The sequence below is a fragment of the Hemiscyllium ocellatum genome, chromosome 31, assembly GCF_020745735.1.
Source record: "Hemiscyllium ocellatum isolate sHemOce1 chromosome 31, sHemOce1.pat.X.cur, whole genome shotgun sequence".
In the NCBI taxonomy this organism is placed as follows: Eukaryota; Metazoa; Chordata; class Chondrichthyes; order Orectolobiformes; family Hemiscylliidae; genus Hemiscyllium; species Hemiscyllium ocellatum.
In genome coordinates, this window is record NC_083431.1 from 19,065,961 (window position 1) to 19,138,049 (window position 72,089).

General features: G+C 40.0%; 1 protein-coding gene across 1 annotated transcript; it reads left to right on the forward strand.

Moving 5' to 3' along the window:
* Nucleotides 1–14,289: 14,289 nt before the first annotated feature.
* Nucleotides 14,290–47,280, forward strand: nufip2 (nuclear FMR1 interacting protein 2). Its single transcript, XM_060847948.1, has 4 exons — nucleotides 14,290–14,440; nucleotides 25,382–27,094; nucleotides 38,781–38,813; nucleotides 39,752–47,280. The coding sequence occupies exons 1-4, from the start codon at nucleotides 14,290–14,292 to the stop codon at nucleotides 39,802–39,804; spliced, it is 1,950 nt and encodes a 649-aa protein (XP_060703931.1). The 3' UTR covers nucleotides 39,805–47,280.
* Nucleotides 47,281–72,089: the final 24,809 nt, after the last annotated feature.

Genomic DNA, 72,089 nt, shown 5'->3' on the forward strand with positions numbered 1-72,089 from the left:
TAACGTGAAATAAAAATGTATTGTAAGTGCTGCAGGAGGTAATCACTTGCTGCCAAAAGCTTGACAGTTTATTGACTATTTAAACTACAGTGGCCTTCCTTTAAGAATTAATTCAAAGCAGGCCAGTCCTGCAAAGTTATCATGTGCTTGTTTAATGCGGATAAGTTGCATAATGGTATGGAGCCATGTCCAGAGTTGTAATAATCAATGAGTGATTTCGGGTGAATAAAATTTTCTTGCAGTCCAGGTTCTTATTATCTATCAGCCCACCATAAAATATACGAGTAAAAAGTGAGGTCTGCAGATGCTGGAGATCAGAGCTGAAAATGTGTTGCTGGTTAAAGCACAGCAGGTCAGGCAGCATCCAAGGAACAGGAAATTCGACGTTTCGGGCCAGAGCCCTTCATCAGGAATGAGGAGAGGGCGCCAGGCAGGCTAAGATAAAAGGTAGGGAGGAGGGACTTGGGGGAGGGGCGATGGAGATGTGATAGGTGGAAGGAGGTCAAGATGAGGGTGATAGGCCGGAGTGGGGTGGGGGCGGAGAGGTCAGGAAGAGGATTGCAGGTAAGGAGGGCGGTGCTGAGTTCAAGGGAATCGACTGAGACAAGGTGGGGGGAGGGGAAATGAGGAAACTGGAGAAATCCGAGTTCATCCCTTGTGGCTGGAGGGTTCCCAGGCGGAAGATGAGGCGCTCTTCCTCCAACCGTCGTGTTGTTATGTTCTGGCGATGGAGGAGTCCAAGGACCTGCATGTCTTCGGTGGAGTGGGAGGGAGAGTTAAAGTGTTGAGCCACGGGGTGGTTGGGTTGGTTGGTTCGGGCGTCCCAGGGGTGTTCCCAGAAGCGTTCTGCAAGTAGGCGGCCTGTCTCCCCAATATAGAGGAGGCCACATTGGGTGCAGCGGATGCAATAGATGATGTGTGTGGAGGTGCAGGTGAATTTGTGGCGGATATGGAAGGATCCCTTGGGGCCTTGGAGAGAAGTAAGGGAGGAGGTGTGGGCGCAAGTTTTGCATTTCCTGCGGTTGCAGGGAAAGGTGCCGGGAGTGGAGGTTGGGTTGGTGGGGGGTGTGGACCTGACGAGGGAGTCACAAAGGGAGTGGTCTTTGCGGAACGCTGATAGGGGAGGGGAGGGAAATATATCCCTGGTGGTGGGGTCCGTTTGGAGTTGGCGGAAATGACGGCGGATGATACGCTGTATACGGAGGTTGGTGGGGTGGTAGGTGAGAACCAGTGGGGTTCTGTCTTGGGATACCCTGAGGATGTCCTTATGGTGTCCCTACCGCTGAGCCAAGAGGCCTGAGTTCAAGTCCCACCTGCTCCAGAGGAGTGGAAATATATCTCCAAGCGGATTAATTAGGAAATATCTAAATCATATCCTGTACTATTCATCTTACCACAAGGCAGGCACGCAATATTTGGGCTTTCAAACTATGCCCACCACCAGTAAAATTCTGTGCCCTAGTAAAGCCTAACAAGATGATATATTTAGTGCACTTTGAAGGTCTATTTCCCAACCCAAGGAAAAACTGAGTAGCCTACATTTCATAACTTATAGAAATGATACTCTGCTGAAAATATTTTCTCTTTCCACACTGGAAACATAGCAATCTTATTACATTAAAGCTTACCATTTAAACTTGCAGTGATTCCTCGGGTAATTTTGCAATAGTTTTTAACTGAGTATCTTCCTCCAGCTGATTAGTTAATACAGAGAAAAGTTATTTTGCCCAACATTGAAACCAATTGAAGCTCAAAAGATTAGGTAAATTTTAAAAATTGGGAAAAGTCACTCATTAGCGAATGTGTCATATTATGCAATGGCCAAATTTCCAGATTCTATTGAATCAAAATAAACATAAAGGACACACCCACAAAGACAGATTAAGATTCTAAAGCTCAATGCATACTGTAGAAGAAAGACACTTCAGAAATAAGATCATATTTAAAGAATTATGTAGCATCAGGTGCACAGCTTTTTATGATATTTAAGTGTCCTAAGGCTAGTGTGGTGCAGTGCTAATGTTCCTACATCTGGAACCAGAAGATCTTGGTTCAATTCCCACCTATTCCAGAGGTGTGTAATAACATCTCTGAACAGATTTATTAGGAAATATCTTAAATGGTCTTGCTAGTCATTTTATCACTGATAATTCAATTGCTTTATTCCCTTGTACTGCTCTCCACTCATAGTCTTATTGCCTCTTATTAACATCAAAACATTGCTAGACATTTCATAGGAATATTATCAAACAAACTTTGACACTCAGAAGATATTATAATCTTGAGTTTTATGGAGGGAAATTGAGAGATCAATGCAATGAAGTTGTTTTGGTAAATGGATGCAGGAGTGTAATGCAGAGTAAGACCAACATTGAGCATCAATCTCTGTACCAACTGAGATGGTTCTTGGAGTCTGCCCCATATGCTGGTCCTAGAATTATATCATAAAATATACTTGATTAAAAACCTCTGTATAATGACAATGCTACACGAAGAGAATTCCAAAGCTTACAATGAAAGCAATGTCAATAGTACACACATAGGAACACAGACTAAGATTTGCTGGGTTTCTCCAGCATTTCTATTTTTATTATATGAAAAAAAATGGGAGAAAGTGAGGACTGCAGATGCTGGAAAGTCAGAAAACACTGTTTGATAAAACAATGGCTCTGAAACAATTAGTATTGAACTTGCATTAGCTTCACTCAATCTTATAGGCCACTGTGTTTGTGTGGCGACAGGGAAATTTACACTATCCTTCATAGGGGGAGATGTATTCTGTCCAGATCCCAAGTGTGCTTGATAATTATCCCTGATTATTAAAGCAATTTTTACTTGTTGCTATCATGTTAGCTGGGACAATAGAATATCATGTTCAGTTCTGGTCTCGCTGCTATGGGAAGGATGTTGTAAAACTTGAAAGAGTTCAGAAAAGATTTACAAGGATGTTGACAGGGTTGGATGGTTGGAGTGATAGCCAGGGGCCAGGAGTGGTCAGAGGCTGAGGGGTGACCTTAGAGAAGTTTATAAAATCGTGAGGGGCATGGATAGGGTGAATGGCCAAGATCTTTTCCCCAGGGTGGGGAGTTCAAAATTAAAGGGTATAGGTTTAAGGTGAAAGGGGAAAGATATAAAAGGGACCTAAGGGGCAATGTTTTCAGAAGATGGTGCGTGTAAGGAATGAGCTGTTAGATGAGGTGGCGGAGTCTGATACAATTACAACATTTAAAAGACTTTTGAATGGGTGTATGAATAGGAAGGATCTGGGCCAAGTGCTGGCAAATAGGACTAGATTAATTTAGGATATCTAGTTGGACCAAAGAGTCTGTTTCCATGCTGTACAGCTCTATGTCTCTAAATATCTCAGCAATGGTCCATCCTCTACTACTAATAATGAGATCCTAATGGAGACATAGGAGATTTGGTGACCATGAATTATCTCAAACAACTTTTATCCTGTGTCACATACTGGCAGATGTGGCAGATACCAGCAGGGGCAGTGAGAGTAAAATTAACACTTGCAATTTCCTTTTCAAGTCAACATCACCTTAATTGGAACTGCAGCATTATTATTTCACAATCACTGAGTTAAATCCTGGAACTCCTTTCCTATCAGCACTATGAATGCACCTACAGCACAAGGATCACAGCAGTTCAGGAAGGCAGCTCACCTCTGCCTTCCAAAGGGCAAAAAGAAGTGGACAATAAGTGTTGTCCTGCTCTGTAATATCCACCTTTCTTAAAAAATTGTTCTTGAGATGCAAGCATCCTGAAAACATATGGTCAGAATGAAAAATGTAAAACATCAAATGCAGGAAATACAAACCAGAGAATGATTGAGAAAATTGCAAACATAAAGAAAAATCAGAAAATGCTTGAAGTACTTACAAGTATGTTTAGGTCGAGACATGTTTCAGTTCTGAAGAAATGGCTGAATCTGACAAGGTAACCTAATTTTTCCTGCATACTGATGCAGTCTAATGTGTTATGTCTTTCTAACGTTTGTGTCTTTATTCCCAACTTAATAATAGACATCATATTATAGGTATTGTGTAACCTCAGATACTCATTGATATATTTAAGTTATTGGATTGGTTAGGCCACTGTTGGAATATTGTGTGCAATTCTGTTCTCCTTCCTATCGGAAAGATGTTGTGAAACTTGAAAGGGTTCAGAAAAGATTTAGACAATAGACGATAGACAATAGGTGCAGGAGTAGGCCATTCAGCCCTTTGAGCCTGCACCGCCATTCAATATGATCATGGCTGATCATTCCTAATCAGTATCTGCCTTATCTCCATAACCCTTGATTCCACTATCTTTGAGAGCTCTATCCAACTTTTTCTTGAATGAATCCAGAGACTGGGCCTCCACTGCCCTCTGGGGCAGAGCATTCCACACAGCCACCACTCTCTGGGTGAAGAAGTTTGTCCTCATCTCTGTCCTAAATGGTCTACCCCATATTTTTAAGCTGTGTCCTCTGCTTTGGCACACACCCATCAGCGGAAACATGTTTCCTGCTGCCAGAGTCCAATCCTTCCATAATCTTATATGTCTCAATCAGATCCCCTCTCAGTCTTCTAAACTCAAGGGTATAACAAGCCCAGTCGCTTCAATCTTTCAGTGTAAGGTAATCCCTCCATTCCAGGAATTGACCTCATGAACCTACGCTGCACTCCCTCAATAGCCAGAATGTCTTTCCTCAAATTTGGAGACCGGACTGCACACAGTACTCCAGCTGTGGTCTCACCAGGGCCCTGTACAGCTGCAGAAGCACCTCTTTGCTTCTATACTCAATTCCTCTTGTTATGAAGGCCAGCATGCTATTAGCCTTCTTCACTACCTGCTGTACCTGCATGCTTGCCTTCATTGACTGGTGTACAAGAACACCCAGATCTCTCTGTACTGTCCCTTTATCTAAATTAATTCAATTGAGGTAGTAATCTGCCTTCCTGTTCTTGCCACCAAAGTGGATAACCATACATTTATCCACATTAAACTGCATCTGCCATGCATCTGTTCCACTCACCTAACTTGTCCAGGTCACCCTGTAATCTCCTAACATCCTCCTCACATTTCATCGTGCCACCCAGCTTTGTATCATCAGCAAATTTGCTAATGTTATTGCTGATACCATCTTCTATATCATTAACATATATTGTAAAAAGCTGCGGTCCCAACACGGATCCCTGTGGTACCCCACTGGTCACAGCCTGCCATTCCGAAATGGAGCCATTTATCACTACCCTTTGTTTCCTATCAGCCAACCAATTTTCAATCCAAGTTAGTACTTTTGCCCCCAATACCATGCGCCCTAAGTTTACTCACTAACCTCCTGTGTGGGACTTTATCAAAAGCTTTTTGAAATCCAGGTACACTACATCTGCGTGATCTCCCTCATCCATCTTCAGAGTTAAATCCTCAAAAAATTCAAGAAGATTAGTCAAGCATGATTTCCCCTTCATAAATCCATGCTGACTCTGTCCTATCCTGTTACTACTATCCAGATGTGCCGTAATTTCATCCTTTATAATACACCCCAGCATCTTTCCCACCACTGAGGTCAGACTAACTGGTCTATAATTTCCTGCTTTCTCTCTCCCACCTTTCTTAAAAAGTGGAATAACATTAGCCACCCTCCAATCCTCAGGAACCGACCCCGAATCTATCAAACTTTGGAAAATAATCACCAACGCATCCACGATTTCCCGAGCCACCTCCTTCAGTACCCTGGGATGTAGACCATCAGGTCCCGGAGACTTATCAATCTTCTGACCTAACAGTCTCTCCAACACCAAATTTACAAGGATGTTGCCAGGGTTGGAGGATTTGGGCTATAGGAAGAGGCTGAACAGGCTGGGGCTGTTTTCACTGGAGCATCAGAAGGCTGAGGGGTGACCTTATAGAGGTTTACAAAATCATGAAGGGCATGGATAGGATAAATAGATAAAGTCTTTTCCCTGGGGTCGGGGAGTCCAGAACTAGAGGGCATAGGTTTAGGGTGAGAGGGGAAAGATATAAGAGAGACCTATAGGGCAACTTGTTCACACAGAGGGTAGTGCATGTATGGAATGAGCTTCCAGTGGAAGTGGTGGAGGCTAGTACTATTGCAACATGTAAAAGGCATTTGCATGGGTATATGAATAGGAAGAGTTTGGAGGGATATGGGCCAGGTGCTGGCAGGTGGGATTAGATTTGAGTTGTGATATCTGGTCGGCGTGGACAGGTTGGACCGAAAGGTCTGTTTCTATGCTGTTCATCTCAATGACTCTATGACTGTAGCTCTCTATTTTTGTTTTGCCATTCTCTTTGCATATGAGAAATATATTAAAGACAATTGCCAGTCCAAAGGTACCATTCCAGAGTCATTGACTCCCTCTTAATGATTCCCAGTGCATTATTAATATTTTCCCTAATTCTCTCTGACATTTCTACCATTTATATTTCCCTATGGATTTATCTGTTTTGGTACTTTTCCTTAATTTCAAACCTATTTACATCTTTTGTGACTTTTGTCTTTTTTTCTATCTGCCTCACACTGATATAATGCTTTTTTAAAACTGTATGCATATCTTCATTAGCTTTTGTTCCCAATGCCCCCTTACTCTCAGACCATCTTTTAAAAATGCTTTTACAACTTCTTCCATTCACTTCAGTGAGCCCCATATCATTTTTTCTCTGCACCAATTAAACAGGCTTTAAATGTGAATTTGGTCTCCTTTTTAATTTATTTGCTCATCTATTTAGAGTCAATTAGTTAATCTGAGTTTATTGATATTTGATTACATTTGTCCTGTGTGCTCAGTATCATGTGTTTTAGGTGTTCCAGTTTCTTTTTTACTGAAGTGTTATAAGAACATAAGAAATAGGAGCAGGCATAGGCCATTTGGCACCTGCCATCCAAGATGATGCGTTATCTTCCCCAGGCCCCAATTGCTCTCAAGCCAGCTATCTTAGCCCTCAACTCCCCGATATTTCAAAAACTTCCAATACTTTCACTAATCTAGCCTCTCCAAATTCTTGGAGTATAAAATCCCAGACATCCACTCCCCTCTGGGAGAAGAAATTCACCCACATCTTAGTTTTAAATGAGTGTCCCCTTATTCTGTAACTTAGTCAACTAGTTTGAGATTCCCTCGCTAGTGGAAACATCTTCGCACCATCTACTCTGTCAAGCCCGCTCAAAGACTTGTATGTTTCAATAAACCCTTTCTCCTAAACTCTATATAAAGGCCTAAAGATCCAACTTATTTAGCAAAACAATTCCCTAAACCCCACTCCAATTTATTTATTTTAGTTGCTTTCTCATTTCAAAAGAAAACATCTTTAAAATTATACATCAGGTTTTAGGTCTTGGGTGTTTAAAACTCGCAGATCATGTCAACATTATTCTTCTGAGGTGATTTCCTTTCCAACTTCTGAATCATTAACAAGTTACAGATTAAGATAACTACTGCCTCCTTGGTGCACTTCATTTATCAATTCTGACTTTAAAACCAGTTTAGCTTTCTTCATCTAATAAAGGATTGAAGTTTCTCATTAAAATAACTTGTCTGTCCTTCCAAACCTTTCATAAGGTAAATTGCCCTCTAATGTGACCTCCTGGCATTGATTACATACCCCTACTGTTCGCTTCAATGTTGTTTTATGCTTTTATACAAATAATTAATCTTGTATGTTTCTACTTCAGAAAGATCAGCTTTTACCTCAAATTTACAGGGATACACTATCACCCTAAATATTGTCCTATCACTTTCTTTATAGGCTTATGATGAAGCTAAACTTTTAATCTTGTAATACACTAAAAGACTGAGAGATTATGCACTTTAGATCAGTTAGCATACATGGAAAATGGTGGAGAGTGATAATAATAAATAAAACTGCTGTATATTGCATACACCGGAGTGAAAACAGTGAAGTTCTAATAACAACACACAATTCATCTTCATAAATCTGTTCCTGTGAATTATATTTTTATACATAATGTTTTCAGTAATTGCAAAATGGTATTTTGTTGCAGTTGGTAGCACAGTGATCTCTGAGTTGGAAGATTGTGGGTTCAAATCTCACTCCACGACATAAGCAGAAATCTCCTCACTGACACTATTTTAGTGCTGAGAGAAGAAAGGAAAAGTCACCATAGTCCTATAGGTGACTTTAAGCTGAGGGTCACGACACCTCAGGTGAGAAGGGAGGTCGAGAATGTGCAACCTTCATCGTAACGTCAGCCCATGTGGGAATTAAATCTGCGCTGTTTGTCTCATTTTGCCTCGTAAACCAGCCATCCAGCCAACTGAGCTAAGCAACTCCACTCCTGCACCCCCTCCCACCCCCACCGAATATGCTGAGAGAGTACTGCACTATTGGTGTTGCTGTTTTTCATGTGAGCTGTTAAACCAAGGCAACTCTCTTCAAGTTGGATGTGAAGGATGCCATGGCACTATTTTGAAAGGCAGTATGGGCGGACTTCCTGCTAATCCTCTTTTCTGCTGCACAGGCCGCCGATACCTACGCACAGCAGTGGCTTCCAGAAGCAGAAGTTAATGCCAAGGGAGTATTAGGCATGGGAGTTACTCCCAATGTTCTGGTCAATATTTTTCACTCAATCTCCATCTCAAAAACAGATTTGGGGCGGCACGGTGGCACAGTGATTAGCACTGCTGCCTCACAGCGCCAGAGACCCGGGTTCAATTCCTGACTCAGGCGACTGACTGTGTGGAGTTTGCATGTTCTCCCCGTGTCTGCGTGGGTTTCCTCCGGGTGCTCCGGTTTCCTCCCACAGTCCAAAGATGTGCGGGTCAGGTGAATTGGCCATGTTAAATTGCCTGTGTTAGGTAAAGGGGTAAATGTAGGGGTATGGGTGGGTTGCGCTTCGGCGGGTCGGTGTGGACTTGTTGGGCCAGAGGGCCTGTTTCCACATTGTAAGTAATCTAATCTAAATTATCTAGTCCTTATTAAATTTCTACTTGTAGGAGTTTGTTGTGCACAAGTTGACCATGTCTCTTACATTGAAAAGTGACTATACTATATTTCAATGGCTGTAAAATACTTTGGGACATTCTAAGGTTATTTTGTTTTACCTTCTTTCACTTGAAATGCTAAAACCAACATTTTCACAAGATGAAGAGAACAATATAACTTGCAAGTTATTATCTGTGATAAAACTGGATGACTGTTATTATGCCACACTCTTCTATCCAACATATGAAAAGACATTAACCTATATTTGAAAGAAAGGCTTGAAAAAGTAACTTGCCTTTTTATTGTCATACATGACCTCAGGATGTTCTAAAGTACTTTCCAGTCATTTAAGTACTAATGATGCGTAGTTACTGTTGCAATGTAGGAAACATTGTAATGGCTTCAACAATTTCTAAATACATCATTACTACATTTTACACTTTTAGACACTTTAAAACGTTTGCCCTGCAATACATTCAAATGTGGGTGTTTAACAAGTTGACATTATAGCTCATGCTCAGTTTCAGCCTCATTATTTGATTCATTTAGATCAACCTCTGGACCATCAGCCTTTTGAAACGGTTGGTTAGTTTTTTCTAGTTCTCAATTGCTATCTACATGCACTAATACGAAAAGGTGAATATCTGTCAGATTGTCAATTGATAGCAGTCTTTCGTGGAATCATAAAAATGCAAGTTGAAGTTCCAATATGGACAAAAGTCACTAATTCCGAAAAGTGCAAGAAGTTCATAGACTTTGTCATTAAGAATGAGATCATAGATCCCTTTCTCTGCCAATCAATCCAATCTTCCACCAATGGCATAACTGGACTTCACATTTTTCTCTAGTTGCTTTCCAATCCTCATTTATTCCTCATGAGATAATCTTCATTGTTCATGAAACACAACTTGTGGTATTTTTTAATGAAATATTCCTACTAAAATGTAGACTATGCATCATGTCTTCTTGATCCAAGGTTAACTGTTAATGTAAATGGCTCCCTCCCATTAGGTTCTTTTTCACTCACTATCAAATCTGCCACCAACAATCATCCCCTTAAAAACCATACTTGACAATTCCACCTTTGCAACCCACTATCTCATCCCAAGTGCACTTTCCTCTCCAAAGTCCTGGAAGATGTTGGCAACACACAAGTTTACATTTATCTCTTCTGAAACTCCATGTTTGCTTAAACTCTTCAGTGGTGTTTCTATCTATTTTGTAAGATGATAATATTAAGAGTAGAATCAGGCTATTCGGCCCATGAGGTCTGCTGTACCATTCAATCATGACTGATATGTTTCTCAAACCCATTCTGTTGTCTTCTTCCCATAACCTGTGCTCCACTTACTGTGATTGGCTGAATCAAATTAACAAAATATATCTGAGCTTCTGATGTATATCTCTTCCTTATTCTGCTCAAATGTTTTATACCTTTGACATGTCACACCATCCTTGACATTTGATTTTACATGATTGATGTATTCCCTCATTGGCTTCAACCCCGTCAGTATCTCTAAATTTCTCTAGCAGTTCAAATCTATGAGAACATTCTTGCAATCATGACCTCTTAACTAACCTCCATTCCTCACTCCACTGGCTTTGTCTTCAGTCTTAAATTAGTCATTAAATTCTGTAATGTCATACTTAAATCTCTTCAAGTCTTTTTCCTTACATAGTACCCTCTTTAAAACTCTCCTATTAGCCAAGCTCTAGTCAGCCAAGTCTCTTCATCTGTGTTAATTTTTCCCTCATGAATCTCCTTGGACTGACTTCTTATGTTAAAGGTGCTACATTTATGCAATTATTTTTACTCAGCGAGTCGTGAGTTCATGGAATGCCTGCCTGTAGCAGGTGGACTGTCCCTCTTTATGGGCATTTAAACGGGCATTGGATAGGCATATGGAGGATAGTGGGCTAGTGTGGGTTAGGTGGGTTTGGGTCGGCGCAACATTGAGGGCCAAAGGGCCTATACTGCGCTGTATTTTTCTATGTTCTACTGCTAAATTTGCCTGCCAAGAGGGTATGAGAAAAATAACTACATCAGCTTCCAAATTTATTTGGCAATAAAGAATTAAAAAATTACTGGTTGAATTATCATTGATGTACTAGACAATATTTATCCTTCAATCAACATTCCATAAATTGTAATCAGTCATTACAATAATAGTGTATATGGGAGCTTGCTGTGTTCAAATTTGTTTCTGTATTGCCTACAACACAAGGGCAGCAGAAACATTGGAACACCATTGCCTATAAGTTTGCCTCCAAGTCATTCACCATTCTGACTTGGAAATATATTGCTGCTCCTTAAGTGTCGCTGGGTAAATATCCTGGATCTCCCTCCCTCATTCCATTATTGGTCTATCTGCACCACATGAACTGCAGTAGTTCAAAAGGCAGCTCACCACCACCTTCTTACAGGCATCCATATCCCTGAGTGAATAGTAAATAAACTGCAAACTTAATTCATTAGTTGCAAAGAGGTTTGGGATGTCCTATTGTTCTGAAAGTGCTATATTTCTATGTGATGATAGGCACAGAAGGCCATCTGTCCCTTCGGTCCTTTCTGTCATTTTGAACAGTCTTTTGTACAATGATAAAACACATTACTACATCATAACCTTCTTAAGAGAAACTTGCATCAGAATAGCGCCTTTACTATTCGTGACCACTAGATATCTCAAATCATTTTGCTATAAAAAAGCTGTGAAACAATCAATGGTCCCAGAGGCCTTATATGAATATAAGTGCATTTTTTAAAGTTTAGTGATAAAGCAGAGAGGGAGGCCATTCAGTCCAGCATGCCTTCTCCATCATTCCCAGGGGCATACAGCACAGAAGGCCATGTGATCCATTATGTGAATGGCCTATCATCAAAGCTAGAAATCAAGTCTGCCAGCACAATGGCTAGCACTGCTGCCTCACAGCATCAAGGACCTGGGTTTGATTCCAGTCTTAGATGACAGTCTGTGTAGAGTTTGCACATTGTCCCCAGGTTTCTGCCAGATGGTCTGGTTTCCTCCCAGTCCAAAGATTGCATGGATTGGCTGTGCTAAATTGCCTATAGTGTCCAGGGACGTGCAATGTAGATGAATCAGCCATGGGAAATTGGGGTTGCTCTTGAAGGGACAGTGTGAGCTTGATGGGCCAAATGCCCTGCTTCCACACTGAATTTCACACTAAGTGAAATTATACATAGTGTTTTAATATATATATTTATTTGTTTAAAAAACTCATTCATGGGATTGGGGTAACACTGGCTGGACCAGCATTTATTGCCCATCCCTAATTGCCCTTGGGACGATTTTGGCAGCATTTTCCACTACAGTCCGTGTGCTGTGAATAGACCCATAATGCTGTTAGAAAAGGAGTTCCAGGATTTTGAAAAACAGCAGTATATTTCCAAATTCTGGATTAGTGGTGCTGGAAGAGCACAGCAGTTCAGGCAGAATCCGAGGAGCAGTAAAATCGACGATTCGGGCAAAAGCCCTTCATCAGGTATATTTCCAAGTCAGGGCCTTGAGGTGCTGTACTAGTAGCTCTCCCTCTTAGCTAGCTTTGGGTTCAACTGTTGATTTTGTACATTTAGTTGTAATAATTATGGCAGGACATCATGTATGTATTACAAGAGTCAGAGGCAGTAGAGGAGGCAGGTTCAATTGTCCGTTTAAAACAGATAATAATTTCCTCCTCATATCTGAGTAGTAAGTGTGATATTCTTTACCACAGAGGGCTATAGATGTTAGATCATTTAAATATATACAAAGTTGAGATAGATAGATGTATAATCACGAAAGGTTGTTGAGGGTGGGTGAAAGAAAGTGAAGCTGAAGATTACATAAGTTCTAAACAACCTGTGCAGATATGTTATTGTACACCTCGGAGCAGGTGGGAAATGAACATTTTCCCTGGAGGGTCAGATGCTGAGGGGTGACCTTATAGAGGTTTAGAAGATTATGAGGAACATGGACAGGGTGAACAGTCAAGGTCTTTTCCACAGGGTAGGGAAGTCCAAAACTAGAGGCCATAGGTTAGGGTGAGAGGGGAAAGATTTAAAAGGGACCTAAGGGGCAACTTTTAAATGCAGAAGGTGGTGCGTTTATGCAATGAACTGCCAGAGGAAGTGGTGGAGGCTAGTTCAACATTTAAAAGGCATCTGGATGGGTATATGAATACAAAGGGTTTAGAGAGGTATGCGCCAAATTTTGGCAAATGGGACAAGATTAATTTTGGATATCTGATCGGCATGGACAAATTGGACCAAAAGATCTGTTTCCATTCTGTACGTCTCTATGACTATGAATCCAGGACTCCTAATCCACAGATGGGCACACTCCAACTATCCCTCTTGGAATGGAGAATTATCTGATGGTGGATGACCCAATTGAGAAGCCTGAGATTTGATGGGCAGAAATCTTCCTTTACAGTTACACTAAAAGGAAGATTTTATGAGCTGGGACAGATATGGACAGTCAGGGTTGGGGGGTGGCAGGCTGGATGCAAGAATCACAGACAGCAAAAACCACCACCTGATGAAGGAGCAGCGCTTCGAAAGCTAGTGCTTCCAATTAAACCTGTTGGATTATAACCTGGTGTTGTGTGATTTTTAACTTTGAGCAAAAACAGAAATTGTGGGCAAAACTCAGCAGGTCTGGCAGCATGTGTGGACAGAAAGGGTTAACGTTTCGGCTCCAATGACCCTTCTTCTGAACCCAAGAGTTTGTTTCCTTTTTTCCAACATCGGCAGTTTTTTTTTAGGGATAGAACCATAGAGTAGGTTTTAAAACGGCGCGAAAAGGAAATAAAAAAAACAGGAATTCTTGGCCGAGACTCAAAAAGGCCAAAAAAAATAAGATCCCAGAAATCAAAGGCCGAACATCAGCAGCATCCTGCAACAGAGGAGGGAGGGGGTGCGAGTTAAGGTTTCGAGTGCGGTGACCCGCCATCGAGGGCGAGGTGTGGAAGAGGAAGAGACCCTTCGGCCCATCGCGTGGCGTCGCCCCCGCGCCAACTCATCAAACAGTCGGGTCTTGCGTTCGCCACGAGACGATCCAGGACGTTGGGGGCGGAGCGTGGAAGACGGAGAAGGAAGGACTGTGTCGAATGTGCCGTTCGGAGTGGAGCGGTGCGCGCGTCGAGTGGGACAGAGTCACAGAGTGAGTCGGAGAGGGAGGGGAAGGGCAGACCGGGGTCGGGCGTGTCGAATCAGCTGCCGCCAGTTGGGTAAACGTAGGACGCAGGCGCAGTGTCAGCACCCTGTCTGTCTGCCTGTCTATCTGTCTCTGTTCACCCTCCCCCCCCCCCCCCCCCCTCCCTTCGCGTTCAATGGACGAAAAGTGCGGCCGCGAGCAGCCCTCAGCTCCCGCTCCTCTCACCAATGGAGACGCCCAACAGCAGCAGGCCGCCGGCGACTTAATCACCAAAGTAAGCGATGTCTCAGACGGTCAGAAAACGAAGAAAAAGAAGAAGAAAACAGGTGAGAGCCCAGTCCGAGATCTTATCAAACCGGTGTAAATGTTATTGACGGGGAGAGGTTATAAAAAAAATGTCGGTTGATGATGGTGGTGGTGGGGAGGTGGGAGGTAGGTTTGCAGCCGTGGTTCCTTGGTGACCTTGGTGCCTTCAGTTACACTCTTTTAGGCCCCTGAAGGCCGGGCCGGATCTTAATTTCCACCCCCCCGTGTCTCGGTAGCCGTCTGTCTTTCCCCCCTCCTCCACGTTCCCTCCCTCTCTCTGCTGAGGGAATGAGGCGCGGGTGCCGCCGGTGGTGGCGGATGGTTGGCGGCTTTTCACTTTCGAAGAGGCTTTGCCGGTGTGTGTGTTGGAGTGGGCAGGCCGCAGGCCCCGGCCTCCCGGCCCGTGGATGATGATGATGATGGTGGTGGCGGTGATGATGATGCCGGCTCACTGGAATGTTCTTCAGCTGCCATTTCCTGTCCGCCATGTTGGAGGAGACCCACACACACACACACACACACACACAGTCTCTCCCTCTTTAGAGTTGAATGGTCATCTCCTTTTAAACAACAATTTCCCCGCCAGCTCGATGTACCTCCGGCAAACAGGAGGAGACTGCATTGCTGCTGGGTTCTTATTTTTGAAAGGGGAAACAGATTCTTTATAAACAGTTATCCCACTCTCATGCACAGACACACACTAACTAGGAAAGACAGGGAGTGTTGCTAGCGGCCCCTTCCTCGCCTCGTCTATTTTTCCGCTCTAGCATTTGACTTTTTTGTTTTTTTTGATCTTCTGGTCTTCAAGGGTGATCGACAGTTAACACCCTCCAGATTCCTCTCGAGGATTCATGTTCGTCTCTCTCTTTAATTCCCCCCCCCAATTAGGGTTGGTTTCATAACGCGAACCATTACTTACATAATTTGATCTATTCCCTCCCCCGCCCGGAAAATATGTATTCGTGATTTTGTACTTTAATTTTTGAGGTATTTTGGAAGAGTCCATTATTTGGCAGGTGCAGTGTTTGGCACAGACAGTTTGCAACGTGGGAAAGTATGTAAGCGGTCCAGTTACAATCGGGAGCATCGAACACTTTTTTCGTTTGGAGATCTTTATTTAATATTTTTAAAACATTTAATTTTTAGGGCAAAATTATTTCAGTTACGGTATATTGACAGGGCGTTTGCAGAGTGAAACAGAATTTTGGGTCTCACCAAGGCCTACTTCAGGTAAAGAAAGCCTAGGCGCAGAATGCGTGACATTCACAAAATAACCTGATATGACTTGTTTCATTTACATTATGGATCGAATTACTTTGATTTCAGAAATCTTTCATGCATTTTTATGTCTTCAAATACATTTAATTTAGTGTGTAGATCAGTCATCTGTTTGTCATTAAGTGTAAGGTTGAACTATGTACTTGATTCTTACAAGCACACTGGATTTAAATGAGCATACTGTATATTGTGTACAGGCATATTTTCAAAAAATATGTGAAATGGTGAGAATTCGGTAATGTCAGAAGCATTCCTACATATGTAGTTTGTCATAAGTGTTTGAATACTGGCAAACATGGTAGTCAATGGTTATTTTTAAACTTTACATTAACATTCAAGCTATCCAGGATACACACTATAATAATTTGTTGAGGACTTTGTCTTAACTCCAACTGCTTGTGATAGAGATCTGAGGGGTTGTTTATATGAAGAAATGCCATTATATTTAAGCATTTATCATGGCTTGATGAGCTGTTTATAATAATGAACAAATATATAACTAGATATAATTAACCTGTGTGAAAAGAGGTCTCCCATCTATGTGGAGCTTGCTGTTGCTGTGATTTGTTCTAAAAGGAGTCTCTCTGCTTAGACAATATTATGTTTATTCCACTGGATTGAATTTCAATTTCATAATTTTGAATTGTGTTAACATGCATATAACAAGCCTTTCTGTTTCTTAAAGTAGGCTTTGTTCAGTTGTAATGTATTTACTCAAAAATTTTTGCTATTCCTTTCCAAGTGGTTTGATATTATTGTAAACAGGAAAATAAAATGCTTAATAGCAATGCTATTGCTTGGTATCCCGAATATAGACAACAGCCAGCAATGTAAACGTTCAGTTTTAGTACTCAGCCTTATGTAAAAGCTTCTTGATTTTGGTTCTAGAAATTACTGAAGAACACAATATATTTTAACTTTTTTGAAGTACAGGAACCAAATCCACGACAAGTGAATCAGGACATTCTACTATTTTTAAATGTTTGGGTTTCTTTGTTGGGTCTTTTTGGATGTTTAGTTATGGTGACTGAGAGAAGGGAACTTTGTGTCTCAGCCGACCTGCTGCTGAAGCCCTTAACCATATTTTATGACCCCTCAGCTAACTTGAGGTAAACCTGGTTGGCCTTCCATTCCATGCTCTTTGTGAATTTGAAAATAATCCAAAACTTTGCCCATGTCCAGCTCATACCAAATCCTATACAACCAAGCCTGCTAGCCTACTGTTTGTCTCCAAATCGGTCTGTTGTTTGTATCCATGCTTTCGAATCCCCATATGCAACCCCATCACTGAAACATCTGGCTTCCTGAGCCTTCTGAGTGATTGTAATTGCTCCATCTTTGCTGGCCAATGCTTGGCTCTGGAACTTTTAAGTGTCCTTGCCTGCCTTTTGCTCCCCCTTTGTGGCACACACTTTTTTTAAACTAAGTTATTGGCCATCTGTGTCTTAGTATGGAACTTCAATTACACACTTGTGAAGTACTCTTGGTCACTTTATTTTTGTTTTGGATACAGGTAAATGCAAATTTCAATTTAGACAGATATCTGGGCATTGCATGGTAGGGGCGTAAATAAAGATTTGTCCAGAACTGAACTGGCATGAATGACTCAAAGTGGGATCTCTGCGTCAGAGTGGTGAGGCTGCTGGGAGAGAAGAGGTTGAGTTCACATCCTCCATTGAACCTTTTGGGACGGCACGGTGGTTCAGTGGTTAGCCTTGCTGCCTCTGGTAGGTATAGGGAATGCTAGATGACTGAAGAAATTGAGGGTTTGGTTCAGAAAAAGAAGGTAGCATATGTCAAGTGTAGACAGGATAGATAGAGTAAATTCTTAGAATATAAAGACAGTAGGAGTACACTTAAGGAAATCAGGAAGGCAAAAAGGGAACATGAGCTGGCTTTGGCAAATAAAGTTAAGGAGAATCTAAAGGGTTATTACAAATACATTAAGGACAAAGGGGTAACTAGGGAAAGAATAGGGCCCCTCAAAGATCAGCCAGGCGGACTTTGTATGGAGCCGCAGAAGATGAGGGCGATACTAAACGAGTATTATTTATTGTGGAAAAGGACGTGGAAGGTATAGAATGTAGGGAAATAGATAGTGACATCTTGAAAGATGTTCAGATCACAGAAGAGAAAGTGCTGGATGTCTTGAAACGTGTGAAAGTGGATAAATCCCCAGCTGTACCCTGGAACTCTGTGGGAAGCTAGAGAAGTGATTGCTGGGACCCTTGCTGAAATGTTTGTATCATCGATAGTCACAAGTGAGGTGCCGGAAGACTGGAAGTTGGCTAACGTGGTGCCACTGTTTAAGAAAGGTGGTAAGGACAAGCCAGGGAACTATGGAGCAGGGAGCCTGACGTCAGTGGTGGGCAAGTTGTTGGAAGGAATCCTGAGGGACAGGATGTACATGTATTTGAAAAGGCAAGGACTGATTCAGGTTAGTCAACATGCCTTTGTGCATGGGATATCATGTCTCTCAAACTTGATTTGAGTGTTTTAAAGAAGTAACAAAGAGGATTGATGAGGGCAGAGCGGTAGATGTGATCTGTGTGGACTTCAGTAAAGCGTTTGACAAGGTTCCCCATTGGACACTGGTTAGCAAGGTTAGAGCTCACAGAATACAGGAAGAACTCGCCATTTAGATACAGAACTGGCTCAAAGGTAGAAGACAGAGGGTGGTGGTGGAGGGTTGTTTTTCAGATTGGAGATCTGTGGCTGGTGGAGTGCCTCAAGGATCGGTACTGGGTCCACTACTTTTCATTACTTATATAAATGATTTGAATGTGAGCATAAGAAGTATAGGTAGTGAGTTTGCAGAAGACACCAAAATTGGATGTGAAGTGGGCGGTGAATAGGGTAACCTCTGATTACAACAGGATCTTGATCAGATGGGCCAATGGGCTGAGAAGTGGCAAATGGAGTTTAATTCAGATAAATACGAGATTCTGCATTTTGGGAAAGCAAATCTTAACAGGACTTCTACACTTAATGGTAAGGTGCTAGGGAGTGTTGCTGAACAAAGACCTTGTAGAGCAGGTTCATAGATCCTCGAAAGTGGAGTCGCTGGTAGATAGAATATTGAAGAAGGCGTTTTTAGATTAGATTAGACTTAGTGTGGAAACAGGCCCTTCGGCCCAACAAGTCCACACCGACCCGCCGAAGCGAAACCCACCCATACCCCTACATTACCCCTTACCTAACACTACGGGCAATTTAGCATGGCCAATTCACCTGACCCGCACATCTTTGGACTGTGGGAGGAAACCGGAGCACCCGGAGGAAACCCACGCAGACACGGGGAGAACGTGCAAACTCCACACAGTCAGTCGCCTGAGTCGGGAATTGAACCCGGGTCTTCAGGCGCTGTGAGGCAGCAGTGCTAACCACTGTGCCACCGTGCCGCCAAAGTTTTGTATGCTTTCCTTTATTGGTCAGAGCATTGAGTACATTAGTTGGGAGGTCATGTTGCCGCTGTACAGGACTGTTGGAATATTACATGCAATTCTGCTCTCCTTCCTATCAAAAAGATGTTGTGAAACTTGAAAGGATTCAGAAAAGACTTACAAGTATGTTGCCAGGGTTGGAGGATTTGAGCTATAGGGAGAGGTTGAATAGGCTGGGGCTGTTTTCCTTGGAGTGTCAGAGGCTGAGGGGTGACGTTATGTAGGTTTATAAAATCATGAGGGTCATGGATATGGTAAATAGACAAGGTCTCTTCCTTGGGGTTTTGCAGTCCAGCATTAGAGTGCATAGGTTTAGGGTGAGAGGGGAAAGATATAAAAGAGACCTAAGGGGGCAACCTTTTGACACAGAGGGTGGTACGTCTTTGGAATGAGTTGTCTGAGGAAGTGGTGAAGGCACTGTTTAAAAGGCATCTGGATGGGTGTATGAATAGGAAGGGTTTGGATCGATATGGTGCTGGAAAAGCACAGCAGTTCAGGCAGTATCCGAGGAGCAGTAAAATCGACGTTTCAGGCAAAAGCCCTTCATCAGGGCCCTGTATTCCTGATGAAGGGCTTTTGCCCGAAATGTCGATTTTACTGCTCCTAGGATGCTGCTTGATCTGCTGGGATATAGTTTGGGTTTTGTCAGGTGGAACTAGGTTGGGTTGGGATATTTGGTTGGTTTGGACATGTTGGACAAAAGGATCTGTTTCCGTGCTGTACGTCTCTATGACTCTCAACACCAGGGACCTGGGCAACTGTCTGTGTGGAGTTTGCACATGTTTGCGTGGGTTTCCTCTGGATGCTCCAGTTTCTTCCCACAATCCAAAGATGTGCAGGACAGGTGAATTGGGCATTCTAAATTGCCCATAGTGTTCAGGGATGTGTAGGTTAGGTGCATTAGTCAGGGATAAATATAGAGTAGTAGGGAAATGGGTCTGGGTGGATTACTCCTCGGCAGATTGGTGTGGACTTGTTGGGTCAAATGCCCTGTAGTGAATCTGATTTCTATGATCAAGTATAATACAGAATATAGACAGATGCTTGATTTGCCTCTTAATTTGATTAAATTTGTCTTTTTAAAAAAAAACTTCTTGATTGCCTGCCCTGCTTCCGTGATTATGTCAGAGTCCGAGTGTCCCTGGAGAAAGAGCACGTGGTGTCCACAAACACCAACTTTCAGGAACAGGTGGGTATGGCAGGGAGTGGTGTGCATTATCTTCCCCCTCCAACTCAATTTTGATTTAATTCCTGCTCTCCCCTTCACTGTTTCATCACTCAGCATTGACCTCTGAGAAGGGCAATGCTTGTCACTGGCCACTTGGGTGTTTCCTTTCTTCCTGGTGGTGGAAATTGAATAAAGATTTGTCCACCTGTTGTCTTTCACTTTGTCTCACACCTGCATACAGAGAAAAAAAATTGTGAAAAATCGCTTCTTGTTCAAAAAGTGGTGCAAATGACCGTCTCTAATTCTGTCAGTGGATGAGTAAAATTACAGTAAAGTTATTTAACACTGGTGAAAAACCCTTGAGCTACTCTGAATTTGATGTAACTCTTGAGTTCATTGAGGGCAATAAACAATCCAGAAAAATTTCCAGAATCTTTAGCTTGAAGTTTGCTCTTACTTGGTTTGAAGTGGCAGTTTTATAGCAGTAATAGCTTTATTGTAGTAAAGTTATATAACTCAAGTGCAGCATTTTCTTGAAATAGAATGTGTTTGTTCTGTTTTAATTGAATTCCTTCTTTTCTAAATAATCTTCCCATTTAAAGGTAATTTGAATCTTTATTTGCTGTTTTGAGGCTTTCATAGTTCACTTGCGGAGCATCTCAACTCCATGTTACATTACAGGTCCAGCATAGAATCATGGAGTCATACACCTATGCACTCTAATTCTGGACTCCATGACCCCAGGGAAGAGACCTTGTCTATTTGCCATATCCATGACCCTCATGATTTTATAAACCTACATAAGGTCACCCCTCAGCCTCTGACACTCCAAGGAAAACAACCCTAGCCTATTCAACCTCTCCCTATAGCTCAAATCCTCCAACCCTTTGGTCAACTTGTCTGTGCCGACCTGGCATCCCCATTCTCACGTATTCCCATTTGCCAGTATTTGATCATTACTCTCTGAACCCTTCCTATTCTTTAGCCCATCCAAATGTCTTTTAAATGTTGTGATTCTACCTGCCCCAATCAGTTCCTTAGCAGTTTGTTTCATACATGCGCCACTTTCTGTGTGAAGAAGTTAGCCCGCCCCTGTCCCCTCTCACCTTGACCAATGACTTTTTAAAAAAAATTAATCTTTTTTTTTCTCATCATCCTGTTCAGTGATGTAATTACACACCTTGAGCAGGTGTGGCTGGAACCTGGGGCTCTTAGTCCAGGGATAGGGGCACTACCACTGTGCCACAAGGTAGATGAAAGTTTAATGAATAAAATGTTTCAAAGTTGCTCATTGATTTTGTTGGGTGATTTTTAAATAGCATTTAAAGGAAAATTGATTTTTTTTTGCCATACTTCCCTAATATTGATCAGTTTGAAAATTTAGTTCATAATAGTTAGTCTTGAATAATTTTAACCATCATGAAAGGACAAGCATTCTCTTCATGCTGTGTAACAAATTGCTGTCCACTTGTTTTGATGAAGCAATTGTGTTAACTGTTCCTTCTGAAAAGTTTTGTGATTGGTTAGCTTTCTTGTACATGCGTTATATAACGAAGTCATTTGGTTAGACTAATTTGGATTAGCAAATGTGTTTGATCTCTGAATAAAGGCAGGATGATGTGGATGCTGGAAATTTGAAATAAAAACAAATGGCCTGGAAGCATTTCTGGAGAGAGAAATAATCTTAAAGTTTTGAGTCCAATATGACTCTTCAGAACAGAGGTCATGGCAAGACTGTATTACATTGTAATTGTACTAACCATTTAATGCGTCATAGTTATGTTGCCTGTCTGTTTTATTTATATGCTATTGCATGAGTTCACTTTCTTTTAAAGAAAATAGCACCAGGGAACCTTTTAAGTATTAAAACATAGATTTATTGAATCCCTACAGTGCAAGTAGAGGCCATTTGACTCATCTTTTCTGTCTGCACCGAACCTCTAAGGAGCATCCCACCCTATCCCAATAACCTGATATTTACCTTACTTAACCAACCTAATCTGTATATCTCTGAATACTACAGGGTAATTTTGCATGGCCAATCCAGCTAACCTGCTGTGGACTGTGGGAGGAAACCGGAGGACCCACAGGAAATTCTCTCAGACTCTGGGAGAATTGTGCAAACTCCCCATGGTCATCTAAGGCTGGAATTGAACCTGGGGGTCCCTGGTGCTCTGAGGCAACAGTGCTAACCACTGAGCCACCCAGGAATGAAAAGGGCCTTGACCCTTGATTTAAAAGTCTGATGCTGTATCGACTGTGCTATCCAGACTCCTTCCTGCGTCAGTTGCTGACTTCACAAAATACATGTTACTTCTAATATCGAGAGATTTGGTTTGTTTTAAAGTTTTCATGCTTGATTACACTGTGCACAAATACAGAGGAGCCTCGATTATCCGAGCTAGATGGGCAGGCATTATTTCATTGGGTAATTGATTATTCGGTTAATTGATTTCTTCTGTGGCTCGGAGTTTTCCGTAAGGTCTGTTCCCTGTTCAGGAGTCTCTGCAAAGGCACACTATGAACGAGACCCTGCCCCAACTCCTCCTGCCCCCAACCCTGCTCCCTCAACCCCATATCCCTGTCCATCCCCACCCACCATCCGACTCCCACCTGCCTTTTTGGGGTGCATGTATACACGCATGCACGCAACATTTTGACGGGTTCCACCTCTACCCTGTGCAGGACAATGTTGGAGAGATTATCTGGAGAAGGGGGGAGGTTTAGGGTTCCTTCATTTGGAGACAGTGCTTGGACTGTCCAGGACTCTTCTCAGCAGCATTTCAGTGAGCTGAGTTCATTTTTTAATCATTGTACCTGCAAACAAAAGACGCTATCGGGGTTGTATTAGCTGTTTGACGTAATGTTTCTATCGGGACATTGAGATCTCCTTCGGATAACTCGATGTTCGGATAATCGAGGTTCCTCTGTGCTTCATTTAAGTAGAAGAGATAAATATCAATTGATCGTGTAGCAGATCATTGTAGAGACAAAGATAGAATGTTCGTTAATTTAACATATGTTTATTTTCAATGTATTGAATAACAGAGAGGTCTCTAAGTCATAACTACTCAGCCATCCTTTCCTTCCCGTTGAAGGCGCAGTAATGTGGTAGTGAGAGAGCTTCATTCCACAACTGGTTCGCACTGTATGTGATCAACTGTTTGACAGGAAGGGACAATATGTACCCTGTGTTTCACATACTCTTAAACTTGTGCACGACAGATTTTAAGTAGGAATGAATTTATGAAAATTACACATTCTGACCAAACCTTTGCTATTAGTGTCTCAATCTTTTATAGTTGCATTTTTCATTATGTACTCCACTCCCTGGAGAACCTGTAGTGCTCACTCAGAAATCCATCACAGTCTGAAGCTGCTGAGTGAGACAAGGATCTGTTGACGGCAAGTGGGAACAAATTATCAGCTGATAAATGGTGCTTTGGAATTTACTTAGACTGCTAGATTTTGAACAGAAGCAGACTGTCTCAGATTGGGAGTTAACAATAAAATCTAAAGTTGGTGAGTGTTTTAAATGAAGGGGCAGTTTCCATTGGGCCCGAAGTGACCAGAGAGTTTTTTGCTGTTCCATAAAACTTTCCTAGATGTCAGCCCATGTCGACTCTTTGAATAAGACTACTAAATTGTGTACTGAAAGCTTGCATCTATAAATGGCTGTACTTCCCTGTAAAATTGGTTTGGATAGTGTGAGCATTGTAGCTACTGGGTAATAATATTTAACCTGTGATTCCAGTGTGCTCACCCATAGATGAACAAATCATGTAAGAAAATCCATTATCCAATGTACTGTAATGATAATTTACATTTGTGTGTCTTGAAAGATATGCCATTGTGAAGGATCTAGATTCTTTATTACTAGATTGCATTCCATTTCCATGTCTTATTGTTCAAATTTCTTTTAGAAAAAAAAACTTCTATACTGAACCAATAAGCCAGTTGTTTTAATGAAAATATAATTGTGGGAGTAGGATTTTAGTTCATGTATCTGCATCTTCAAATCTTATAAAATGTTTCATTGCTAATTAATTATTTCTGAAGTGTAGTTTTTTGCATGCACAACAATTAGCATGAAAATCAGTGGCCAACTCGTGCAGCACTGAAATGTCAGCTTAGATTCTGCTTAACGTGATTTGAACATGTAACCTTCAATGATTACATTGCTGTAATTGATCCAAGCTGACCATGCTGGAGTTAAATGGTTAAAATTAAAACAGCAGATTTCCTTCTGATTTCAATCCAGTTTCACCTACTTTTAAATATTTCTTTCTCCAAATTCATATTGCCGAGTTTTGTCCATATCAGTAATAGGCACATTAAACACAAGATAATCTCTTAATTTTAAATATCTCTGACACCTTGAGAGATACTCCGGAGAAGGTTAGTCTAGGGAGAATGGGGCATGCATGTCAGACAGGAAAGACTTTCTCCTTATTTTTGAAGAGCTAGAGTAGTGAATGTTCTTGTCAGTTGGTGTCATTCCTTATGCTATGATGTTTTTTAGGGAACTTTAATTCTTGATTTAGCTCAGGAGACTGCTCTGACCTAGAATGGGGAGGAAGTGATTCTTGTTAAATATTTTAAAATGTTCCAGAAGGAAATAGAATATGAGTCTCTACAAATTCTTTGCCGTTTTGTAATGTTTTAAAGGTTCCTCTTACTAAGTAAGTCAAGGTCTTGGCATTATTGAACTTAGTTTTCCTTGCTTTTCTACCTGCTCTTGCTCTATCTCCCCTTGCTTTTCTACCTGCTCACGTCCTGATTGCTGACCTCTATTTCTCAACTTGTGCATTGAATGCAATTTCTATAGTTAAGATTTACCTGTTCATTTTTTTGAGGACTGTTGTTGGCTTATTGATCTTCTTTGTATTATGAGTAATTACTCGAATGTCGTGCTTTATAACTGCTCCTTTATTGTTCCTTCTATACTAAAATGAAAAAATACCAATGTCCTACTGGACTGTAGAGCAGTTCTCATGAGAAATAGAGATGTCTGATAGTTGTTTAACTATTTTAAAAGAATAATCAAGATCTAACCTTTTGTCTCATTTCAGGTTTTGAAGAATTAAATGGTGATGCTGGATCAGAAGACGAGGTTGAATTTGCAGCAAGCCAGGAAACCGAAGAAGTAAATTTGATTTCTTCCAGCGCAACTAATGGCAGAAAGCAATTTTTAGACACTAATTTCAACCCCAGGCACACAACAAAAACTATCACTTATAACCGAGTGGGTAATAAAACAAAGAGTTATAATCACAAAAACAGTATGGACAAAAAAAATGACAAAGTCTTTGATAATAAATCTAGGGATAACAGATCAATTGAAAAGAAGGAGGCATTGTCATTTCTCAATGGTGTTATAACTAGCAGCTCTGGGTATATTACAAATGGATTTTCTGTCAAGAATTCAGCCGACAATGATGGTAGTGGATCTGAGAGTGGTTACACCACACCGAAGAAACGTAAAGGCAGGAGGAATAGTGACAAAAGTATTGAGAACTTAAATCTATTTCAAGACAAAATCATGCAGCACGAGGGGAACCCAAGTCCTCCAAAGTTGGATCTTGAAAATGCCAAACTTGAGATATCTGAGCAAAAGACAAATCGTCTAGAAAATGCTAAGCCCAGTGGAAGGTATGAACTCACAGCAGTTAGTCCAGTCACAGCTCGAGCGAAGATGGGAGCTGGTGAAACCCAACGGAAGAACTCTGATGGAAAACCTAGTGGTGGTAAAAAGTTTGAAGACCGGCCTAAATCAAAGGCAGCATCTGTAACTTCAAAGGAAGACTCTTGGACACTATTTAAACCACCTCCAGTCTTCCCAGTGGACAACAGTAGTGCAAAAATTGTTCCCAAGATTAGTTATGCAAGTAAAGTTAAAGAGAACCTCAACAAATCACCCTCAAATCAGTCATTGGCTGTGGACACTCAGGCACTAGCTTCAGGTCGTTTGTCACAGGTTCCTATGTCTGCTGTGAAAGCTGTCACCTCATCTAGCTTCTCTAACGGTTTGGCTTCAGGAGTGACTGATGGGCATATTGCTGTTTCAGGAGTCCACACAGTTACTGCTGCTAATACTGTAGTGCCTGCCTCCTCTGGGAGTGAGACTTCTGTGTCCCCTGATGGCTCAGACCCAATGGCCATGGAACAAAGAAAGCAGGGTCTCTTTTTCTACCCTTCAAATATGCAATCTGTGCTTCCTAGCACGAAGCCAGTGGAACTGCCGTCACAGACAACTCAACAAAACCTGGGGGATATTTTCCAGAACCAATGGGGATTATCTTTTATAAATGAGCCAAGTGCTGGCCCTGAGTTAGCCACTGCAAGATCTGTGGACAACCCACCTCTGGAGGTGACGTTTCAAGCTGAATGTGCTGCCTCTTTGGTTTCACAGGGTGCTGAACTGCTTTCAACAGGACCTGAAATTGCTGTGTTTCCAAAGGCTTATGAATTAGACAAACGGACTAGCCCTCAGGTTCTCAGCAGTGTCATGAAGACTGCCACAGTGGCTGCTGGTGTTTCTGCTGAGGGCATGTCCTTGCCTATGGAACCACATGTTAATGACCTGCAAAAGATGGCTGCTACAAGCCAAAGTGCAATAGTTTTTGTCCCAAAAGACTTTGGGAGTGAAACACCACAACAAGCCTCTTCTACCAATGCTTTGGTGCCGTCAGCCAAAGAAAACCCAAGGTACCACAGAGGCTTTGACAGAAAGGACAGCTTTGGGTCATTTGACTTGAAATCTGCTGTTATGTATCACACTAAAGGTAATATTTTAATGGAGCTTGCGCACACGTTATTGCAGTGCAGGATCACAACACTAACAGGATATTTCCTAACCTTATTGAACTTTGAACTGTCTTTCTTGGTAGAAGTTATCCTCTTACAATGTGATTTTCCATTTCTTTGGTTTGACTGACTCATCTGATTGGGTATTTATTTAGTCCTAATTGTATATTTGCTGTAATGATCCTGGTAGTTTAATGGGATGGAAGATATTTCTTCCATCATTTAAATTGTTGTTTGTTTTAAATTGATTTGCTTTTATCTAAATTATTTCTAGCATTGCTGACATTAATTCTTTGCACAAGAGCTAGGTTTTTGGCCAGGCCAGCATTTAAGTAGCGGTGAGTTAACTTCAATATAATTGTGTTCTACAAGGCTATTTCAGATACAGTTGAGTCATCTGCAGTGCTGTGTATGAAGTCACAGATACCCAGTCACTAATGTTGATGAGACCAGGTTATGAAGCCAGCTTTTTATTAAATTTATTTATTTACCTCATTAAAAATGTCTCAAATATTCTGCTATACTTTGAACCCATGCTTCTGGATTGCTTCTCCAGTAACAGTCATTTTACTCTTCAATCCTCTTCCACCATTTAAATTTTGGTTTTGCTTTCACTTGATTTGGCTTTATCTAATTTTTGACACTGCTAAACATAATGTATGGAATGCCCAAGGTATTAGGTCGAGGGGCTTTTCTTCAAGCCTGCTGTTCGGTCTTAATTTGTTAGACCTTGTATGGTTTGTAGGTAGAGTATATGTAAAATTGCTACGATATATGGATTAAAACAACCTAAAGTTAAAGCAGTTCGCCATCAATTTTAGAAATGGGTTAATGAAGGTCACCCCACCTGCGTCCTCGCTTCATCTCAAGATTACGCTCCAAATGTCATTCCCACAACCCTCCTAGTGAGATCAATAAGTTAGCACTACCTTTGAGTTGCACTTTTGGTCCATTTGAGGTGGTGTATTTCCCACCAAGACTTTGAAATGCCCCATGTATTTGAAATACAATTGTAGAAAGACAAGCCTGTGCTTGTGACTGAGTTTCAATAAGTAAGCAACAAGTTGCATGGATTTGGACCTTTTCAATGTAATTAAGTATCCCAAGGTATTTTGAGTGTTAGAAATGAGTATTGACGGTCACGCACGATGTTTGACAAGTTTGATAAGAGATTTAATTCTCCGTCCTAAAGAAGGAAAATGTAGGGCAACGTGGGTACAGAATTTCACAGCTGAAGGTACAGCAGTCTGTAAGTGAAACAATTACATTCTGAAACATTCAAGAGACCAAAATTGAAACAATGCAATGATCTGGGAGGACTGTAGGATTTCAGTAAACTAGCGATACTGTATATACCCACATATAGGTCGATCTCATGTATATGTCAATCTCTTATTTTGGCCAAAAGTTCTTGTATTTTCCATATATCTCGTGTATAAGTTGACCCTCTTATAAAGAAAATTGTATTTTCACAATAACCATTTAAACAAAATCGCATTCATTCATTCATTCATTCATATTTGTACTCTACTCACCCCGCTGTATTTACTATATTGCGTTTCCATTCATTCATTCATTCATTCATAACTCACTGCATTTGGTTTATTACAGCAAGTTTTGATTCATTTCATTCAGCCCAATACTAAGTCTATCGGTACCTATTGGACACTGTTCACTATACATCCAAAAGTTAATATCGTTATAAAGTTAACCATTTTAATTGTGCTATTACATCTGATTAAAAGCCAGGTATATTAGCTGCGTACTGGTATATCTTTAATTCTTTGAAAAATTTGTTAATATTGTTGAGGTTTATGATATGAGAGTAAATGGAAGGGGAATAGAAGAATTTGGTGTGAAAGTTCAAGACACTTACACATTCCAAATTTAAGGCTTCATTTTAAGTGTGCCATTACACCAGGCCATGACTATATTGAGCAGTGTGATTTTGAAGGATTTCAACGAATCTTTGACGTTAAATTTTTGTGCCAGTCTCTTGCTTTAACTGTTAATTATCTTTATCGTTAAACTTTGTTTTTTTTTCTTTGCTTGAGGTTAGTTGAGTGATCAAATCAACTTTTGCCAATAATACGGTACTTCGAACTGCAGCATGAATTTTAGCCCCTCAAAACCAGTGCCTGTGTCTTTGTTGACCTCAAAATTGATCCTTTAAAAGTAATCTTAAAAATTCAATATGTACATGAGTATATGTAGTATTTGAAAATAGTGGTGATAGTTCTAAAACTCAGGCATTGCTTGAGCAGAAGCCTACACGTGCATAAAGATAGTGTTTTGAATTACCTCAATTCTGAGGAGGGTAGGCAAACCTAATAGTTATTAAAGCCATGTGAGAGGATTTTGGCTACAAATTAGTTCTAGCAAGGATGGAGTTAGACGATGTTATGGAACTGACCTCAGGCGATATTGATGCAGAAGTAAAGTGTAACTGTAAAAAGGAAAGCTGCAATTGCTGAGTCTCTACTTTGACAGGAAAGAGGAGAATAGAACAAGAAAAGTGGAATGTCATCCAGCTGAATGACAGGTATTGAAATAGAAATTTATACTCAACCATGTCAAATGAATTCTATTTGAAGAGATTCAAACAAGCTCATTTAAAGATAGACAAGATTTTAGAAGGAGGCCAACTGTTCAAGGATTTTGGAGAGGGAATGGTATGGAGCTAGTTTTCTAAGGACAGAGGAATTAACAAATTTTTGCAATCTTTGACAATAAACTTGATAGAGACTATTGGAGAGAACGTTTAAGTTGGGTAACATGAGAGCCAGAAAGGGAAGTTGAGCAATCAATACTTTTTGTGGGAATTGGCTATGGTGAGTAAGGTGGGTCTCATCAAAATGAATTCTGATAGGAGAGAAACTACAGATCCAAATTCAGGGTTAAAGAAAGTTGGGGCAAGGCGCAAAATGACAAGCAACATATTCTTCATCTTTCTTGATGACACTTAAATTTCTTATTTTGCCCAACGATGCTCTTAAACGACTAATAGTGAATGATCATCCAAAAGAGTGAAGATGAGTATTGCAGACATGGTGGAGAGCTGCTGTAGTGATGTATGATGGATTAAATGCCTACGTTTGATATTTGGGAATTGGAAAGTGCGCAGCCAGTGACCTAAATGAGACTTTCTCTCGATCCATATTCAAAGAATTGAGCTTGAAAGGGGAATGTGGTCAGGCCACAATACAAGACAATGTCCAGAGATTGCCTCATCAATAATAGTCATGATATGGATAGTGTAGGTATGCAAGATGACAATTGAAATGCTTGGTTTTGTGTTCATGTAAGAAAGTTCAAACAAAGGGCAGTATTTAGGGAAAAAAGACCAATTAATTAAAAGGAGAGAAAACCAAATGAATTGAGACATAACCTGAGGTTAAATAAATCACCTGAGGATGACAATTTGCTCAGTACAGTGGGAAGCATGAAAAAAGGAATTTTTTAGAAGGTGGAAAATGCCAAGATCTAGTTTGGTGATGAGGCTATATCTCTATTAAATTTTGTTTGAGCAGTGGAAGTGCTGAAAGGTCCAGCTGGACCAGGAAGCTTCAGTAAGTGAAGAGCTGTTTCGGTGCATGCTGAATTCTTTCTGTACAAAGGAATTTTGAAACTTATCATGAGATCTGAATTGGAACTTTAAGTTATAAAATCTTTAAATTCATTGAATAGTTTTGCTGTGATTTGCTTCTTTAATATTGAAAGGTTAAGAATGTCCAAGTATACCAATTGCAACTGATAAATGTAATCTGATCAAGCTTTGATTTGTCCCTGCTTTTGAACTGTACTAAATTTAAATAGCTTGGATTGGTTATTAGATCAAAGTTGAGCTCTTTGTAGCTGTTTTGTAATAGCCTAGTGGGATAGTGAGTTCAAATATTAGAATGTGAAAGTGTCAACTAATCCTGAATAGCAAAAATCCAAATGACTGCAAGGTGATAGTTAAAAATAAAATATGTGCAGTTGCTAGAATGTACCAATTCCAAGTGAAACTCAACAGGATCAAATAGAGTTGGTTTTGAATCGTCTAAACATCAAATAAGGACATTTGAATTTAGACAAAAAAGACTGTTTGGCCCTTTCAGTCTATGTCATTCGGTGAGATCATGGTTGATCTCAGCTTCGAATGCCATATTCATGTCTGCAATGGTAATGTAAGGTTCCTATCAGGTAGGGGAATCATTCTATCTTCAACTTTAAAAATATTCACTGACCTGCTGCATTAATGGCTTTCAAATGAATGGTCTTGGACTGCGTGGAATTCGAGGGATCAAAGGAAATCTTCTTAGCTGCCCCCCATCATTAGCTGCTGTGTCTTTATGCTATTAATGTCTACCTCCGAACTGAAGAAAGATTTAATTACGAAATGGTCTGCAAAGTTTATAAATGGCTTTCCATGTATTAATAAGTAATTAACAAGTAATTATTGTGGAGGGGATTTTTTTGGAATACAGATTGTGCATAAAATCTTATGTTCATTTTTGGTGAAGAAGATTTGAATGTAATCACCCATACCTCCAAAGATTGCTTTGTCTTCCTAGCACTGTAATTGCAAGCTACAGTAGAATTGCGCAAATGTTCTGTAAATGACTGAAGAAAGGAAGAAGTGCATTTTCAGGACAGGGAGAATGGCATTCAGTTGTTCCAGCGAGGTTGCCTTTCCTGCCATTTTCCATCTGGCGGCACGGTGGCAGTGGTTAGCACTGCTGCCTCACAGCGCCTGAGACCCGGATTCATTTCCCGACTCAGGCGACTGACTGTGTGGAATTTGCACGTTCTCCCCGTGTCTGCGTGGGTTTCCTCTGGTGCTCCGGTTTCCTCCCACAGTCCAAAGATGTGCGGGTCAGGTGAATTGGCCATGCTAAATTGCCCGTAGTGTTAGGTAAGGGGTAAATGTAGGGGTATGGGTGGGTTGCGCTTCGGCGGGTCGGTGTGGACTTGTTGGGCCGAAGGGCCTGTTTCCACACTGGAAGTAATCTAATCTAATCTAATCTAATCTAATCTAATCTGTCAAAATAGGGTACAAGAAATATTGAAACCTGTCATGGTCAAATATTACAATGCTTGGTGTATTTTTCCACCTGCCACATAACACCCAGTTTCAGTGGGTTGCTGCTTAACTGACATCAGTGGCAAGATTGACAATCAGTAGGGCAGTGTCATTAATTACCTTGATTTGGGAGGCATTCTGGCTGAGAAACATCAAGTGGTTAGCATTGCTGCCTCACAGCACTAGGGTCCCAGGTTCGATTCCAGCCTCTGGCAACTGTCTGTGTGGAGTTTGCACGTTCTCCCTGTGTCTGCGTGAGTTTCCTCCGGGTGCTCCGGTTTCCTCCCACAGTCCAAAGATGTGCAGGTTAGGTGAATTGGCCATGCTAAATTATCCAAGTGCAAGGTGCATTAGTCAGAGGGAAATGGGTCTGGCTGGGTTACTCTTCGGAGGGTTGGTGTGGACCAGTTAGGCCGAAGGGCCTGTTTCCGCACTGTAGGGAACCTAATCTAACCTAATCTAATCATGCCAAGCCAGCAGTGGCTAAAGTAAACTGAAAATTCATAGTCTCTCTAATAAATTGCAATGTCAAAGGTTTAAGAAAATAGCATTTTATATTGGACGTTTCTCCCAAATGTGCCCATGCTTACACCTTGGTAGGAGAAATAAAGATGGATTTTTGTGATCTTAATAGCATCGCGTGCAAAAAAAGTTACATTTGGAAGTATGTCCTTATGTTGAAGAAATTGGTCTTGATTGACAGGAAGAACCTATTATAGTTTCAGATTCATGCAAAGCCGTGTTCATCCTGCGTGGCATTTAAATTCCACGTGCCTTTGGTGCCTCCTACAGGCAACGTAGTAAACCGGTATAATTTGTGGTCCTTTGTACTACTGAGATGCCTTTGAGAAAAAGTAGTCTTTCACAGAATTAAGTGTATTCTGCATACATTGCAGCTAAATTTTGAAGATTTAGATTTATTTGGTTATTGCTGCAGGGCTTTGAATAATTTAATATGCCTTACTTTGCAATACTTTCATCTGCCATACAGTCAACCTCAGCTAAAGTAAAAATATGGAGTACAAAGTATACATCAAAAATGCAGAAACCTCTGAGGCTTGATTTTTGTCCTGCTTTTAAATTCAACTGTTAGCCAGAAAGAACTAATTGCTGTGTATATGTAAGAATTCCACATCATGCTCTTAGATTTGTGGGTTTGAATTTTTTTCCTGAGTTGATATCAGGCGGTGTATTATCATCCTTTAAAGACTTATAAGCAATATCAATTCTTATAATAAAAAATAGAAATGGTTTATGTAGCTTGTTTGGAAAAAAACTAGTAGTTTTGTGCATCTTTTCATTTCTAGCACTTATCCTATTATTTAGAATGAGTATTGCAGGTGACAGAATCACTAATTCATCCTAAGTAAGTATACTTGTTTTTGTGCCCAATCACAATGAATGCTATTTAATGTAACAGTGGAATTTTGATGTTCGGCACCCACATTTACTATCTGATGGGAAAATGTATTTTCATTTTTGACCATGTGGAGAATCAAAGGTCTCCCCTCACTAAATTCAACTTGGGATATGAATATTAGGAATTGGGCCTTGAGGCCTGAATGGGACACTCCAGTTTAGAATACTACATTGCATGCTACATAATGCCAACATTACACAAGTATGCAAATACCAATTTCTCATCCATAGAAATCAAGTGCTATTTCAAGTAGAGGAAAATAATTTATATTATTTGTGTTCTCAGTTTGAGAAAACAAAAGCTAATTAGCCTGGATGAAGGAACTTTAGGAATAGTTGACTGCATAATCAGTAATTTAAACATGTTGACTTAAGATGTGAAACAGCATCCTTAAAGATGTATTAGTTTGATTTCCAGTTATAAGCAGAGCTCCATTTTATATAACTTAATCTGGTCTTGTGGCACAGTGGTAGTGTCACTTCCTTTGAGGCAGGAGGTCTGAATTCAAAGACCGCCTGACCCATTGTTATGTTAATTGCTATAACATGTCTGAGTAGGTTGATTTTTTTTTAAATAAAAGGTTTTGTGCTCTTTTGAAGGGGCTGAGCATCTTATCAGTGCATCCAGGAGTTCAGCTACCACTTTGATCTTCTGCGTTTTTTTTTATTTATTCATTTTGAGATGTGGGCATCGCTGGCTGGCCAAAATTTATTGCCCATCCCTAGTTGTCCTTGAAGGTGATGGTGAGCTGCTGCCTTGAACTGATGCAGTCCACCTGCTGTGGGTTGACCCACAATGCCATTAGGGAGGGAATTCCAGAATTTGACCCAGTGACAAGAAGCACTGATTTATTTTCAAGTCAGGGTGGTGAGTGGCTTGGAGGGGAAATTGAAGATGGTGATGTTCCCAAATATCTGCTGCCCTTGTTCTCCTAGATGAAGGTGTCGTGGGTTAGGTAGGTGCTGTCTAAGGATCTTTGAATTTGTACAGTGTGTTTTGTAGATAATGCAAACTGTTCCTATTGTGTGTCAGTAGTGGAGGAAGTGAATGCTTGTGGATACAGTGCCAGTCAAGTGGGCTGCTTTGTCCTGGATGGTGTCCAGCTTCTTGAGTTTTGATGGAGCTGCATTTGTTCAGACAAGTGGGGAGTATTTCACAACACTCCTGACTTGGACCCTGTAAATGGTGGACAGACTTTTGGGAGTCAGGAGGTAACTTACTCGTTGCAGTTTTCAGAGCCTCTGACCTGCTCTTGTAGCTGCACTGTTTGTGGTGAGTCCAGTTGAGTTTCTGATCAATGACAGTTTCAAGGATGATAGTGCGGGATTCAGTGATGGTTACACCATTTGAATGTCAACGTCTGGTGGTTAGGTTGTCTCTTATTGATGATGGTCACAGCCTGGCATTTGTGTGGTACAAACGTTACTTGTCAGCCCAAGTCTGGATATTGTCCAGATCTTGTTGCATTTGGACATACACTGAAACAGTACATGAGGATTCGCAGATGGTACTGATGCTCTGTGCAAAATGCAAATTCAGTGTGTTCAGTTAAGACAGGAATACAATCAGTTCTGCAAACCTTGAAACTTACCTTGAATCAGGATGTTGTAGTCAACAATTAAAAGGAGCTTTACTTGAAACTGGGAGAGAGTCTTGAAAACTGGACTTCCACAGGTAACAGGATGGTTCAGCATCTTCTAGTTATAATGCATAATTGCTTGATGGTTACTGTCTTATTTATGCACTCAAGGCGACTGTCCTTTATGAATGCACACTAAGCTGCACATCCCTTGCTCTGACCATGAATGAATTTAAAGAAAATGTAGCTAAGTTTTTAAAATCTTCAGAACTTGAGAGTCATGAAGAGTTGGTACGAATGGAGTTGAGGCCTGGGCAGATCAGCCATGATCTTGTTGAATGGTGGGGCAGGCTTGAAAGCTGATTGGCCTGAGCCTGTTTCTTTTATTCTTGTGTTGTAATAATGCAGTTGGATTTGTGCAGCACAGTTTTGGCATGGAGAAGTATTCCAAGTGTTTTATTTTAGTCAGAGACTCGTTGGCAGGGGCTCAATGTTTGGTGAAAGTGATAGATTATTAGGGGGAATGTATATGGAGGGAATTTGAAAATGGACCTTGGCAGAGGCAGAATAGCTGCCAATGATAGGGTGAAAATATAGGTAAGCACGCCGTTTGATGCAAAGGAGGAAGTTGTGAATGCCACCACTTGAAATCTCCTCCTCTTCCTGTCCCCACCCACAAAAAAGCAATGTGGATTAGAGCGACACTGCATAGACTGTAGCATTTGAGGAAAATGTCAGTAATGCCCATGTCCTAAAAGAATAAACAGATGACTATTAATTAGGTTGTAAATTTGCTCGCTGAGCTGGTAGATTTGCGCTCAGATTTTTTTGTCACCATGCTAGGTGAGCCTCCAATGAAGTGCTGATGTTGTTCTATCTGTCTTGGTCTGTTGTGTGGGTGATACCAATTCTGGTTCTTTTTCTGAGAGGTTGATAAATGGGGCCCTAATTGATATATTTGTTAATGGAGTTCTGGTTTGAATGCCAAGCCTGTAGGAATTCTCGTGCATGTCTTTGTTTAGCCTGTCCCAGCATGGATGTATTATCCCAGTCGAACTGGTGTCCCTCTTCATCTGTGCATGAGAATGCTAGTGATAGTTGATCATGTCTTTTTGTGGCTAATTGGTGCTCATGTATCCTGATGGCTAGTTTTCTGTCCGTCTGTCCAATGTACTGTTTATTACAGTCCTTGAAGGTTATTTTATGTGACATCTGTTCTGCTGGTTGTTGGTCCTTTTTAAATTCATCAGGAGCTGTTTCAGTGTGGTGCTAAGTTTGTGGGTGACCACAATGCCTCAGGACCAGAGTGGCCTAATCGTAATCTCTGAGATGCCTTTAAAGTATGGCAGGGTGGTTAGAGTTCCTGGGCGTGTTGTGTTGTCCTGTTTAGGTCTGTTGTGTAGCAATCAGTGGACTACACTTATCGGTGATGAATTGCAGTCAGAGTTTAACATAGGTGAGGATTTCTAACAGGTGTTGTAGATGAAGAGTGGGATCAATGTCAGTGTGGGCAGGAGTGAGCATATCTGGAAATAGAGATACTTTGTGTTTATTGTATACTTAATTTTTGGCGACATTGCATTGTGTTGTTAATCACATTTTCTTTCCTCCTGTCATATGCAGAGACTAGCTGTATAGCCAATAAGACAAATACCATTGAAATATCACCTGTTCTCTGACCAAGCTGCAAATACATATGGAAAACCACTTCAAAAAGCTTTATCAAAATGACTTCTACAAAATTTTCTTATCATTGCTCTTAATTTCTAAACAGTGTAGTACTTAAATAGCTGGATTTGCTCACAAATGACGCAATTAAATAGATATGCATTTTAGTTTCAGAAATTGGTTTACTTGGTTTTAAAACCATGCTAAATTATGCATATCCATTTTTAATGTGGGTCATTTGATAGGTCCAGAGATTGAAATGTTGTTTTGATTTTTTTTTACTCCTTTCCCTGAAATATTGATACCTTGCAGAGATATTTCCAAGTACTTTGCTATTATAACTATTTGTATGTTTCTGCAAATTATTTGATTGTAGTGCATCACATTCCATGTGTACTTCTGTCATAACTCAATATTCAGCTATTACCTGCCGACGTTGTGGCTTTTTTTCTTTTCTGACCCAGACCAAATGTTGAGTATATAGGATCACTTCAAGTTGACCAATCTTTAGTTGAGACCAACCATTGAGCTTCAGTCTCTGTTAATTTGACAGCTTGCAGACAAAATGTTGAAATCCTTAGAATTGGTGAAATTTTCATACAAAGCCATGAATGACTTGAAGGTTTCCATTCAGTTCAATCAATTTAAATTTGGGATTACTATACATAATTTTGAACACGGTAATTTTTAATCCCATAGCAGAGTTTGCACAAGGTCAATAATAGAATAATGGAAGCTACAAAATTCCAGTAACTCCAGCATGAATTATTTCAATTGATTTTCGCTACTGTTCATTCAACATTCAAAAAACATTCAATCTCAGAAATATTCCTAATGGAGGATATTACTCATTACTTCACAATATCTCTCATGGTATGCTTCAAGGTTATTTTCCAACCAAACTTTTAACTTGACATAATGCTATAATTCATAAGCCATAGTATTTACTAAAGAATTTTCACTAATCTGGTGCTGCTTAGTTTTTCTTTGTCCATTTTGATATCATTTCATTATTTTGCATTGAATTTACAAACAATTCTGTATTTGACCTGTTAACTACACATTATATATACCCATTTAAAAGGTGCCAGATAAGTTGATTCTTATGGCAGCCCAGCATGGACTGAATGGCCTTGTGCTGTATGATTCTGATCCCTTGGAGAATTCGACCACATTACAAAGATTGATGTCACAAGTCAGCAAAATTTGAAAATTAGCAACGTGTTTTTCCACTATTGTATGAATTATGGAAAAGTAAAACACCAGATTAGAACTATATTGAACCCTAAAAACAGTTTTTTTAAAAAATAGAAAAAGATTAGCTTTGCTTTTGTACACATCGATTTTATCTTTCACATTTTTCTTAAGTTCATCTAAAACTGTTTGTAAAATACCTGCTGCGAAGACAGCTTTTTCATCAAAATTACCAGCTTGTAAAATCTGTCTCCTCAATTTTTAAATGTTCCCTACCATCTTCACAATTCATAGTTAATCCCACTGTCCTGTGTTGTCCCCCAGACATGCAAACATATGGGATTCCTAAGGGGTTTGACTAGGTACCTGCTGAGAAGATATTGCCCTCTGGATTGTCCAGGACCAGAGGGTGTTGTGTCTCAAAGTGGTGACAATTTAAGATCGGGGTGATCGGGAGGTTTGAGTCTCTGGATTTCAGTGTTACAGAGAGGTGGGAGGGCTCTCCTTGGATATAGTTAAGGCTGAGATAGATTCTTGATTAGTTGGGAAAGTGGGCACTAAGACTGTTGGATCAGTTGTGATCTTTTTGAATGACAGTGCACGATCGGCCAAACGGCCTACTCCTGTTCCTGTTTCTTTGGTATTGCCGTCTTAACGTGCACTAGAAACTTCCTTAAAAGTAGAACCTATTTTGTTATGTTCATCTTAATTGAAAATGTGTATTTTTTTCCTCCCCAGAAATGGACTCTATATGGAACCTGCATAAACAAGGTAAGCATAATTAAAACTTGAATCTTGAGAAGCTCTAAATTTCATGTCTATGCTATCATTTAAACTTTGCACATTGCAGGTTTCTTAATCAAATTTCAATATTTTGAATATTCAAAAGCAATTGCACATTGTTTGATAAACTGTCAATAACCCATTAAACATTCTTACATCTACATTCTGCAGCTCAAATCTAGGAAATTGCTTTCTTAACATAGTACCATACTTGCTCAGTATGTTGGACTGCTGCCTTGCTCTGACTCATCAGCAGCCAGCTGGTATTTCATTTTATTCAAAACTGAAGTGGGTCAATGAAATGCTGTTTAGGAGGGAAAAAAGTGATTTAACTTCAAAACCACAATATTTCTAGGGCAGTGATGCAAAAGATGCTAGTTTTAGAGATCTCACTTTTTCAGCAACAGTATTGTTTCACCTTTTGAAAGGTTAATGGGTGCCTGTATCTTTGGAATTTTGTGTTAGACATGCTCTTAGTGGACAAATTCTATAAATAGGCATGTATGAAAGCAAGTTATTCACTAAAATTTGACTCTAGTGGATTAAATTCTAAAATAAGTCTTAAGTTATGGTTTAACTGAAGGGAAGGAAAGTGTTATTTGTTCCATTTTGAAGTGATTGTTCTGTTTTTATATCAAAATCTGGGGAGAAGGGAGAACTTCAATTTCTTTAGGCGTTAAGTATTTAGAAGCTATTATACAGCCAAAACTCTCAACTTGCAGTATTTGTGTAAATAAGGGTATTTATTCACAAAACCTTTTGTGGACTAGATTTGTCAATCTTTCAGGTTAGAATAACATTTTTGGGACTGTGATTTGATATTTTCGTAGTAGAGGTGACAGACTATGGTGATGATTTATTTAGTTTCATACAGTTGTGCGTTTTCCTTCAGTTCTTCATAATAAAAAACTTCTGTTTGTTTTCAGATCCCTCTAGAGTAGTTACCTATGATGAATCTATGGATCGTCCTGATCAATGAAGTCAGTTTGGTGAACTGCCTGTTTTCATTGTTGCTGCAAGCCGCTGTCTGGATGCTACTATGCTCCTTTAAAATCATCTCTTTAGCAGTGGACCAGTTCAGGAGAATCATCAAAAAAATAGTTTTTAAACAAAGGAAACCGAATTTGAGCAAGTGCAAAGAGCGTGTCATACAGTTCTTTTGATGGACTCTAATTGGGTATCTAATGACCTCTGGTACTGAACCTATTACAAAACCAAGTCTGAATGCAATGATCAGTGAATAGTGGACTTTTTACCTAAGTCTGGTTCTTAAGATCCTGCTGGTGTAACGTCAGGCTCCAATGAACCACTGAAGGGGCTGTCCCACTTCACAAAGGCTGCATTTTGCTGTGAGTGCACCAAGATTCCACACGGGAAAACAGGAGGATTACAAAACATTTTTTAAAACCCAAAAGTTATGCTGGAATAATGCCTTGATGTGCAGTTTTCTTTTCTGCTGCAAGGCTCTCGGCTTTTGCTGGGATTATGTTGGTCAGTTAGGCCTTGGGGAAAATTGTCTTAATTCATCACTGGGAAGAAATCAGAAAGTCACAAGCAACTGCAATATTCAACAATGCAGTGCTGGTTGTTCACTGGTCAGAAAGACCATGCTCCACATGCAAAAGGGTATATCACGTGAAATTTGTGGAGTAGTTCAACTTAGGTATTTAATGTTGTACAATTCTTTCCCTCTTAATTTTTTTTAAATTTGCCATTGTATGTGTTAGAAACATAAACTGCACTGCTTCTGCTGTAGGGGCTCTACATTCACTGTCTTTCTCTAGATCATTAAATATTTCAATCAGTAGGTTATTTCCCTGTTGTGCGTCTGGCCTTAACTATTACAAAATGATATGTATTTGCTTACTATGCCCTCCTTTTTCCTTTTATATCATCTTGCTTTTTAAAACTTCGCATTTTCATGCAGTATATACCAGAATCATGCAGATTATACTGATTAAAAGAAAAAGGAAAAAAAAAGTAGATTTTGAAGTCAAACTAAAATTGGATCACCCTCCTACATTCTTTAGCCCTCTTAAGGGACAGTTTAAAGTTTGAGTTTAAAAAGCCAATTTGGTTATTAAATTCTAACGCATTCTGTGTAGTTCACAGCTTTATTGCTGCTTCTAAACTATTAAATATATATTTTTAATATTAAAAACCTGCTTGGATTTTTACAAATCGGCAAAGAGCTTTATGGCAATATTAGAAGTGAGTGAAGAGTGTACAGGCATGGACTTCTGAGCGTGCAACAGTAGTTATTATACACTACAGCTTGTGCAGCATGTAAGACTAAGTGCCAGAGTGGGGAGAGAGATTTTTTTTGAACGTTCCTGTGGCTTTATGCTATGTCTTGCAAAGTAAATGTTCTCGATTTAATTTTTGCTGTGTGGTTGTGGAAAGTATGATGTAACCCAGTGCTCAGCACCAGTCCTCCCCAGATGCTCAAACTTTCACATCAGTTTTGTTGTCTTGAGCACTAGACTGGAAGTGATCCTATAATTTGCCTAACAAACTCAAATCCTACAATGCCAAATATATTTCTGCTGGTCATCATATTTAAATAAACTCAATTTTTGGGGAGAAATTGGTGGTCAGGCTAGCAGTCTTTTTTTTGTAGGAAAAGTGTGCGCTTGCTAGACTTAAATCTCTCACTTATGATAGCCAGAGTTAAACAACTGTTTAATGGCATCTGGGTGCAAATCTGTCCAGCACTGTGTTTCTAATTTCTGGAAATGCTTAAGATCCTTTTGTGTAATGATCAGAAAATGCAGGAAACCACTGTCCTTTCAAATTCTTCCAAGAGAGCAGAAAGGCTTGACATTACTTTACACTTTAACTAGTCTGTCTAATGTTTGTGCTAATTTAAATACAAGCATCATAATGGTTTGCAGCTTGACCAATAATGTCAAGTTAAGTACACTTCTGAACAATTCAACATAGCAGGCAGTATTTTTTTTAGAATTTCGCCTATTGCTTACTTTCTGCAGATTGCTTGTAGAAATTTTCAGTGACTCGTTGAAATTTTTACTTGCAAATGCTGAACTGGAAAAATGTCATACCTTAGAATTAAATTTTATTCATGCCATCAATTACTGATTTCTAATGGCTATTAAAAGGCAGTTTATAATGACAACTCTCATAACTTGGTTATCAATCCCTGAAATGAGTGGTTCGGCAATCCAGTACATATTTGGTACTGTAGAATATTCTGGTTATTTAGGGCCACAGGACCACTGGGTAGTTCCACCCAGATTTTGTTACGCTTACCCTTTCTGTGCTGTCTTTTGATCTCTCACTTATGTTTTCCCCTGCCTTGATTCTTCAATAAGCACTTAAAGTTTCTTAACTTTTTATCTGTTTATATTTTTTTGGATAGGCATGTAAGTTTTAAGTACAGGTCAGTCAATTGTGACTAATTAGTACAGTGAATGCTAATGTGTTACTATTGTAGGTATAACATTTTCCGCCTCAAGAGTGTTAGTACTGTAGCATAAACCAAATACAGTGTAGACTGTGGTGCCCCCTTCTTCTATGAAGAGACTAAAAACATGGGAAGAGGGACTGAATGAATGTGTGAGATCTATACAGTATCTGGTGCATTTATTAGTATTCAGAATAAGAACTTAATTTATTTTGTGCCATGTGTTGATTTCATTTCATTGATTAACGATCATCATAGAGGTCTAATTATTGCAGAATGGCACTAAGCAAGTAAGATAGCATAGGTTCTTTTAAATTGTTGTTGCTAAGATGCAAACTAATCATGGTTCAAGTCTTTGATACCTGTATTGTTTTATAAATAAATCATTTTTGTAATGTTATGTCAGTCCAGCTGTAGGCCTTGCAGGTCAGCCTTTTTTCATTCCAGTTCCCATGTAGCGTCCCCCCTCCCCCTCTCCCAACTCAAAGGCTGCCAGAACCTCAGGGAGTTAAGCTAGGCTGTCAACATGCATGTGTGCTCCATATTCCTGCCCATGGTCATTTGAAGAAATTTGTCCATATTCCCCATAATTTCATGTTTCATATGTTTACCATCAAAACTGATGGCATGTATGGTTACCAGGGCTTATCTTAGTTTGTGGTTAATTATTGCAAGTCTTGTCTGTATGCCACCATAAAATTACATGTATTTTTAAATGCTTGCTATTGTTACTAATTATGTTAATTTAAAAACAAAAAATTAAAAAAAAACTCGTGTGTAACTATGTGGGACTGAATATCTGATCTGCAGAAGCATTTTGGCAGGTTACAGCTTGGAAATTTTGGCTGTTTAAGCCTCGGATTAATGTTTCAAGGATTTTTTCCCTTTTTCAATTTTCCCCTTTTTAAAATGTCTGTTTACAGTAAAAGATAAATTGGGTTGTATGTGAATAACTGAAGCTGCTACATAGTTTCTGACCAGCATGAGATGGTAGGGTCAGCATGAAAATACTTATGCATACAACATGGGAAGCTGGAATCTGAAGGAGCACACCATCAACTCCTTTTGACATTTTAATATAGTAGTTCATAATTATTTGCTCAGTGCATACTGTACCACCAGAGTGAAGTTGGTGACTGGAACATGTTGCTGTGTTCAAATACAGTATTTTTTGACCAGTATTTGCCAGTGAAATAAATTACTGGTTATGTATTTCCAAATGAAAAGATAACTGATTTTATAAGTTTCAGTTCATAAAGTGGCTACAGCCCTCTTTCCATCATGCAAAAGAATAAGAAAGCTTTTTCCTTTCAATTTTTGGAAAATAATCTTTCTGTAAAATAATTAACTTGTACTTTTTCAACACTGGCTGACTATTCCATGTTAATTGTACAGGTATTGTGATGTCTAACCGAGTGGGTGATAAATTGTCTCCCTGAACAGAATAAGTAAGGATGTTTGTCTCTCAATGGTGGGGGCAGGTAATATCTGTGCTGCCTCTTGCAGAGTTTCTATATTGATATCAGTAATAACAACATTTTACATGTTCTTTTAATAACAATACATATGTCAGATTTTTCACAAACTGAGGCGGCTAGCAAAGTGTTCTTTGTTTTGCAGCTTTGAACTTAAATTTGCTTATTCCCAAGTGTACTTATGTTTGCAATTTGCCCCAGCATGGTGGTGGAAAGGTGCATGGAATATTTAGTTTTCTTTTAATTTCAAACTTGTGCTAAACTAGTCAGCACACACTTTTTTTTAAAGAATCTAGAATCACCACTGCTTTTTCTCCCTGCTGCAATATTTTGGGTGGGGTAAGGATGTGCTGCAATATGCTGTGACTAATTATAGTGACTATGCATAGTAGCCATAAATTAAGTGCTAATGAGAAAAAGTATTTGATTAATGCCATTTAAAGCTCAGAACAGCATAAAGTTTAAATATCCAAGGCTGCAGTATGATGGCAGCCTTGGATAGGACGTTTAACTGGTTAGATTAGATTAAATGGTGCAGTTAACTTTAGTGGAATGATTTACATTTGTTGTACATTTGTGTTCCTGTCATACAATTTATGAAATTTTTGAAAATTGACTTCTCTGAAACTAATTATATGAGAGTGTGTTCAAATTTTAAACATTAGTTGATAAACAATGGGGGTAATATCAGACCACACAAACATACATTTGCTGCCATCCAAGCTTATTCTGTTTTGCTGCTGTGCTAATAACCTGAGTGTATTGTGTTTCTGGCTAGGAATTGGATAGGACATTGCATAAACGGTTAACATTTTCCAGTCTTGAATACATTTTTTTAATGAAAACATAGATTGGCTTCACTCTGGTTACAATTTGTGTGCATACTGGTCTGGTCTATAAATTAACCAGTTCAAAATATTTTTAAAATTGTCTGTGAATTCTGCATATGTTTTAAGCACCTTGCTAAAAATACCTGTCTTCAATTATTTGCCCTGCTTAGAATAGTGTAATTTTCCCTCTTTCCCTTCCCCTCTCGAAAGAGCATATCTTTGCTAATTCTGCCTTATACGGAATCCCTCTGTGTATCATTGTGTAAAATTTACTTCCTGGGCTGTTTGCATTACATTAGAAATGCATTTTGCACACTCAGGTTTTGCTGAAGCTCCAGTAATGTTTGCTTGAGCTGATGGTATTGAGCTATGCACGTGTTTTGAGTTAGTAGATTTCTTCCCATTCGTATGTTTTTTTTTTGTTTGTGTGTTGTACTTGATTCTGTGTTTCAAGTTCCATGGTTGGGTTCAACAAAATGAACATATCCTGCTGGGCATATGGTCAGTTAGTAATTTAGAATGTCCCTATTCCTTTGACCCATTGCGATAACACTTGCATCAATAAATTAATGGATTGCATCGTAACTCTGCCTGCAGGGTAGAGCAGGAAGGTTTAATAAACAAAACAACCCAACTCCTTTTTTTTCATGTATGTGTTGCCTATTTGTATGTCTCTCAATTGTTAAAAACTATAATCTATATCACAAATGTTTTAAAAGTTCTTATTTCTAACATTTGTAAAGAACTGCATAATTTCTGATTAAACTGTTGCTATTTTCAATTAGTATCAATTTTTGAATTTTGTTTCAGAAGCCATAGGAGAATTTATATAGAATGTTATCTTGTAAATGGATGTTAATATAAATAGGTGTACAGAGAGATGTATGGCTTTTAGTTTGGCCAAAATGTATGTTTCTGATCATCATGGAAAATCCTTTTTAAGCCATTTTGAGGTCCTTGAAGCCACAAAGGGTCAGTAGTGTCTTATTTGGTGAAAACAAATTTAGCAACACAAGTACAGCATTTCTTTCTAATAAACCACCAATATATATTGCTTATACTCTTCAATACAACTTTTTAAAGGTTAAAATATTTGGAATTGTGCAGTAACTTTGGCTGACTAACTTTGGATGTCAAATCTAAGTACACAGATGTATTAAAGTGTGTAATCAAAAACATACATTTTTAAAATTTGCTGGCCAGACTTAATGTACAGTACCTCAGTGAGCTCCAGGAGTTAATTTTTATCTATCAGTTAAATCATTCCCATCACATTGGCATTTTTGAAAATATCTGGATTTAAATGCTGAAATAGTCCTTCAAAACAAATGCTAGACCCTCATTCCATGAAAAGTTTGTGTGATTTTAAAGAAACAACATTTTGGTTGAAATAATTATTGTCCTAAAATCATCATTATTCAAAACTAAATGATGTCATCTGAGGATGTCTCCAAATAAAATTCAAAGGAAAACCATTTCTGCAAAGTATGTAAATGAGATAACTTTGTTTAAAATAGTGTTTAGGGAATTAACTCTTTAGTTGGGATCAGTGCTATTTGAATATGTTTAAGAAATATCTTGTATGAAAGAAACACTATTCCCTTCCTTTGAAATACTGTATATATTTAATTTGTTGCCTAAATACATTATATCATGATTTAGCTGGTATGCAAAGCACAGAAACTAGCCCTGGATGCTTACGTGCATGGATTATTTTGTAAAATTTATCACAGCGACCCGTAGAAAATTTGGCCTTTGGGAGTTGCCATGTTTTATTTAATGATTCTGATTTGTCCACTGCCCCTCCACCTCTACTTGACTGTTGAAAATAGTTTGAATTGTTTGGAAGTCTTCAACTGGTATTTTTTTTCCTTCTGAAAGAGCTGTTTAATTGCTGGTATTGTAAATACCTGAAATTGAAAGAATTAGATATGTAAATTATGAACAAATGTGGGCCCTCCTTTCCAGAAGTGGGGTTTGTTTAATATTGTATTGGAACACACAAATATATTCTCTGCGATTGTGTGTCAACCCCAGCTACAACTTGGTCATGCTTTTTTGTCTTATGTACTGGTAACTATCTCTCTCACAAGCAAACAATTCCACTGCAAATGTATTATTTCTTTCCTCCTAATAAAAAAAAATTATCTGATGAGTGACTTATTTTTTAGAAAGAGACAGGCATTGAAATATACTAGGGGGGAGCGGGGAAGATACCTTCATCTGACAAGGTTCTTAAAAACTTAGTGAAACTTAAAAAAAAAAATTGCTGAGCATGTGACTGAGGAACAGCTCTTGCACAAACATGTGGTACTGTATATTTAATAACTGTGTAGATTTTAACTTGGGGCATGGGACTGTGGCCTTAATAATACATGGCAACTTCAAAGTGTGTGGTATCTGAAAATTGCGATCCAATTTTATTGTGTAAGAGGTTTCATCTGTCAAAGATTTTGTCACTCCTTAACCTTCTGAAATTCTTTCCTGTAATACCTTTCCACTTTGTAATAGAATTTAGCTGTAAAAGTCAATTCCTGTCAGCATCAGTCATGCCACCCAGCTACAGGATGTGAATTCCGTTTCAGTGCAGGCATTTCAGTTTTTGTTTCCTTTTGAGACTTAAGTCATGACTGTCTACTAAGTTCACTGACAATCATGGTACAAAATTGTTCAAATAAAACTCTTCTGCTTTATTTTCTGCAATAAATCTATTTTCTGTTCCTTTTTTCCATGCATTAATTGCTATTCATTTGAGTATGGTTTGACTGCAACGTGTTGTAGCCATGCTTCAGTAGATACTAGTCATTACTTAGGTAGTAATTCTCACTAGTTGTGAACTGGCACAATTCTAATCAACACTGCGTTTGTTCTGGACTTCTGAAGTTCAAGTACAGTCAGTTCTGTGACTTAACTACAAATTGTAGCAGGGTAATTTAACCTGATCTGCCATTTAGACCTATTTGTTTAATTGCAATATTTTACATCTTAATTTTCTGGAAGTGCAAGGTGATACAGCAACAGGAATGGGACAAGAAAATGTCAATTAATAAGTGATGTCAGGTGTAAAATGGAAAGAAGAAAGATTGGATTATAGAGGAAATGTATTAAGTTGTTTTTATTTTGGACGTCACTGGTATTGGTGTACATCCCTAGTTACACTTTACCTCTAAGTAGCTTGGAAGGTCATTTTCAGCACCAAAGAGATTCATAGATGGTAGTTTACTCTTAACTATGTTGTACCAAGTTCAAGGCTGATCTCAATTTAGATAAGTGTAGGTTTCAAATGGCTCTAAGGCAAATTTTGTCGGTTCAGACAAGCTGTTTTAATGAATTGTTTAGTATTTACCATGTGAAAAGAGCACGTTCATGCCATTCAACTGATTTCAGTGGTGTGCCAAATATGTGCCATTTTATAACCTTAACAGAGCAATATGTCAGTTGAACCTCATTTGAAGTTGCTGGAAAATTTCACATATTATTAGTTCTGCTGTTTCCTTGACAGCAAGTTATGAACCTGTATATTTATGGTGAAATTCTTGACACTTGCAGATATCAGTGTAAAGTTAGCATGTTATAACTTAGATCATGTTGAACTGAATCTTTTGTACATTGAAGAACTAGGTCAAATTAAAGGTACTGCAAGTACACTACCAGTAGTGCTGCTCAAAAAGCTATATCTTAATAAACGAATGCCGATTAGTTTTGATAATCGAACATGAATATATTGTCCATTCTAACACTTTGGCTGTACTAATTTAGAAAAGGCTGCAAAATATCGGTGGTGAGCAATGTCAAAACATAATTAAATGTTTAGGTATTGCCTGCAGCAGGAAGCAGAGTTTGAAAAATATATCAAAGCATACATCAACCATTACATTTATATTTTACTTTATTTTATGGGCATTTTAAGTTACTTGGGAATATTAATTGGTGTCTTTGATATCTGTCTTTGTATTAAACATAGTTTCCCACTGCCCTTGGTTCGCCAAAGACTCCGTTTAATTCTTCGAAGCACAAAATTGTGAAATATAGCTTCCATCTCTTTATGATAAAACCAACACAAAATGACTTGACCGGTGCTTGACTGAGTCGTGGAGATGTACAACACAGAAATAGACCTTTCGGACCAACTTGTCCATGCCAACCAGATATCCTATTTTAATGTGGTACCATTTGCCAACATTTAGTCCCTATCGCTCTAAACCCTTTCTATTTATATGCCCATCCAGCTACCTTTTAAATACTGTAATTGTACCAACCTCCTCCAGTTCCACTGATGAGCTAATTCCATACACTCCTAACCCTCTGTGGAAAAAGCTGCCCCTTAAGTCCCTTTTTAAATCTTTCCTCTCCCACTTTAAATGTATGCCCTCTAGTTTTGGACTCCCTTACCCTAAGGAAGAGACCTTGATTATTCACCCTATTCATGCTGCTCATGATTTTATAAACTTCTGTAAGGTTCCCTCCTGAGACTCTGACACTCCAGGGAAAATAGCTCCACCTTATTCAGCCTCTCCCATAGTTGCAATCCTTCAATATTTCTGAGCCCTTTCAAGTTTCACAACATCTTTGCTATAGCAGGGACACCAGAAATGAATGCAGTATTCCAAAGTGGCCTAAGAAAGCATGTTCTTCAATTAAACATACTGGTGCAGAACAATGACACACACAACTTCTTTATAGTGTCCTTTGACGTAGGTTACAAAATCATTAGAAGAAGATGTATGCTGACTCAAAAGGTAATACTAGAAGTAACCAAAAGTTAATCAGATTTGATTTAAAAAGATATCTTTGATTCCAAAGCTGAGGGATTAGACAATTGAAGATACATTTACCAAAGATGGCGTAAAGGGAAAGTTTAATTAAAATACCAGAATAATGTGCATTACTCAAGTTGTGAGCTGTACGAACATACTAGTTATCCCCTTTAAATTGTCACTTAAAACAATTTAAATATGTCATGCATTCAAAGGAATGCATCAGGCACAACAATAATCATGGAAGGTTAGGCTATGAAAGATTTTAATATAAAAATGAAATTTTTTAATTTTGAGCATTAGGTCATTAAGCACAGTGGTGATTGGGGTTTGATGTTGGTTAGGTTTTGGTTTTATTCTTTCACAGCATATAAACAGTGGCTCAGTGGTCGGCACGGCTGCCTTAAAGCACCAGGGACCCAGGTTTGATTCCAGTCTCGGGCAACTTTCTGTGTGGAGTTTGCACATTCTCCCTGTGTCTGCATGGGTTTCCTCCCACGGTCCAAAGATGTGCAGGTTAGGTGAATAGGCGATGCTAAGTTGCTCATAGTGTTCATGGGTGTGTAGGTTAGGTGCATTAGTCAGGGGAAATATCGAGTAATAAGCTAGGGGAATGGGTCCGGGTGGGATACTTGGAGGGTTAGTGTGGACTTGGCAGGCCAAATGGGGGGATGGGTGACAGGCAAGAGAGGAGGGGGAATGGCATTTTTGATTAGATATAACATTATGGCTATATTTAGGGAGGATATTCCTGGGAATACATCCAGGGACATTAATTGGGTAGAACTGAAAAAAGAAAGGGTTGCTCACCTGTTTGGGATTGTACTATAGACCCCCAAATAGTCAGCAGGAAATTGAGAAACAAATTTGTAAGGAGATCTCCGCTATCTGTAGGAATAATAGGGTGGTTATGGTAGGGGATTTTAACTTTCCGAACATAGACTTGGACTGCCATAGCATTAAGGGCTTGGATGAAGAGGAAGTTAAGTGTGTACAAGAAAATGTTTGATTTAGTATGTGCACTTAACTATTAGAGAAGGCACAAAATAAGACCGGGCAGGTAACAAAGGTGTCAGTGGGGGAGCATTTTGGGGCCAGTGATCATAATTCTATTAGGTTTAATATAGTAATGGAAACTGATAGACTGGATCTAAAAGTTGAAGTTCCAATTTGGACGAAGGCTAATTTTTGCAATATTAGGCAAGAAATTCCAGAAGTTGATTAGGGGTGGATGGCTGGCAAATGGGAATACTTCAAAAATGAGATAACAAAAGTTCAGAGTATGAACCTGTTAGGACGAAGGGCAAGACTGGCAGATGTAGGGAATGCTGGATTACTAGAGAAATTTTCGTTAAGAATAAGAAGGAAGCGTATGTCACATATGAAGAACTGAGACTGAGTGAATCCTTAGGAGAGTATAAAGGCAATGGGAGTGTACTTAAGAGGGAAATCAAGGACAGTAAAAAAGGGGCACGCAATAATCTTATTTGCCAAAGCTAAGGAAACTCCAAAGGGATTTTATAAATATATTAAGGACAGAATAGGGCACCTTAAAAATCAGCAAGGCTGCCTATGTGTGAAACCGCAGGAGATGGGGAGATACTAAATAAGTATTTTGCATATGTGTCTGCTGTGGAGAAGGACATGGAAGGTAGAGAATGCAGAGAAATAAATAGTGACATCTTGACAAGTATCCAAATTCCAGAGGAAGTGGTACTGGGTGTCTTAAAATACAAATGTGGATAAATCCCTGGGATCTGATCAGGTGTACCCTAGAACTCCAGGAAGATAGGGAAATGTTGATCCATGAATAGTGTAGTATTGATTATTCAAAGTTTAAAATATTGGGAAGACCAGGGATCTTGAGTTTTAAGTTATAGGAGTAGGAATAGAGTGGACATTGGGTAGTTCATTTCTCCCCAGAGAGCAATGACCATTTGTCTGCTGTGGCTCCTTCCTCTCTGCTCGTCTTCAAAATGGCTGAACTGGTTCATGACAGGCAGAAATAGCATCATACCAGAAGGTTGAAGCAAATTACTGCTAATGCTGGATCTGTACTGAACATCTTATCGTAAGGAAGGTAAGTGGCTTTACAAGTCCATGTCATCTAGACTGACTTCATCAGCTGTAGGAGCCATGGAGAAATTTTCTAGTGATTTTTGTTTCCCACTTTTAGTCCTGGACTTTTGTTTCCCAAGAATGCATTGCTGTGGTGTAGTGCTGTAGCCATCAAAGTTTGGGACAAACTTGATGGATGAACTGATGTGTTCATATTGCAGAGAAGCTGTAATTTGCTAGAATCATTTCCTTTTTTATACAATATATCTTTGTGTAGCTCGGCTCAGTTAGTCCAATGTTTATAATCCATGCAACAGCTGCCATTCCATCTACATTATTCACAATTTATTTGTTAGAAAAATGGACCATGCTCATTTAAGCATGCTCACAACAGTAATAAAGTGAGACGGTACAGATAAAACAGAAGATAATGATTTTGGCTTGATCCTGAGCCTGGCCTCCAAGCTGCTATCTTAGCAGCTATCTATTTTAAACATGACCAAAGCAGTGTGGATGCTGGAAATCCGAAACGCAAAGAGAAGTTGCTGGTGTGGCAGCGTCTGTGAAGAGAAAGCAAAGTTAACATTTTGGGTGCAATGAACCTTCTCCGATTTCTCCACCATTTTGTTTTTGTTACCATTTGTTATTGTTTAGGTTGGAAATCAAAATAGTTTTTGCTAGATTTTCTTATGCTGTGCAAATATTGAAACAATATTTCTGTGGAATCATGAAATAAAGACTTGTTTGTTTTACCTGCAGCATCCCTGGTTGCCAGCACACAATACTGAGCATCCCTGATGCACAAATTCTATTCAATTTATTTTTTTTAAATTGGGCAGAGCACATTGGCTTTCAATAGAGTTTCTAGGTAAGTAACCACTTTTTTCAAGGGTAAATTGATATGTCAAAATTTATATTTTTTCAAGGTGTAACTAATGTTACCCTGTGGATCAGTGGCTCTTAAACTGGAGTTAATAGCGATCCTATCTGGTGTTTGCAAGATATTTGAATGGAAATCAGTTGGGGTGACTGCAAATTTGACTGGCTTACCTAGCAGTGGAGTGAATGTGGAGGAACGCTGACAGTGTCAGGAAGGTTAAGTAGATCCAAAATATCAAGGTTTCTGTTAGGTGCCAGGTTAGTTCAGCAGCATTTCAATAAGGCAGTATGAAGCAATGTATCAAGTATGACAGTGGTGGAAGGTTGGTTTTTGGCCTGGACTCCTGTCACCAGCAGTGTTCCACAGGGATTAGTTCTGGGTCCTCTTTTTTTGTTAATATAAATGATTTGGCTGAGCATATACAAGGAAGTTTGCGAATGACATCAAAATTGGTGGCATGGTAGATGGTGAATAAAGTTTTCTAAAATTACAAAGGGGTCTTGATCAAATGCATCAATGGATTCTGGATATATGCACGATATTGCACTTTGGTGCAACAAACAGGACTTAAACAATTAATTGTAGGGTCTTGGGTATAGTTGTACAACAGCAGGACCTAGAGGTGCAGGTATATAATTTTTTGAAATTGGCATCCTGCATAGACAGTGGTTAAAAAGGCATTTGACACCTTTGCCTTCATTGCTCAGTCTTTTGAATATAGGAGTTAGGAAGTCATGTTGAGGTTGTACAGACATTGGTGAGTTGCCTTCTGGAGTACTGTGTCCAGTTCTAGTTGCCCAGTTAAAAGAAGGCTATTATTAAGCTGGAAAGGGTTCAGAAGCGATTTACCAGGATGTTATGGAAAATTTAAGTTGTAAAGAAAGGCTCGGACTTTGTTCAGTTGAGCATAGGAGGTTGAGAGGTGACCTTTTTAGAAGTTTATAAAATCGTGAGGGATATAGATCAGGTTAATGGTAGTTGTCTTTTTCTTAGAATGGGAGATTTCAAGTCTCGGGGCACATTTATAAGGTGGGAGGAGCGAGATTTATAAAATGCATGAGTCGTTTACAGGGTGGTTCATGTGTGGAATGAACTTCTTGAAGTGGTGGATGTGGGCACAATTACAATACTTAAAACGCAATTGGATAAGTGCATGAACAGGAAAGGTTTGGTGGTATACGGGCCAGGAACAGGCAGGTGAGGCAAATTTAGTTTGCGGTTATGTTCAGCATGGACTGGTTGGTTTGTTTCCATGCTGTATGACTCTATGACTATCCCAAGGGAAGATCCAGAAGACTGGAAAATGCCTTAGTCAGCGCAGCTTCATCAAGGACAGGTCATGTCTGTTAACTGTTAGAATTCTTTAAAGTAATGAGCAAATTAGACAAAGGAGAGCTACTGGGCATGATCTATTTGGATATCCAAAAGCCTACACAGGAGGTTGTTAAATAAGACAAGCCCATTGTGTTAGGTGCAAGGTACTTAAATGGATAGAGGCTTGACCTACTTGGCAGGATGTGGGAATAAACGGGTATTTTTCAGGCTGGCAGCTGGTGATCAGTGGAGTTCTGCAGGGCAGTGTTGGAACCACAATTATTCACATTGTACATTAATGATCAGGCTGAAGGAACTGACTGCATTGTTACTACATTTGCAGATAACACCAAAGTGGTAGGACACATAGTGTTGAGGAGGCAGAGAGATGGCGGAAGGACTTGGACAGGCTCAGAGAGTGGGCAGATGGGATACAATGTGATAGATTTCTGAAGCACAGGGAATGTGGGAGTCCTAATTTAGGATTCTCTTAAGGTTAACATGCAAGTTCAGTTGGCAGTTAAGACGACAAAAGTAGTATTAGCAATTGTTTTCTGAGGACCAGATTACAAGAGCGGGGGTGTACTGCTGAGCCTGTCTAAAGCTCTGGTCAGACTGCATTTGAAATATTGTGAGCGGTTTTGGCCCCTATATTGTAAGGAAGTATGTAAAGGACTTTGGAGGGTCCAGAGAAGGTTTACAAGAATGATCCTAGGCATAAAGAGCTTGTCAAACAAGGAGTGCTTGAGGGCTCTGGGTCTGTACTCAATGGAGTTTAAAAGGATGTGGGAGTATCTCATTGAAACTTTGGCTTGGATAGAGTGGATGTGGAGAAGATATTTCTATTTGTAGGGGAGACCCGAGGGCCCAACCTCAGAGTGAAGGGCTGACCCTTCAAACTGAGATAAAGAGGAATCCCTTCAGCCAAAGGGTGTAAGTCTGTGGAACTTGTTGCTGCAGAAGGCTGTGGTGACCAAATCAGTGTATTTAAGACAGACAGACTGGTTAGTAAGGAGATTAAAGATTACAGGGAGGAGACAGGAGAATGTAGTTGAGAGACACATCAATCATAGAATGGTGGAGCATATTCAACGGGCCAACTGGACTAATTCTGTTCCTACATCTTCTCGACTAAACCCTTAAATGCAGGAGTGATTAATGTGTGGTTTTTGACTATGATATTAACTAAACGTTAGCATTTGAACTCGTTAGTACTCACAAGTAGGTGAACTTACTAGCACGCATCAACCAGTGTTGAACTGGCTTTAATCTGTTCTCATGTATTCTTGAGAAACAGAAAACATTTCTCTTCCCCAAGTTGCTGACTTTTCATAGTTTGAGATGGCTCCCCGGAGATTACAGGTCCTTTCCCCCTTTTATATTTGAAGATTCCTCTACACTTTTGTCAGATGACATTCCATTATCTTTTTCCCCAGATAGCCACTGTGTCATCTGCAGCCATTTTAACTGCATTGATTCCTTTCGAAAATACATGTTAGAATTAAAGTTTGATATGTCTATAGGTGATCTGGAGTGGTGACTCATGATATCGATAAGAGTTATACTTGTTAAGTCAACATCATTCTTCCTCATTGACTAACATATATCTTGCTGACTGTATTGTGTCCAGAACTGCTTGTGACACTACAGGGCTTTGCATGACTAAACTATGATTTCTAGCCCCATGTAATATAGTCTTGTTTGTTTTAAATAGAAACAAGACATCTTCACCATTCTAAATGACAAGCCTCTTTGCTTTGGTTTGGTTTTGTGTATAATCAAAAATCTATTATTTTCAGTTGGATAAATCAGCAAGCATAAGTATGCAGAAAATGATCTCTTGTGACCTTTTGCAGATCTTTGAGATTCAGTTTGAAAAAATTTATGGTACAATGATTAATTCTCAGAATACAATTTATGTGGCATTCCTCTGCAGACCACAGTAATTATGTGCCAGGAAGTAACAGTCAGCAGGTATTAATGAGGTTTGATGATAGTTGTTAGGAAGTATGACTTCATGAAAACAAAGTTAAAACTACTAACCTCTTTCCTAATTGTGCATTTTACTTATGTTACAATTTTCTGCCTTTGATTTATTTCCTGCCATTATCTGACAGGAAAATAAACAATAGACTGCATCCCTTTCCCACCTCCCATATTAATTCATATCTTAATTGGCACATTATTTTGCGGTGATATTTGTTTGGTGCCAATATTTTATGAATCCTCCAAGTGCTGAGTTTGTGGTTGCTCAAAATAATACATAATTTTAGTGGAAATATTTCAAAATGTTGAATAACATCCTTTCGTTCCGCCCCAGAATCTTTTATTTTTTGCATTCTGTTGTTTCTCTCAAGCTCTTTTCCTTAATTTCACGTTTTGTTCACTTGATTTTCTTTCTTCGTTCTCTTTCAGTTCCTGCTATTCAACTTCAGTCTTTAGAAGGCCGATTGTTAGTGTTGTCTAGACACTCCAGAGGACTGTTCAGATTTCAGAAAGTTGGCGCTTTTCTACTGTTATACTCTGCTTCAATGTCACAAACAATATTAAGGATTGACATTTAATCACAAAAGTAAACAATATTTAAATTTCATTTATATGCAACAGCAGGTAAAGTTACATGTGCTTCAGTTACCTCATCTGCTTGCTTTCTATTGTCATTGATGCTGTCTATTACAAAAATTCCAAAGCCCTCGAGCGGTCCTCTATTAATGTGTTTAGACTACACTAACTGCAGACTGTCGTCATTCTTAGTAGTACCACATAAAATAGCTCAATTTACAGAACCATGTAGCATTCAGCCAAAATACACAATAAAAGTAGGAAATAAATTTAAAGACCAGTTTCCTGCAATATTTTGACTTTGCATTACAGCACACTTTAGACAGCTGCATGCGTACATACATTGTATCATGCCTGCACTCAGAACATCAGCATAAAGCTAGACGCAGTACAATATGCAAACAATACAGGGCACTCGTTTTTGCTGATGGCTATCAAATATTTTACTTATGGGCAAAGTTCCATTGTTATTTGAAGGGAAGGCTGCATGGGTCACAATCCAGCCTGCAACCTGACCTAGCTGCTTACCATTAAGTGTTAGCCTGACACAGACTATGACTGTAATCAAATTACAGTATTATATAAAGCAGATGGATTTGAAACCACTAAGTCAAGAGCCAAATCCAACATCTCCTTTAAATAACAAACCCAAAATGATGGCAAAATGCAGAAATAATACAGGAGCTTAGAGTTTTATTACAATCATGAAGGAGCATTGATAGGCTAAATAGACAAAGTCTTTTCCCTGGGATAGGGAAGTCCAGAGTCAAAGTGCATAGGTATTGGGTGAGAGGGGAAAGATCTAAAAGGGACCTAAGGGGCAACTTTATCATGCAGAGGGTGGTGCATGTGTGGAATGAGCTGTCAGAGGAATTGGTGGAGGCTTGTATAATTACAACATTTTAAAAAGCTTCTGGATGGCTACATGAATAGAAAGGGTTTACAGGAAATGGATCAAATGCTGGCAAATGGGATCAGATAAATCTCTGATATCTGGTTGACATGGACAAGTTGAACCAAAGGGTGTTTCCATGCTGTACAGCTCTTTGACTCTATGACTATGTTTAGAATCATAGAAACCTTACAGTGCAGAAAGAGGCCATTCGGCCCATCGAGGTTGTTACCAATCCTCTGAAGAGCATGACACCCAAACCTCACACCTCCACCCTATCCCTTTAACTCTGCCATTACCCTGGCTTATCCACCTAGCCTAGTCATCTCTGGTTGCTACTTTAATTCAGGTCTTATGACAAACAGCATTCCTGATGAAGGGCTTTTGCCCAAAACATGGATTTTCCTGTTCCTCGGATGCTGCCTGACCTGAGCTTTTCCAGTGCCACTCTAATCTCCAGCATCTGCAGTACCCACTTTCGCCTCATGACCATGTCCAGCCTGAATTTTGTAAATATTGCAACTGCTTCAGATTCTGTTCAACAATTTACATTTATGTAATTCATTTAACATAGTTTTAAAAAAAAACAAAATGCTTAGCGAGTTATGTCAAAATCTTTTCCACACTTCTTTTTGGCAGAAAGTCAGGAGAATCTGGCAAAGGTAATCTGAAGTTTGATCAGAGGTTCTTGGGAGCATCTCAAGAGGCTGGGGGGGGGGGGGGGGTGAACTTGGAGCCAGGGCATGGCTATCATAGATTAAAGTTGGAAATGTGCAGGACCACCTCTGGAGAAGTGCAGAGATCTTGAAGACTTGTGGATGTGTGGAGGACTAAAAGACCAGAAAAGAAAAGGCCATGACAGAATTTGAAAACAATCGCAAAGATTTTAAAATTGGGATGTTGTCACATGGGGAGCTGAATATCAGCACACTGCGGGATGCAACAGGAAGTCTACTGCATGCGGCAAAATTGATAATTTTCTTTACAAAAGAAATCTTAATTTTGTTTGAAAGAAATCATCCCTTTAATTGGAAACACACATTAACCATCCCATTCATTGTGTCAAAGCATATTGATTCTAATTGAAACAAATTTCTGACATCCATCTATTTTTCATTCAGTATCCATATATATCATATGTTCCTATTCACTCAATAGTGAACAGATGCCCGGTAGATTGGCTGCTGCAGATAGCATGTGAGAACTGTTTGAGGGTTCTAGGTCTGTAATCAATGGAGTTTAGAAGGATGAGGGGGAATTTAATTGCAACTTACAAAGTACTGAATGGCCCGAACAGAGTGGACGTTCAGAAGATGTTTCCATTAGCAAGAGAGACTAGGACCCAAGGACAAAGATTTAGAATAAACGGAAGACCCTTTAGAACAGATATGAGGAGAACCTTCTTCAGCCAACAAGTGGTGGAATCTATGGAATTTGTTACAACATGGAGTATATAGAGTCAATGGAATCAAAGGTTATGGGGAAATAACAGGAGAATGGGGTTGAGAAACTTATCAGCCATGATTGAATGGTGGAGCAGATTCAAAATGGCCTGACTTCTGCTCCTATGTCTTATGGAGATCTGATATCCAAGGTCACTGCAGCTATTCTGAATATATTTTTTAATTTCCATGATTTGGAAGTGCCAGTGTTGGACTGGGGTGTACAAAGTTAAAAATCACACAACACGTTATAGTCCAACAGGTTTACTTGGAAGCACTAGCTTTTGGAGCGCTGCTCCTTTAGCAGGTGGTTGTGGAGCAGTGCTCCGAAAGGTAGTGCTTCCAAAAAAAACCTGTTGGACAATAACATGGTGTTGTGAGATTTTTAACTTTTAATTTCCAGTATGTCATAATTTTACAGACAAAATCTAATTGGAATCTGAGTGACATGGGCTATGGTGAGGTGAGACAGAATTGAGTAAGAAGTCAATGTTGAAATCATCGCACCCCAATCTTTTACATTTTTCGCAAGCAATGTGGTGAGATGCTTGTCACACAGCAGTGCATTGCTAATTGATGGCAATTAAAACTTGCTAAGGTCCTTGTTGATGGCTTAACTCTCCTCATTATAATTCTGGTTGGGAATTTTACCAAACTAGTACAACAAAGCAGCTGAAACCCAACATGGAAACTAAAGCGAGTGCTACCATGCCAGGTCATTTAGCGCACACATGGGCTGATAGTTATCTACAACACCAACCCAGTCAAAGGGGATAGCCTTCACTCAAATTTCTGACACAATATGTCCACTGCGTAAGGCAGTCTGAGTCAGGTTCCTCTCAGGAGGAAATGAGCTGAATGGTGGATAGCACACCACCTTTTGTGACTCTCTGCTCTATTGTAGGCTGGGATGTGAAAGTAAGTGAGGACTGGAGATCAGAGTTGAAAAGTGTGGAAAAGCACAGCCGGTCAGGCAGCATCTGAGGTGCAGAAAAGTTGATGTTTCGAGCACAAGCACTTCAGGAAGGAAGGGGTGGCCCAAGGAGGCTGAGAGATAAATGGGAGGGGGTGGTGCCTGGGGGAAGGTAGCTGGGAATGTGTTCGGTAGATGGAGGTAGGGGATGATGATAGGTTGGAAAGGAGGGTTGAGCAGATAGGTGGGAAGAAAGATGGAGAAGGAAGACAGTTCAAGAGGGCAGTGCTGAGTTGAAAGATTGACACAGCGATAAGGTGGGGGGAGGGGAAATGAAGAAACTGGTGAAATCTACATTGATCCCATGTGGTCGAGGGTCCTAAGGTGGAAGATGAGGTGTTCTTCCTCCAAGCATCGGATGGTTAGAGTTTGGCAGTGGGGGAGACCAGGACTTGCATGTTGTTGGAGGAGTGGGAGGGGAAGTTAGTGTTTCGGCTCCAGGGCGGTGGGATTGTTTACTGCGTGTGTCCCAGAGATGTTCTCTGAAAAACGTCTGCAAGTTGGCGTCCTGTCTCCCCAGTGTAGAAGAGTGAGCAACGGACACAGTAGGTGATGTGTGTGGAAGTATGGGTAAATCTCTGGAGGATGTGGAAGGATCGTTTGGGGCCTTGGACGGAAGTGAGGGGATGAGAGAGAGGCAGCTATTACAGAAAATGAAATTGGGTGACACAACTATTACTATTGGTGCAGGCGGGGATATTTCCTGTGAGGGTGAGAAGGCAGCACAAAGCATGCAGCCTTATTGGTGTTGTGGGGAAGATGTTGCGGGTAACAGAATGGTAGAAAATGTCCCTTGGTTGGAAGGTGGGAACAGAGAAAGAGAAATGGGTTATAAGTTTCAAAAGAAAAGGAGAAACTGGTCAGAACAAGACAAAGGTACCTGTTATACTTCATGGCCTACATGTGACTCTAGAACCACAGCAATTCCCATCTAGGCAATTAGAGATGGACAATAATGCTGCCGAGGTAGCGATGCCCTCATCCTGTAAATGAATTCTTATAAAACTGAGATGAGTGAGTTATTTATGTAAGGTATTCATTAGAACTTTTGTCTCCTTTAGCAGACAAAGTTTTTAAAAATCTCTCAACCATGTGATGAAGGAGCAGCACTCCTAAAGCCTGTGCTTCCAAATAAACCTGTTGGATTATAACCTGGTGTTGTGTGATTTTTAACTTTGTACACCCAAGTCCAACACTGGCATCTCCAAATCATGATTAGGAAATGAAATGAAAACTAGGCATTGTTTAAAATGGAGAAACAGAAACTTATAAGCTTCTTGCATTTATGGTAACTGGGTTCTTGTTCATCTGAATTTGCCTTCTGTACGATATTTCAAAACCACAGTCTTGGTTTTCAATAGCAGCAAGACTCAAATGGGAGCTGACCTATTTCAACTCTTGAAAATCAATCTTGATTTTTAATCTTATTTTTCCACAGCAATGAAGATTGAATCTTATTGAACTTGACAGCTATAATAAACAGCTGAATTATTTGTACTCCCTTTCATCCGTACATCATTTTTATACAGAGATTTCAGTGCATGATTTGTTGGTTGTTGTCTTAACTCATCATCGGCTCTTCTCTCAGACCCTTCATGTTGGGCTGAGAGAGATTTGCCAATGCTGATCTGTGTATTTTTTTCAGTATCAGGTGCAACACATAACCTTAGTAATTTTCTGATTTGCACAATGGCGAAATGCCTTGATATAAACATCTTCATAGATTAGATTAGCTTAGTTACAGAGTGGAAACAGGCCCTTCGGCCCAACAAGTCCACACCGACCTGCTGAAGCGCAACCCACCTGTACCCCTACCCCTATATTTACCCCTTACCTAACACTACGGGCAATTTAGCATGGCCAATTCACCTGGCCTGCACATCTTTGGACTGTGGGAGGAAACCGGAGCAAACCCACGCAGACACGGGGAGAACGTGCAAACTCCACATAGTCGCCTGAGGCGGGAATTGAACCCAGGTCTCTGGTGCTGAGAGGCAACAGTGCTAACCACTGTGCCACCGTGCTGCCCATCTGTCTGGTTATACTGAAGCTCTGCTCGTATGCTTTAAGGTAACTATTGAGGAAATGACTAATTGGACCCTGTTTTATACATAGGCACAAAGCAAGGGAAATATGCACAGAGATGTCTATAAACCAAATATTTGCTGTAAACATTCTTCAGGATTTCAGTGCCCCCACCTTCCAAGTGTTTTGGGTAGGAGAGCGAGTATTTGCACTGAGGCCTAATTAAGGCCATGCTCATGATCTGAATTCAGAAAAACAGTACTGAAGTAAGTCCCATGAGGCTAGTATCCCATCACCAAGTCCCCCTTTATTTACACATAGAGAGTCCTTGACATTGATCCAGCTCCCTCAGAGCCAGCTTTAAGTGAACAGAACCCAGAGGAGAAAGTGGATTTCAACAGCTTCCTCATTTCCCCTCTTTCCCCCCCTACCCCCCACATTATCCCAGTCCCAAGTTGCCTCCAGCTTGGTACTGCCCTCCAGACCCATCCATCACTGCCCCCTGTGTCCTATCACCACCTCCCTCGCCTTAATCCACCTATCGCTTTCCCAGCTTCCTTACTACACACCTTCCCAACCCCCTCCCATTTATCTCTCAGCCCTGACCCACAAGCCTCATTCCTAATGAAGGGCTTATGCCCAGAACGTTGATTCTCCTGCTTCTCAGATGCTGCCTGGCAGGCTGTGCTTTTTCAGCATCTCGCTCTCGACATCTGAACAGAACCCCTGGCACTCCTGTTTATATCTGTCAGCCAGGGCACCCTGTCGAGACCAGATTAACCGCCCCAATCAGGGAACTCAAATTCTGAGGTCTACCTGGCTGACCTCATTTCAGTCGCTACATTCTCCCCCTCTTACCCCCCACACTTCCCCGAGTCTGAGGACGGAGGCTGGTGCAGTTGTTTTTCTTTTGTCGCTCCTCCTGGAGCGGTTTACCACTGGGTCAGGTTCCTCTACCTTTGCCTTTGATCCGGCGGCGTGTGACCACATAGTATCTCACCTCATGTTAATTCTGCTCTTCAGGTGGCAAAGGCATTGAAACAGTGACATCTGCCGTGTCAATTTCAGATTCCAAGTAATCTTCAATTCTTGACAGTGAGGGAGAACCCGTTGTTTCCAGAATATTCAGAAAGGTATTCAAGAAGCTGGGCACATTTTGCTTCAGTGTGGTTTGAGAGCTTGCAGTTTTCATGTGATTCAAATGCTTGTTCAGGACTGTCGCACCAATCCAAACTTTGTATGTCACTGGACCTGACCTCATGTCGGACATGGTTCTTCCCCATGCAGGGCCATTCCCATGGTTCCTACGCCAGACTCCATCCCTTGAAGCTAACTGTCTCTCTCTAGCTGAGTGGAGTCTAGTGTTCAGCCTTGGCGTTCCTAATGCCTTCTCACCCTCCCCCACCCTCATTACAATCACTATAATCTCCATCTTTTCTTCTGGACAAAGTTTTAATAAAGGAAGTGGATCTGACTTAAAGCCAAATACAGCAGCTATTGGTAATCTGAAATCAAAACTGCTGGACATACTCAAACAAAAGCAAAATAATGTGGGTGCTGGAAATCTGAATTTCAAAAACAAATGCTGGAGAAATTCAGCAGGTCTGGCAGCAGCTGTGCAGAGAGAAATGGTCAATATTTTGAGTTGAATATGATTTCTCTTCCTCCAATCATGTCGGACTCCAAATATTAAATCTGTTCCTTTCTCCACAGATGTTGCAGATCTACTGAATTATTCCAGCACTTCTGGTTTTTATTTATTTATTTACTTCATGAGGATGATCCAACAGTTGATGTTATATATACTTTCTCTACTTGTATTGCATCTTATACTCTGAAAAATGCATTGTGTATAGACCAGTTATGTAGAATAGAAGCCCTACACTGTAAGCTATCTGGCCCAGTAAGTCCACACCAACTGTCGGCAAAGCATCCCATCCCCATCCAGACCCCTACTCTGTAACCCTATATTTCCCTTGGTTAACGTCCCTGCGCCTCCCTGGCTACTATGGACAATTCAGCGTTGCCAATCCGCCAAACCTGCCTATCTTTGCTGTGGGAGAAAAACATATCACCGGAGGAAACCCTCATAGACACCGGGAGAGTATGCAAACACTGCATAAACAGTCACCCAAGACTGGAATCGAACCCAGGTTCCTGGTGCTATGAGGCAGCAGTGCTAACCACTGAGCCACCATGCTGCCCTGGAAAAGAAAATTCTCATTAAGCTCTGTCTAACTCTTGTTAAAAGATCTATCAAGGTATAACCATGTAACTTCATTCATGATGGATTAAGTATGAAGCCTGGGTTTGCACATTATATTGTATCTGCAATTCCAGCAAAATAAAGGATTTTAATGGTTTGGTAAATTACTGCCGTTATGCACAAAATGAAATTTAGTTGATCCACTACGATAATATGGTGTTCGTCCTTCTTGGTGTCTGTCTCTCCTTTCAGGTCCTCCAATTTGAGTTGGGGTCAGTACAATGCTAGTAATCAGCACATTCCCAAAACATCGATTCTCTGCTCCTCAGATGCTGCCTGACCTGCTGTGCTTTTCCAGCACCACACTCTTAACTCTGATCTGCAGTTCTCGTTTTCTCCTAGTGATGATTCTTGTCCATCCTGTCCTGTCAGTCACTGGTTCTTCTCCCAGTTCTGCTCTGATCATCACCGCATTGTTCCAGCTGGTCTTGAGTCTTCCTCCTCTTCCTGGTCGTCCTATCTTCAACATGTGCCTTACTACACTCCAACTCCCCCCACCCCAAAATCTCTATACAACTGAGATCTATATCATTTCAATTTTCTATAGAATAATTGAATTTAATAGTACAGAAAGAGGCCATTCACCCCATCACATCTGTACTAGCTCTGAAAACAGGTACTGAGCTCATCCCATTCTCCATTCCTACCTCTGTAGCCCTCTAAGTTAATCATTTTCACAATGTATCCAGCTCTCTTTTGAAACCTCAAAATGAATCTGCTTCCGTCACTCTCCCAGGCAGCACATTGCAAATCCTAACAATTGAGTTTCTCCTGATCACAATCCTTAACTGTCTTGCTGACAAGTCTTCAAATTGTGACTCCTAGATTACTTACAGTGTGGAAACAGGCCCTTCAGCCCAACAAGTCCACACCGACTCTCCGAAGAGCAACCCACCCAGAACCCATTCCCCTATATTTACCCCTTCACCTAACACTATGGGCAATTTAGCATGGCCAATTCACCTAACCAGCACATCTTTGGACTGAGTGGAAACCGGAGTACCCAGAGGAAACCCACGCAGACACGGGGAGAATGTGCAAACTCCACACAGACAGTTGCCTGAGGCAGGAATCGAACCTGGGTCTCTGGCACTGTGAGGCAGCAGTGCTAACCACTGTGCCACCGTGCTGCCCCAAAGTCAGGTTGACTGTCTAATATTAATTTCTTTTTCTCTAAGTGTATATTTACCTTAAACAGTATTCTGGCCTCCTTTGGTTTTCTCATTATTGATGTCAAGCTGTCCTGGGTTATTCTCTGTGTCTTTCTTAAATAATGCATTACATTTGCAATCCTTCAGTCACTGGGACTAATCCAGACAGAGCCTGGAAAATTTCTGTCAATGGATCTACAATTCACTCCCTTACCACTCGCAGCAGTCTAAAATATATCCCACCTGGGCTTGGTGACTTCTCTACCAGCTCTGAGCCTTTTTAGCACCTTTGCTTCCAGTGAGTAGTTAACATGCTTATTCCTTATGGCTCCACTCTATCCTTCAATCTGTTTGAAGAACATTTCACTATTTGTTTAAGTGCAGCTGGCCATTCTTGCCTCATGCTTCCTCATAGACATACTTTTTCCAGCTCTCTCCTGCCTTTGACTTCCTCTTCCTGATTTCTATCTCACTATCCTAGTTTGCATCAAATGCCTTTTTTTTAAAACTTCCTTATTTTCTCATTAATATCCTTAGTCTTTCAAGGTACTCCAGTTTTGGATGCCCCGTATCTACTTCCCCTGGGTATGTCCCTAACTTGGACCCTCTTTATCTCTTATTTGAAAGTCTCCCATTTTTCATCCACTGTTTTATCCTCCAAAATGTGTTTTTAATCAAGCCACGCTAATTCAACTTTTAGACTCCTAAAATCTGTCATTTTCCAATCTGGGATCTTAATCCCTGACTTTTTTTTTATCTTTTTCAATTTTAATATTGAACCTTAATATGTTATGATCATTATTTCCCAAATGTTCTCCAATCTGACATTCTCCATTTGGCCTGCCTCATTTTCTAGGACCAGATCCAGCACAGCTCTTTCCCTGATAGGACTGGAAATGTACTGTACCTTTTTTCTCAGTCTACCTGAGGGTCAATAAAATCACTAGCTATCACAACCCTACCTGTCCTGAAGGTTTCCATAATCTACCTAGAATTGCTCTCTTCTGCTTCCTCCCCACTATTTGCAGGTCTGTAATAAATACTTATAATCACTCACTTCCTGTTACTCACATCCAACCATATAGATTCAAATTCAGGAACTGCATCTCTTTTAAGAATAATGATACTATCTTTGAACAAGACTGTTCTAACTCCTCCTCCTCACCCTGTTTCTACTAAAAACCTTGTAGCCTCAGTTGTTAAATCCAGTCCTACTCTGGCATGAGCCATGTAGTAGCATTGACAGCAACATCATATCCTCCTGAGTAATCTTTGTTTCCAGTTCTCCAATTTTGTTCACTATACTCTGTGTACATTTACAGACAACTTAACCCTTACTTTATCTCTTCCTTGCCCATTCAAAGGTGACAATTTCTTTGTTCACTGTTAACACAAAAGCCTGGCCTCACTTCCTTGTTCCTGTTCCCTATTTCTCTTTTGCCCTCACAGGTACTACTAAACTAGGCCCTTTAGTCAACACACTTCCCTATGTTTTGCGTTTAAATCCACCCCTAGTACATTATTTACACTCTTAGCCAGGAGATTAGTTCCTTTTCTTCTCAGGTAAAACCCATCTCTTCTGACCAGCTTTCTCCTTTCCTAACAGTTATTCTAATGTCAGAAAAAAATCTAAACCTGCTCTTTTTTACAACCTCCCTTCCATAGTAATCTCTTCACTACTTTCTTGGATGGTCTGACAATTTTTCCTGATAGTATTGGTTCAGGCAATTGTCCTTTGTCCTCATTCTCAACCTTCACCTCAACATTCACATCTCATTAGTATTCGGTCATTTCACTTCTTGATGTTGTCCAAGCTTCTGTATATTCTGTATAAAGAGGTCAGTCTCATTGTCCTGCAGATTTTTTCTCTCAGTTTGTGATCCTTTTCCAAAACAGCAATCTACTTCCAATTCTTCTTACCATGACGGTTTGCCTCATTTTGTATCGCAACTGCTCCACAACCCACTACTGGTCAGACTTCCTATCTTTATTGGTTTTGAATGCTCAGCTATGATTGGTAGGGTGGTATTTAGTGCCAGTGGTTGATTTTTCTTTAATGAGTTTACCATGGAAACTGAGTTGGGAACAGGAACAGCTCCATTTCCTAATAGGAATTAATTGATTTCTTGGTCCTCTAGGCCCTTTCACGCATTCGCTGAGGATATCATAGGAAATGGTTGTTACACACTCACTCCATCCTATTAGGAGTTTGCTATTCATTCACCCTTGACCTTTTAGCAAGACTACTAGCAACAACTAAAGTTCTATGCCTAATGCAGAGCTTGAAACTACATGTTTAGGAGGACATCTTCTTTCACTTCAGCACAAATGGTTAAAGTACCAGTGCCAGACAATGACGCACATCGATGTGTATTCCTTCTGACCCACTGTATTATGATTTAATTGAGCCAATCAATGTTACACAGAAGAAAGAAAATAGAGGCCTTTCTTCTGAGACATGAGCAGTGAAACCAATGCTGATACAAGCTCTATATTACCCCGATACTCTAGCAAAGGTCAAACATAATGATGCCAAGATTCTCAAAATAGCAAACATTTACATGTTGCTATATCATTTACCCAGGCCAAATACTGCAACCAAATGTCAATACAATCATCCTACAATCCATAAAACAACCGCAAGCGTATTTTATTCAATTTTTGCCATGATTTTGCAGCAGGATAGAGATGAGTAATCAGGAAATATGAAAGAAGCTTCTGAAAAGTGAGTTGCATTTAGCAGTTTAACACTCAGCTCAGTGTGCAAAAGCAAAGTGACACATTGCCACCAGCTTGATTTCCATTCATATTTTCCATTATAAGTGATGTGCCTATAATAACTGTCACCAGTTGCACACGTGCCCTAACAGCAGGAGTAGATCTCACATGACTAAAGCAAGTCAATTAGTACACTCAGTAACAAACATCCCTGTTTTTGTAAAAAAATTGCATGCACTAACATTTATCTGCAAGAGCATTGCAAATTACCCTATATACATGGTCACACAGAATATTATCATTCATTAGCATGTGTTAACTCTAGTGGATCCACATTTGCCAAGCTACAAACATACATTGCCGATATAGCCTTTAAATCTTGCAGGTCTCCTTATGGTATGTGCGCATGTTCATCTGGTATCTGGTCATTCTGAGGATGGTTTTCCTCCTTTGGGGAGTGCTGTTCCATTCGTGAATGCTGTTGCTATGGTCTCTGCTGCTACTGATCCATTTTGGTTACTGGGGAACGGTGTCTCACTAATGATAATAATCATACAATACTGGTGAGAGTGCCTCTCCCAAATTTGCCAGCAGCAAAGCTGTGATTTTTCTTGTTGCATGTATATGTCTGCATCTGCTGTGATAGATACACTACGTATGATTGAGATGACAACTGGTCTACATGAGTTCCAAGTTGTCACATGAGCTGACTGTTGAGTGGTTACAGTTTGGCTAGCTCTTCAATGTTCAGCTCTGGCAATTAACAGTTTCACCAATGTGAAATTTGGTTTCTGTTGTATCACCTTGAGTTGTCACTCATGCCTGTTATTACTTCTAACTGGACTAACGTTTTTCCTCTATTGGAAGGGTAGTTTGTGCACAGCTTAACATTTATCTTTGGGATGGACTATTTTCTATGCCATTAGTAGGTCAAGGATTACTCAAGGATTACCTTGTGCATGTCTCTGCTGGATTTGCTGAATCCCTGCATGATCTCTTTGACAATTTTCACTGTTGTCGCAGCCTTTCCTTTGACTGGGAATAATATGGAGATGATCTATGGTGTTAAATTTATTTGCTTATGAATTAAGGCCATTGACACTCACTGCAGTCTCTGGAATGCCATAATGACTGAAATGTGTTTTCAGCATTTCACAATCTCAATGATAGTCATTGATGTTAGCTGGTCTAATTCCAGTGATCAGAGTAGTAGTTGCTCACGTGGATAAGATAGTCAGTCTCTGCAATGCTGAAAACACCCATTGCAAGCTTCATCCATGATCTATCTGTATCATTAGGGGCCTTTGAGTTTGCTTGGCTCCTGCCAATTCTCTATCCATGATAATATGCAACCCCTATACGTAAGCTTTCAATTTCCATAATAACTTCTGAGGTATATTGCCAAATGCTTTTTGTAAATCCAAATACAGTATGTCTACAGGCTCCCTTTTATCCAAAGCGTGCACAACTCCTTTATGGTGTTCTATTAACCTAGTTAAATATGATTTTCCTTGACAACTGCTGACAGTTTGTGATTATCTCAGGTTTTTTTCCAAGTGTAGACTATTTAATGACCAGTTTTAACACCACCCCCATGACAGAAGTCAAGTTAACTGGTCTATAGTTTCCTGTTTTGTATCTCCCTACCTCCATTGAATAGAAAGGTTATATTTGCTAGTTTCCAGACTTATGGGACCTTTCTTGAATTGAGGAAGTTTAGAAAATTAATACCAATGCAGTTATTAGAGTTTTGAAAATGGAAAATCTATTATAAAGAGAATATCCAGGAAAATTTGCTTATTGTGTATTTGTGAGGTTGAACATGGACCCCATGCTTCCCCCTATTGACTTGTCTGGTCTAATTGCAATGTTCTTTGCAATAAATGTGAAGGTTACATTGTAATGATACCCATGTTTTGTTGTCCGCGGGAGGTCTGTGTTCTTGTGCTCTGTGGATCAATAAGCTTTTGCATGGTCAGGAAGGAATGATCCCATTCACAGTGAGAAAAAGTCCAAGTGAGTCGAGAGTGTGGTGCTGGAAAAGCACAGCATTCAGACAGCATCTGAGGAACAGGAAAATTGGTGTTTCCTAAACCTATCATCTGATGAAGGGCTTATACCTGACAAGTTGATTCTTGTGCTCCTCAGATGCTTTCTGACCTGCTGTGCTTTTCCAGCACCACACTCTTGACTCTGATCTCCAGCATCTGCGGTCCTCACTTTCTCAAAGTCCAAGTGAGTACATAGTTTGAAGAATTTGGAGGCAGCGTTGGTAGAGAACTTTTCTTTCCCCATTTTAGCAGTTTAAAATTCAGTAGTCTGCTAAAAAGATTAATAGGTTAGCTGACTCTGCAGACTGAGGGACAGTTATCAATGAATCATCTGAAGCCTGAATAAAGCCTCAATAGATATTAATTACTAATGAAGTTTAACTAGTGTGAGTCATCTCAGTTCTATTTCAGAAAGGGGCTGTTGTAAGTGCTCAATTGGTAAGCTCTGCATGGTCAGGAAGGAGAGATTCCCATCCAGAGTGAAACTCGGCCTGAGTGAGTAGATGGTTTGGGGAATTTGCAGGTAACATGGGAATTCGGCATAGAGGGGAAAAGATGCTTTTTTGCTTGCTTTTTCTTTGCTCATACTTTGTAAGGTTTTTTTAGACAAGACAAATCGAAGCCCAGGATCAGGAGCCCAACACAAAAGGCTCCTTGGATAAGCCATAAGTTCATTGGTTGGTGATAGCTACTGTTCAACTGTCTATTTTAGGTTATTTTTAGATTGTAAGTAAATAAGGGAAATGTTTACAGGCTACATTCCAACATTTTTAAAGATTAAATTAACAAATAAGTTACTAAAATAGAGATGCTGAGCCAGGTGATGTTGTAACTGTTGAATGAAAAATTATGGAAAAAAATTAAAGTGGGGGAGGACTCAGCAGAGCTTATTAAAGTTTCCAGAACAAGTAATACGAAGTGTAAAAAGACCCTAATGAGAGTTATGTACAGGCCTCCTAGCAGTAGTTGGGATTTGGGGCAGAAATAAATCAGAAGACAAATTTGGCAAGTAACAAAGGCATCAATACAATAATTGTGGGGAAATTCAATTGCAGTGGACTGGGAAAATCATGTTGGTACAGGATCTCAAGGAAACAGGGCACCACGGTGGCTCGGTGGTTAGCACTGCTGCCTCACAGCACCAGGGACCCGGTTTGATTCCAGCCTCGGGCGACTGTGTGGAGTTTGCACATTCTCCCTGTGTCTGTGTGAATTTCCTCAGGGTGTTCTGGTTTCCTCCCACAGTCCAAAGATGTGCAGGTCAGGTGAATTGGCCATGCTAAATTGCCCTTAGTGTTGGGTGCATTAGTCAGGGGTAAATACAGGGTAGGGGAATGGGATTTGGTTGGGTTACTCTTTGGAGGGTCGATGTGGACTTGTTGGGCCTAAGGGCCTGTTTCAATACTGTAGTTAATCTAATTTCTAATTTCAAAAGGAGTCACGTCAAAGGTGAGTGCAGCACCAAGAAGAGGGGTCCTGGGCAGTTCCATAGGGGTCCTTGGATAGACCACAACTAGTCACATTATACATTAACAATCTGGAAAAAGGAACTGAGGGCATTGTTACTGAATTTGCAGGAGAGACAAAGATAGGTGGAGGGGCAGGGAGTGTTGAGGAAACAGGGAGACTGCAGAAGGACATGGACAGGCTAGGAGAGTGGGCAAGGAAGTGGCAGATAAAATGCAATATGGGAAAGCTTGAAGTTATGCACTTTGCTAGGAAGAATGAGGCATAAACTATTTTTTTAACCAGGAAAGGCTCCAAAAATCTAAAGCACAAAGGGACTTGCAAGTCCTAGTTCAGGATTCTCTTATCAGTAACATGCAGGTTCAGTTGGCACTTAGGAAGGCAATTGCAATGTTACCATTTTGAAAGGGCTAGAATACAGAGCAAGGATGTACTGCTGAGACTGTATAAAGTTCTGGTCAGACCAAATTTGGAATATTGTGAGCAGTTCTGGCCTTCATATCTAAGGAAGGGTGTGCTGGCTTTGGAGGGGGTCCAGAGGAGGTTTACAAGAATGTTTGAGGGATGAAGGGCTTGTCATATGAGGAGCAGTAAAGGACTCTGCGTCCGTACTCAATGGAGTTTAGAAGGGGTCTCATTGAAACTTACAGAATACTGAAAGCTTGGATAGACTGGATGTGGATTTGTTGCTTCCATTCATAGAAGAGACTAAGACCTGAGGACTCAGCCTCAGAGCGAAGGGGCAAACCTGAAGAATAGAGATGAGAAATTTCTTGAGCCAGAGGATGGGGAATCTATGGAATTCATTGTTGCAGGAGGCTATCGAGGGCAAGTCATTGTGTGTATTCTGGACAGAGATAGATAGGTTCTTGATTAGTAAGGGAAACAATGGTTATGGGGAGAAGGCAGGAGAATGGGGTTGAGAACCATATCAACTATAATCAAATGGCGGAGCAGAGTCAATAAACCAAATGGTCTA

What these genes read in the sequence shown, in the direction of transcription:
- nufip2 (XM_060847948.1), top strand. Translation starts at nt 14,290, where the DNA reads ATGGACGAAAAGTGCGGCCGCGAGCAGCCCTCAGCTCCCGCTCCTCTC. An exon ending in GAAAAAGAAGAAGAAAACAG is followed by an intron (nt 14,441 to 25,381) that starts GTGAGAGCCCAG and finishes GTCTCATTTCAG; the next exon opens with GTTTTGAAGAATTAAATGGT. An exon ending in ATGGAACCTGCATAAACAAG is followed by an intron (nt 38,814 to 39,751) that starts GTAAGCATAATT and finishes GTTTGTTTTCAG; the next exon opens with ATCCCTCTAGAGTAGTTACC.